This window comes from Phaseolus vulgaris, chromosome 3 (genome assembly GCF_000499845.2).
Source record: "Phaseolus vulgaris cultivar G19833 chromosome 3, P. vulgaris v2.0, whole genome shotgun sequence".
NCBI classification, from domain to species: domain Eukaryota; kingdom Viridiplantae; phylum Streptophyta; class Magnoliopsida; order Fabales; family Fabaceae; genus Phaseolus; species Phaseolus vulgaris.
The window spans coordinates 37,377,469-37,448,876 of record NC_023757.2 but is presented as its reverse complement, the minus strand read 5'-3'; the positions used below and the strand labels follow the sequence as shown (position 1 = coordinate 37,448,876).

Here is a 71,408-nt window from a genome sequence, read left to right as displayed (position 1 = left end):
TTGTTATAAGATTTTTTTGAAAATTTATAAGTTAATTTTATAATATTGAATTAGATTTAACATTTTAATATAGAATTATAATTTAAAATTTATTATGGTAACAGTTTGTTCCCCAATTATTGTATTATCTATAATATATAATCTTATCCTACTAAAATTATCTTATGAGAAAGTTACTTAAATTAAAGACTATTTCTTAATATAATATATTCTGATAGAATCATATTAAGCTGTTGACAACGTATTCTTTATCATAACTTTGGAACATAACGAGGAGAATGGTGGAAAATAATGTTGTAACTAAGGTACAAGAAAAGACAAAAGTGATAAAAATAAAATAGAGTAATAGATTGTTCGATGGCAAAATCATATTTTATTTACTGTTATCCTCATCTTCATTGTCGTGTTACATTTTCACACCAAACCCCAAACGTTGCTCGTAAATGACATGGACCCAAACCCTCTTCGAATCATAATCTTAGAAGGGCAAGTTTGTCTTTTCATTACAGTCCCTAAGTAAACGACTTCAGTTATAGACGGCATGCGTTGTACAATGCAATCAATATATCATAACACAATTCGTTATCATCTAATTAACTTAAATACTTAAATTAATAATAGATATTTATTTATATTGAATATTTTTTAACAATGTGAATATTAATTCAAGTTTTTAAATATTTACATTCCAAATTGAATAACAAGTGTTTTAACTTAACAACCACTTGGAAAATATAATGATTTAGTTTTAAAAATGATTTTTTTTTCATGTTTTCATAGTTTTTACTTAATCAAACCATCATAATTCTTTCTTTTCTCTCTCCATCTTTCTTAGCATCAAAACTCCCCATTAATCCTCATTTCAGAGATAAACTGAGACAAAGCTCAATATTGGATTAAAAGGATTAAACTATAGAAGCACCAGTTATATAATGTAGAATGAATAATCATTACATGCCTTTTACAAAGGGCACAACCATGAATTTTTGAAGAAAAAAAAAGATATTATACTAAGTATAGGAAGAAAATAAAAAAGAGTGAAACATGTTTAACCATTTAAGTAATGAATTAATTGATTTGTTGTGTGATAATTGAATTTGAGATAGGTGAAAGGGTGAGAGAGAGAAGAAGGAAAAGATGAATGGTCCTGCCCAGCAGCACTTCCAGCTCACCCGCTTAGGTCGGATCTATTTTCTGCCACTCTTCACTTTCCTCACATCACAACCCACTTCCAACTTCAACAACACCTTTCCATAACCCCAACTAACACTTCTTCTTCTTCTTCTTCCTCTTCCTCTTCCTCAAACACAACCATTTTTTAAAAACTAAACTCAAACAAAACAAACAAAAGCACCTTTTTTTATCATTCCCACACACAAAATAAAGCAAACAAGAAGCTCCCACAAAACCAAATCACCATTTTTCTGTTGGGTTGGTTCATGCTGAAGTGGGTTTGCGTCTGCGCGCTTCAACGTTAAATGGGCAATGTGACGGGGACAGTGGCTGCGAAATTCGCGTTTTTCCCGCCAGAGCCACCGACGTACGACGTTTGCCGAGAGGGGGATGGGAGGGTGGTGCTGTCGGGTGTCACCGCCGACAAAAATGTCGACGTTCACATTCTCGACACTAAGGGTGGCAACAAGATTGTTGCCACCTTCTGGAAACACCCTTTTGCCCGCTTCACCTTCTTGTACTCTCACGGTAATGCTGCTGACTTGGGTCAGATGCACGACCTCTTCATCGAGCTCAGAGCTCACCTCCGTGTCAACATCATGAGGTCAACCAAAACCACCCCCTTCTTCCATCGCCTCTAATTTCTTCTGTTTTCATTTTCAATGGGAAACTGTGGCTTTGGACATCTTTTTTTATGTTTTTGTCTGTGTTCTGAGGTCTATGTCCTCTGTTAAGGAGGACGATGCTTCGCATCTGATAAATATGGTAATTATGTTGTGTCTTAATCTTTGAGCAAAACCTGTTGCTCTCTCACTCTGTATGTAATGCTCATGCATAATAGTACATATTTGCTTCATTTCCATAAAAGTAAATGTATATTTTAATATTTATTTTGCTTGATTTGACAACTTATGTAAGGTTTTACTTCAGAAAACACTTTGGAGTGTGAACAGACGCTCTTTCTGAATTTTTTTTGTTTCAACTTTGTTTAATGTTTGCAGTTATGACTATTCAGGATATGGAGCATCTACGGGTAAGGTATGTAATCGCTGGTTTCCTATTCTGTTTTTTTTTTTTTTTTTTGAGGTGGTTGTTCTTTGTTTCTAAATAAAGTTTCTTGGGGTTTTGATTTATTTCCATATAACATGGCCGGCGCATATACATGGGAGCGTATATATATGCTTGAAGCAAGGTTATAAAAATTCCATTTGGAACTGTTTTTCTTAAAATAAATCTGCTGCTATTCTCACTGATGTTTTTGGTGTTCTATCTGTGATTGTCTCTTCTTCAACTGTGGCAGCCATCTGAGTTCAACACGTATTACGACATAGAGGCTGTATATCATTGTTTGAAGCGCGAATATGGAGTTAAGCAAGAAGAATTGATTTTGTATGGTCAATCGGTTGGAAGTGGACCCACACTGCACTTGGCTTCTAAGTTGCAGAAGTTGAGAGGTGTTGTTCTTCACAGTGCCATCCTTTCGGGGATAAGGGTCTTGTACCCTGTCAAGATGACATTTTGGTTTGACATATTTAAAGTGAGTTTTGCTTCTGTGTTCATAATTCTTACTCTACTGTAGTATTTTCTGCTGAGCTTTGTAGTAACAAAATTCTCTTTTAACGTTTCAGAATATAGATAAAATTCGACATGTCAACTGTCCAGTGTTTGTTATACATGTAAGTATCTATTCCCTTCCATGTTTTTAATCACCTTCTGCTCTTCTATTTCTTTTCATCTGCAAAACTGATCAACAACTTTTTTGAGCTTCTGTTGTGAAATGATTTTCTTTCTGTTTTCTTGTTCATATATAAAAGGGCTTAGAACTTCAGATGTTTTGAGCCTTAATATTAGGTTATTTCGGGAGGCTGATTTGGTTGGACTTCTAATGTTTTAATTTTCTTCCGCTGCAAGATATCATAAAAATAAAGAATTCCGTGTGTTTATGAATCCTGGTGGTGTTTCCATTTATGAAGGATGATTTTCCTTTTATCAACAAGTATTCGAATTTGGAATACTACATGTTTTGTTGTTGCATTCTTGAATCATTCTTTCCATCTGTTTGAAGAAACTCTTTGATTATGTTACCTAGATGGTAATTTTTTTGATCAATTTGTTCAGCTTCTTGAAAGCAATAAAGCAGATTAATTATTGATGCAAATCGCAATAGATTTTGGAGCAAAAATTGAAACAACACCACAGACAACAGTTCATATCATTCCCTATTTTATTTGTATTACTCTATTTTTGCATGTTGACTTGAATTTACAAGATCAATCTGCACTCAGAAGACAGATATAAAATGGGAAAAATAATGTTGAATAAGATGTGCATGTTCAACAACTTGATATTCATGTGATAAGGCTACTAAGAAATGTCAACATGCATTGTGTTATCAGATTTGCATCCATCTAAGCATAGGTATATACTAAATGAAATGTGCCTTTTCCAAATTCTTCTTCCATTTTGTTTTTTGAGTGTGCCTTTATGGTGGTTGTTCCTCACTAATACAGAACCTGGAAATACCCTGCACTCGTTGTCCTAACGAGGAGTATTACAAAGTTATTAAATTTAACAAATACTTGGTATGTATGCTTTTCTACATATCCCCTTTCTATTGTTTATATTGATAGAACAGGTAACTGAACTTGTTTGGTGTTGTAATAGTAATAGAATAAAGACAATTGAAGAGTGTTAATTGTGTGTGTTTTCTCTGTTTGCAAACCTTGTTGGTATTCTAATATTCAGTAATGGATGTTTTTTCTGTAAGACTAATGAAGGATCTACCTTGTGATGATTTTCTGCAATGTTCATGAATTCAGTTCTCCAAAAGTCCATAATCCATACAAAACAGCTTAGCTGGCATGGACATATTGTGTTCTTGTAATGTCTTCTTTTTGATGAATTAGTATAATTGATAATTTTGTGTGTCTGGTAATGGGATTTTGTGCAGGGAACAAATGATGATATTGTTGATTGGTCTCACGGGAAGCGATTATGGGAACTCTCGAAGGAAAAATATGATCCCTTGTGGGTAAAGGGTGGTGGTCATTGCAACCTTGAAACATTCCCAGAGTACATCAAATACTTGCGCAAGTTCATTAATGCAATGGAGAAACTCGCTCTCACAAAACAGTCAAGCAAACAACTCTCTCAAAATCCTAGTATTACTGAATCCAGACATAACAAATGCTTAAGATTTGGCAAAAAATAGTTTGATAGTTTTTGAGGATTAAGGTATCAGAATCATGGTTTGCTTGAAGGCTGAGCCAACTACAATAGTGCCTTTAGTTGCCATGCATGCTACTTTGATTCATGATTTGGCAACTAATCAGTTAACTAGAATACCCTAAACCCTACTAAAAACTCATGTTTCTGATCCAAATCCTGCTTAGATATAGCCATAGCCTAGAACTCAGGAGTGGTGCTTGCCTGGTTAAATATAATGTACTTGTTCTGGATTTCTGGCTAAGTTGTTGAGTTTGTGTACATGCCAAGATCATTCTCTCAAGAAAAGAATCTTATTATTTCAACTACTAACACGTTATTTTTAACGGATTCTACAAAATTAAATCTTAACTAATTCTAATTAATTGTGCATATCTTATTCATAATATTTTTATAATTTTTAATACTTTAAATTTTGCTCAAAATAGTTTTAAGTTATATATGAATATTAATTTAAGTACGTTTTCAATTTTTTTGTCTATTTCAAATATTGGTAAAGACATTTTTTTAAGCTGGAGCAAAGCCCAAAAGAATAAAAATACTAGGCTCGTTATTTCTGCACCCATCAAATTTCTTCCTGCACCCAATCAATTTTTAAAAAGACTATTTAACCCTTTTTTTAAATGATTTCTGGATTATCTTTTTCGGAAGTTTTTTCTGGAACATAATTTACATAATTGATGAAATATATTCTGAAAAACGTTTTCTTGAACATAATTTTTGAAAAAATATTTTTAAAATAAAATTTTCAGAAATCAATTTTTGGAAAATTTTGTCTTTTTTGAAATAAATTTTCTAAAATATATTTTTGAAAGAACTCCTCATAATGAAAACGAATCATATGGAACATTTGCTCATTTCACTTAGTTGCTGGGTGAAAAAAAAACACCCAGAATACTAATAAAATTAGCTATAGTTTTCCAATCACTGAATTTGATTCAAATTTTTTTTAAAGTGATCTCTATCATGATTTATTATTGACGTGTGAATAATAAATAAAAATATATTTAGAGGGAACATTATAACTATTAAGTATTATAAGATTATGTACAAGAACAGAAGGTTATTTACAGTTAAAAATACTAATAAAGTATATGAACATTACATGTGTAAGATAGTCAGCAATTAGGAGAATGGTGTAAATAAGAACCAGTGTTTGTTTAATATCTTCTTTAGGTTACATTAAAAAAAAAAAAAGATTCTCCTTAGGAAAGTAGAAAAAACCTTTTTCCAATCAAAAGAGAATCTTCTTAAGAAAGATTCATATCATGGTTTGGACGAAAGCTAGCTTCTTGCAACTTTTGTTCGAATTATGATTTACAAGATGCCAACTAAACTCTAACATGCTTTTACCAAAGAAATAAAAAATTATTGTCATTATAATTCATTACTATAACAAATTTTTTTATTTTTACTTTTGCAAACACATTATTAGTAAATGTGCGTACTATTGGTATATTCATGGAAGTTAAATATAAGTTACATTCACTCATGTTGTTCATCCTTAGTGTAAAATGGAATATGATGATGTGCATGGTCAAAAAGTCCTACCATATAAAATAGTAATTTTCACAACGTTATTTGACTTTTTTCAACAAATTGGAGTAGATCATATATTTAATGGTGGACCTCACTATCTCTCCCTTTCTTTATTCACTCTTTTTTTTCATATAAATAAACATAATCTTCTCATTCCTTCATCATAAGGACTATAACACTTTGAAACATAGTTAAATTATTGTTCTTGACCTCATTTGTTTTTCAATAAAAGTTAAATAATTGTTTGTTTTTGTTCTAAACAGGCCAATAGGCGACCTAAACCTAGAACATTCAAGGTAGTCAAGAACAAGTATGCTTTTAACCTAATTTGTGATTTGTCTATCTGTGAGGTTTTACCTAGTATATATGGAGTTGGTCTTAACCTTATGTTTGCCGTTATGATTCTCTCTTTACTACTTGATTAATGCTAATTAATCCAAATCCTCATCCTATGTTATTTCCTTTACATTATTCATTTATATTGACCTCATACCTAAATGATCAAAGGTCGGTCCAAAGTCCATAACCCAACAGTTTTCAATAGAAGTATCATTGTAAAAAAATATGGTAACAATTTTATATTTTTAAATTTTGATAAGTTACTAAAATCTCCAACCTTATCTCATCTAAATAATTTGACTTCATTTAATATATTTTCAAAATATAAGTATTTAAATTAGCAAAAGGATTACAAGTATAAGGTGTGCATAGATTATACTTTTATAACCATTTTTAACAAATAAAAATATGAAATGAGATTTTTATAAACTAAAACTAAAAAGAAATTAATTTTGTATTTACAATTGGCACTATAGTTAGCAATGGCTTAGGCTATGTTAAAGTTCAAGCACCACACCAACTAACATCTCAGTGATTTTAAAGTTTATTAAAACTTTTTTTTCAACCTCTTCAAAATAAACCCTAGAAGTTTGAACTCAACAAAATCCTATTTCATTACATATTACACTTATTTGAACTTTGTATTAAAAAAGTAGTGAAATTTAAGTTTTAACTAAATCTAAAAAAAATTGACTTATTAATTTAATAAAATGATATTTATATTTATATTCATATATATATATATATATATATATATATATATATATTATAATTTAATTTTATCTCTAACCATCCTCTCCAGCTCTTTAAAAATTTGTATACATACTCATATTCAGAATATTTAAAATATAACTCGAATATTTTATACATTAATATCTGCAAATAAATTAATAACCATATAAAAGATAAAACCTAACAATTTTACTTCTTCTATAACTTAATATTCAATATGATATTAATGAATAGAAATCATCTTAAGAATAATCGTTATATTATCATTTTTTTTTGAATCGTTATATTATCATTTATATATTTAATATTAAAAATAATAAGATAAAAAAAATTACATTATAATACTTTTAGAGTTTACATTACAATAAATTCATTAAATAACAGCAATTTTTTTTAAAAAAATAATTAGTTACTATATTAATTAAATTAAATACTATTTTAGAGACTAAAAAATTATTAATATTTAAAGTCATTTTATTATTAAAATAAATTATAAATTATTTTTAAATTTGTATCTAAATTAGCTACCTTTAAATTGGTCTCAATTAGTCTTTAAACAACTAATTTAGAATATAAAGTATTTGTAGATAAAACCTTAGTAGTCAATGGTTAGATACCAATTTAAAAATTATTTTATAATTTTTATTAATAATAAAAACTACTTTAGGAACTAACATATTTTTTAATCTCTAAAATAGTTTCTAATTTAATTCAATAATTAATTATTTTGGTCAATAAAATTAATTGTAATTCAATTTTTTTCTGTGTTATCTTTAACATTAATATTTTATACTATGAATCTCTGTTTTATACTGTATTAATGTAAAATTATTTTCTCATCAAAGCAGCTTAATTTAAAAAACTTAAATGTTTCACTTCCTCGAGTAATTGGTGAAAAAACACATAATGTCCTAAAAATAAGCAATATCTTCAATAGAAAAGTAAAGTCTCGTAATAAATTGCTTTTAATTGAGATTTTTTGAATTGTCTTTTTTGTAGAAGAAAAGGTAATGAAATAATACAGTATATCAATAAATGTGAATAAATAATAAAATAACGTTATATATAACGAATGATTCTAAATATCTGGAATCATATATTGTCTGCTCCAGGTTCAAAGGGTGCATGCACACCCGACATATACCTTTTTATCTTGGTGCTCCCCAGCATTTGGAATTGGTGGTGCAATGTCTAATACCATGTCTCACCCATCAAAAGCAGATAAAATAAAACATGCATATGTGGATTTTGTTCATTTAATACTTTTGAAAACAGTTTTCACTTTTCTTAATTTTTAAAAATTAAAAAACTTCTTTGTAACTATTTTGCTAAAAAATAGTTTTTGTGCTGTCATGCTTAACCTGATTGCACCATACAAATACATTAATGAACAATTGTGACTACATGAATCACAACCGATCATAAATGAGAGAAAAAAAATAATGAATATCACATGAAAAGATTAAAAGACATCGATAACAATTATTACATTTTGTATAATTTAAATACCATAAGTTAAAAATATCATTTGATACACTACAATAAAATCATAAAATAGAAACCAACTTTTAAATACCAAAATAATTAGTTACAATAGAAACTATAATAGAGACCATTTTAGAAACTAAAATATAATTGGTTTCTAAATTAGTTTCTATTATTGTTAAATAGTTTCTAAATTGGTATCTAATTAGCAACTAAGGTTTTAACTGCCAATTATTTAGTTTCTAAATTTGGTAGCAAAAACATTGGTTGCTAATTAGATATCAATTTAGAAACTATTTAACAATAATAGAAAATAATAAAAACTAATTTAGAAACCAAATTTCTTTTTAGTTTCTAAAATGGTCTCTAATTTAATTACTATTGCAACTAATTATTTTGGTTTCTATTTCATTATTTTCTTGTAGTGATAGATGATTTGATAACGCAGATTAAAGATTAAACATTGTATGTTAAAAAGTTGAATGAATTTGTAATTACTTATTATAAAGTAAGTATATAACTATCTTAAAGTTGGAAGGGGAAAGGATAAATTTTTAATATATTTACTAGGGATGGCAAAGCGGGCCAGCTTGTCCCGCATTGGCCCGCAAAAATGTGGGACGGGTTGGCCCGTCCCGCAAAGTTATTGCGGGCTAGAATTTCCGACCTGCCCCGCATAAGAGCTGGCCCGTGGATTTGTGGGCCAGCCCACGTTTTTTTTTTTATAATTAAATATTTATTTTTTTAACATTTTGTTCTTAAAAAATTGTCAAATTAAACCTATATATTTGTTATTATCAAACCTAATTTTTTTTTCTTCCTTTTCAAATATAGTCAAACATCAAAACATTATTAAGATAAATATCAAATATCACTATTCTTCCACTTCCAAAACATTAAAAATACCTAATTCCAAAACATTAAAAATACCTAATTCCAAAACATTAAACATAAACATTAATTCAAAAACATTAAACATAAACATTATTGACATTCTTCCATTTCAATAACATTGTATGCCACCTTAGAAGAACTTTCATCCATTTTTTCATAATTATAATATTTCCCGTCATCTGCATATATTAAAATAATGACAATCAATTAATTAATTTTTCATAAAAATAATATAATAAAAATAAGATAACTTTTGGCTCAATTGAAGGCTTGGTCATGGGTAACTTCTAAAATACCCTCTGCTTGCTTCTCCTTTTATGACGGGTGTCTTGCTCCTTTATCGTGTTTGAAATCGATTAAATTGGCATGACCCAGTTTAGGGTGATAGGTATCTCTATTTCGATGGTTGTTGGTTTTTGTGGAATGTTGGGTTGGTGGATAATAGTTGTTGTTCTTTTTCTCCTTGTTATGGTTGCAGTGAGTTTGTATTGGGTTTGTTTTGAGTTTGTACGAGTTTTTTAGTGGTAGATTTTTTTGTACGTTGTCCTGCAGCTACTAAGTGCCAATTTTTTTTTTCTTTCGGGTTAGCGGGCCAGCCCGCCCCACCCCGCTACTGGCCCGCGCGGGTTGCGGGCTAATGCGAAACGGGCTAATGCGGGTTAACGGGTTGAAAAAGTCAGTCCGCCTCGCGTTTTTTACCAGCGGGCCGCGAGCCGGCCTGCACAGCCCGCCCCGCTTTGCCATCCCTAATATTTGCTATGAGTTAAGTGTTAGTGTTGTTAGAATATGATTAAAAACAAGTCTTTTGGAAGAATTTATAGTATGTTGTTAAAGTTCCACATCGATTAGAGGAAATTAAGATATTTTCATAATAAATTATCTTATGAATTAGTCTTATAAGGTTGAATTATGTTTAAAATAGATTTCTTAATATGATATCAAAGTTATTTAGAATATATCCTAACGAGAATTTAATCTTGTCAGGTCATCCAGTATAGGACGGTTATCATAATACTCATACAAGTATAAGTTCACAGCTCTTAGCATAAGGAAGGTGTTAAAGATACCAAGATGGCACGTAACTAGATATAAGGATAACGATGTGATTTTTGTAGTGTAATGAATGTATTAATGAAAGACTATGGAAGATAATAGCAATGTTTGATAGAAAAAAGGAGTAATGAAGGAAGAAGAGAGTGGGAGGTGAGGTCAGAGGCAGCATGATGGTAATGAGAAAGAAAGGGTGTGGCGCACCAAGTCTCATCAAAATAAATTGTCTTGTTCCTAATCTCATTCTCTTCAACCAATCATACTTTGTAACGTCATGCCCCCACCTTCCCCTGTTCCATTCCTATCCTTTCTTATTCTTCTTCTTCTTCTTCTTCTTCTTTTTCCTACACCTATATGCACTCGACATGACAAGACCATCCCTTTTCTTTTCTTTCTTTCTTCATGCAAAACCTTTTCCCTCTTCTTTCTCTTCTTTCTTATTTCTTCACCTCTCTCACCACCTCCCAAGTACAAACGCAATCTTATTCCATACATTATGCAGCACTCATGTACGGAATATGCTCTTGTGTTCTTTGCATCTTACAATTTCTCTCTATCTTAATTACTTCAAAAACACACCACCCTCATGTTTTTTCCTAACTCATTCTTTAATTTAATTTGGTCCTCAAATGACATGATGAGTGTCCATTGCCATGTTTCATGGTCGAGCATCAAATTAATGTCGCAAAAAATGGATGTACCACGGTAGAATGGTACAACTATGACTCTAAACTAAGACTATAAAAGTGCTTTAATGGACAAAGTTGTTTGTACATGCACTACCTTAGACTTTTGACACCTGGTTCTCAAAATCTCTTTTTGACTCTTCAACGTGTATATATATATATATATATATATATATATATATATATATATATATATATATATAAAAGTAGACTTTTTTTAAAAATATTTTTAACTAATCAAATATTTCTATTAGATGATTATAAAAAAAAGTCATGGATTTAAAATCTTATAAAAATATCTTCATGAATCATTTTTATGTAACATAAATTTATGTCTTAAAAATATTAATTACTAAAGAAAATATTAATTAAAGTGTAAATTTTACAGCATTATTCTATTAAAGTGAAAGTTACAAGAATATTTTTTAAAAAGTGATATAGTACAATAAAATCTACAATATAAATGACCTTGTGGTTCTAATAAGGATATTCTCAATACAAATTTGTAACGGTTAAATAATGGGATGTTAATATTCTAAAATCGTGATACCAACGTTTGAGTAAATTAAACATGCATAAATGTGTAATATTATAATTGACATTTATTTGTATTTTAAAACTGTATGAAATTTATACAATTAAATTATTTACTAGGAACTTTAATTTAATAATTAAATTTATGAAATTCAATATTATACCAAAAATTATTAAATGAAGTAAATTTGAGAAAATTACTTATAAAATTAATGAATTCCTTCCTATAAAAAATAGTTTAAACTAGGTTTTATTGTAACTGAAGGTCCTATAAAAAAAAGTTCCTATTCTCTTTCATCGTAAAAAAGGGACTTATTCCAAGTTTCAAGACACAAAACTACCTTTTTTAAAACAATGTTTTTTTGGAATATAAGAAAGAATCAAATTAAAGATAAATATGCAAATCAATAAAATTACGTATATATAGTTGATAAATGTGTTTAAAATTGAATCAATCAAAAAATTTAAAAAATATCATAACTCAATTTTTTGTTTGGAATTTCTAGATATAGATTTGATCTATATTAAAAAATCAAGAATCAAATCAAACTCTATTATATTTAAATATAATATTATATATATTTAAAGTTAATTAAAAATTAGTAAAAATATAAAATATGTTTTTTAAAAGTTAGTGTACTTTACTAGCAGCTTATATTTATCAAAATATTATAACAAATTTATATTGCAACTTCTAACTATAAAGTTATATAATTAATTTATTTAAAAATATAAGAAAAAATAAAATTAAAAATATAATAATAATAATAATAATATGATATATTTTTACTATATATAATATTTTTTGTAAATTTGTTAACAATCTCATACTAACAAAAATAAATAAAATATAGTTTAAATTAAATTAAAAATAATTGTATTTTACCTTTATATTTAATTTGAGTGATTATTCAATAAAAAAAATAGAACCAAATAGGCACCTATAACAAATGATGCAATATGAGATACATAAAAGAAAATGATTTAATTTGATATAAGAAGTTTGTCTTGCATTGATTACAATTTGGTTTTTGACGGAAAATGGTAAGTGGGCCACAGCCCACACGGACGCTTCAATTACAAATCGAAACGTAGTGAGATACGAAAGATTCAGTATTCCGATTTTGAAAGAGAAAGATCAAATATGTTGGATAGACAACTTTCTTCTCTTTATATAATTGAGATAAGTTTTAATTTCAAAATGTGTCATATTTTAATTTAATTACATATTTTGGTTTGCAATTTATTCAAATTAAATCCATTTTATCAAAATCTAATGTCTGTATTTTAATAGTAAGTTTCAAGAAAATTTAAACTGTGATCAAATTGAAACTTTTAAAAATTTATTTTAGTTTTAAAACATTTCTTGTAAACATGTTAGTTTATTTTTTTTATTCCTATAAAATAAAATTAAAGATATTTTTATATAATAGTGAAAGTACTAAAAAGGATTACTACAGACAATATAGGAATAATGACAAGAGAGTATAACTTCAATCATAAAAATAAAATAGTAATAGCCTAATTGGATAGATAAATATATGTGTGATATTATTTATTGGATGAATACTAGTGGAGCTCTCTTATTAATTTAGATTATAAAAATATGATGTGATGTGATTATGAATTAACTCAAATGAGATATTTCCTAATGGTTAAATTTACTTTATAATGTTAATGGAAGCTTTTTAAAAATAAAATAAATATTTCATGTATCCTTAAACTAGGTTACACTAATCAAATTTAGAGAAAAAAATAATTAGTATATTAACTAAATTATTCATATTTAAAATGATTTATATTATCAATAAAAATTTATCAAATGATTTTTAAATTTGTATATACATTAGTTACCTAAGTTTTAGCAATTAATATTTTAGATTTTAAATTAGTCTCTAAAAAATTATTAGAGACTAATTCAGAATATAAGGTAGTAAGTAGCTAAAACTTTAGTGACTAATGGTTAGATACCAATTTAGAACCTCAAATTGGTGTTTGGAACCCCTTTGTTGTATGAAATATTTGAGAGATTGACGTTTGGTGATTTATGTTTAATGTTTTGTCTAGGTTTGACAGTTGTGGTGTGTTTTGTGTAGGTTTTCTTGGCTTTTGTTTCTTCCTGGCATGGTCGGTTTGAAGATTTTGGTCTTGGATTACGGTAAAGGAAAGATTGATTGATTTATTCTACTCGGATTGGTGTTTAGAACCTTATTTTATATGAGATATTTGAGAGATTGATGTTTGGTGATTCTTGTTTAACAATTTGTTCAGATTTGGAAAACGTGGTATGTTCTGTGCAAGTTTTTTGACTTCTATATCCTCATTGTAGGGTCGGTTTGATGGGTTTTGCGCTTGAGTGTTTGGTTAATTTTGTTTGCTGACAAAAACTGAGTTTAGTTATTGGACTTTTGTGTCGTGTCTTGAGGATGTATTTATTTGGAGGGTTGATGTAATTGTTTATTGATGTGCTTTTGTATCTTGTTATGATATGTTAATGTGACTGATGTGTTGTAATGTCATGGGATCCCCATCTGATTGGGGGATAAAAAACTTTATGTTGTGATTATTTGTATAAGGATTGAAAAACTCGTGAAGTGTCTCATTTTATTTTATTTATTCTTTATTGATAAAAAAAATCATAACTATCTTATTCATTTAACACATCAGTCCAACCATAACCCTTACAACATTTTATCCTCTTGTTAAGTGTTTTAATTAGGTAACAAAAAGCATAACTATGTTATTCATTTCGAATTAGCACACCACAAGTCATTTCTTTTCATGTTAAATTAAAAAAAAAATATTAAAAAAAAAGGTTTTTTAACTTTAATGTATCTTAGTCGAATTTGAATGCAAATTAATTCAACTTTTGTGACATTCTCTCAAACTCCTATTCCTTGCCTCTCATTCTCATAATCTCATTTATTTTCAAAAAAAATATATTTAATTTTTAGTACTTAATAACTTTATTGACATGTTTTCAAATTGAGATTCGCTTTTTCTTTTTCCAAGATCATAAAAAAAACAATATTTATAATTACCATATTATAACTAATATGATTAGAGAATACCATTACACATATTTTCAATTTGTTGAAGTTGGAATCAACTCCACTCATACTAAAATTAATATTCACATGTGAGTTGTATTATTATTTAAAATCTTCACTATTAAATTCACTCTCCCTTAATAATATAACAAATATGAAACTTATAGTTATTCTAAAACTTCATTCATCCCATCTATCACATACTCAACATTTTATTATCAAACAAACATTTTAAACTGTTATAGTCACTCAACACATAAAATTTAACAATAGAAAACAAAAATAATAATAATAATAATTATTACCTATTGATAATTATTTACAGATGATTTAAATTTGTAAATAAATTAGGACTTACATATATATATATATATTTGTAAGTAAAATCGAGTTATTTACGATGCAACAGTGAAATAGTTTAATTATAATAATTTTAACGAATTAGAATGAAAATTTTGTTAAGAATATTATTTTTATGTAAAGGTAAACAGACGTTAAATAAATAAAATCATGTGTTATCTACTAATTTTACATAAAAATTAAAATAAATGTTTTATTTACTGATTTTACATACAAATTATAATATTATTAATATTAATAATAATAATAATAAAAATTAACAATATTAATATTAATAACATTAATATTATTAAAAGTAATATTAATAGTAATAATGTTAATAATAATTAATATTTTTTAATAGTATTAGTAATAATATTAATAATATTATGATTACTAATATTGTTATTATTAATTAACAATGTTATTAATATTATTATTAACAAGAATAATATTATTAAAATTATTATTATTTATTAACATTATTACTATTAATATCATTTTTATTATCAATATAACTATTAACAATATTAATATTATTATTATTATTATTATCATTATTATTAATATTATTATTATTATTATTATTGTTAACATTATTATATTATTATTAATATTATTATCAATATTATTATTTTTAATAATAATAGTGATATTATTTATATTAATTAATAATAATAGTATTATAATAATTATTATAAGAATAATGATAATCCTAATATGATCTCATTTTTTTTATCTAAATGTACTTCTGAATTCCTGTTATAGTAAATTGTTAATAATAATAATAATATTCATAGTATTTACGTTATACAATGAAATGTTTTATTCATTCAATCTATGAATTAAGTTATAATATTAAGAGGATAATTAGGCATGACAGAAGGAACAAACATGGTGAATGGAAGCATGATTGATGGTTCAAATTTTGGAATGTTATGATATATGGTATGTTGCTAATCAAACATTTAAAACTTACCACAAATTTTTAACTTCTCATCATTAAGTAATAAAAGTTTAGGGAGAGAGAATTATTAGGATGACTTACCACAAATTATATTACATAAATGACTGGTTTTATATTAAAATTAAGATAAAACAATATAAATGAGTTTAACAACCAAGAATGACAAGAACAATGGAGGAACATACAGAAATTTTACAATAAATGTTGTGACTAAGAATGTTTGTTATCTCAAATTAGAATTGTACTCTTTTTTATATACATTTGCATTCTTAGAAGTTTTATATTATTTTCTATGAACTGTTATATAGTGTCTTATGAATTACCTATCTTATGAATGACAGTTGAAATTTAATATAACTATCATATCTATTGTCAACTGTCAATTCATATCCCTTATATCATATATAACTGTCTATTAGCAATCTTATTTGCTATTTGCAAATTTTTATCAAACAAAACAAAAAATATAAAAAGAGATTTAAAAGTTTCACGTTTAATATAAGAGAATAATTTTTCTTTGGAGAGACTAAATTTTGAGGATAAATAATGTTAGACAAATAATTGTTAAAATATGTAAATGAAAGGTAAATATATTTAATTGTTTCATAAAACCAAATTATTAAAAAAAGAATTGAAAATGAATGATTGTTTGTATCAAATGTTGGGTGTGGTAGGGTTTAGACTTTTGTGATATTAAAATGAGTTGGAATTGTACTAATTTCAACTTTGTGCAACTTTGTGCATGAACGTTACGTACCCATCATGAATCTTGTAGAAGGTTTTGTTGAATATAAAAAAACAGACACTAAAGGATCATTATTGGATTCAGCGCAGCTATTAGCCAATATAATCATAATTAAAGACAAAGACTAAATATGTTTTGTTTTTCCAAAAAGTTAACGACATACAGAGAACATTCCATTCTTAACCGACAAAGACTTTAATAATAAAATAACAAAATTAGTATTATTAGCATAGTCATGACAAACTATTATAATAATAATGACATTATTTTTTCATAATTAATAATATTTTATTACATTATATATATATATATATATATTAAATTTATAAATTTAAATAATTAAGAAATAAACAAATATTTTCATTATAAAACCATTAATTTAAATAAGAATGATTGAAGATAAACTATTTTAAAAAATGCAAACAATGATTATTGAAAGTTAAAAGACACTAACATTTAAATATTTAGGGCGTTAAATTTTAAAGAAATATGTTTTAAAGACACGTAACATTCATTAAATTAAATATTTTTAAGAATATTGTTAACAAACTAAATAAAACTTAAGTGTTCTTATGAATCACAATTACTATGATTCATGATGATTTTTTTATAAATCATGATTACTAAATATAATTTTTTTTTTATATTAAACATTGCCTAAATGTTAAATAAATTTATAAAAAAATAACTTAAAAAAAATCATTACATAAAAGATAAATGTGATTGAATGTTCAATATAAGAAAAATTATAAGAAAGTTGGAAGGAAGCCTCACTAAATCTTTATCATAAGGATATGAATATATTGCAAGGGAGGGAGGTGCATAAATAAAACAAAAACACATTCTCAATGGAGAAAAACGCACAATGCTAAATAAAAATAAGAATATGTAGTAAAATATTATCATTCAAAAATAAAGATTTAAAATATATGATTAAATGTTTTAAATTGTATATTTACTAATTTATCCAAAAGTGGTATGTATTTGACATATATCTTATTTTTAAATATAATTATAGATATATTTTTTCCTTATAATTTTATTAAGATTATAAACATTTTTACAAAATGTAATTCTTTTTATATAAAAAAAGATAGTTATAAATAAGAACATTTTTCTTTTTACTTATCTATGAAATTAACTACATTGCAAAAAAAAATCATTAAATAGGAACAAGTAGTCACTATATTATTTTAGAGAATAAAAAATTATTTGTATCAAGTAGTTTTTATTATTAATGAAATTTATAAATTAGTTTTTAAATTGGTATCTAATTAGTTATAAATGTTTTAACTACCTTTAAGATTACAAGACTGATCGTGAAAACCTTCCTAGTTAATTAGATACCAATTTAAAAATTATTTTAGATACCAATAATTTTTTAGTATATAAATTAGTATATAATTTAATCAATATAATAACTAATTATTTCAGTTTATAAAATTAATTTTTATTTAATGATTACCTAGCACTTGATCAATAATCTCAAATATACCTAAATTCACGGAGCTTTTAATGAAAAAAAGGAATATGACTTTATTTTAAACTTATATGAATCTTTAAATATAAATACAACAATGCAGTTCAAAGTATTTTTTTTTAATTATCTTCATATATTAAAAAGAAATAATTTTTGTCTATAGAATAAAGAATACAAATATTTTTATACATAAAATAATTTTCATGATAATTAACTATTTTTTAAAAAATTAATTAAATTTTACAATAATTTTCCATTTTGTAAAGATAATTTCACTGTACACTGAATTAAAAATAAAAATTATATCATTAGAAAATTCACATTTCTTATTTTAAATTTGAGCATCATATTTATTGTAATTATGTCAGTTATTTAAGTTAATCAATTTAATTTTGGAATGGTATAATTTGTTATAATGATTCAATACAAACATTTGTACCTTCAGAAAATTATGGAAACATTACAGGAAGAACTAAATGTTTATAGTTCTTTATATTTAAAACAAAACATAGTGTTTTTTCTTTCCCCACCTTCTGGTTGACTAAGATCACAAACACACCATACTTTTAGTACACCATTGACTATGTAGATATTCCATAACAATTTTCAATTAATCACTATGTATTCAAGTTCTTATCTAACTCAAACCCTAATAATTTAAAAGAGGAATAAATCTTGTAACTTTCGCTATTTCATTTTATAACATTGAAACCTAGAATTTTGATTCAAGATTAAAAATAAATTTGGTCAAATATGTAAATAGAACCCACCCAACTTTATTCTAGTTATTTAATCCTCATAGTCCAAAAAAAACCTAATTTTATTGTATGAGAAATGTTGAGTATAGTGTATAGACTTCATTTTCGGCATGTAAGAAAAGAAGAAACAGATGTAAATAAAATAGATAATAATGATAATAAATAAATAATAAATGTAATGCAACAAGGGGCATAGTTGTGTTATAAAAATAGTGATATAATAAAAAAGGAAACTGTAATAGGAAAAAATGAAAAAAAAGAATGTGATTTAATTAATATAATTACCTACCATAATTAAGTATTTTTTTTTTCTGAACACATTTTACACATGGTGATATCATATCAATCAGCCCTAAATAGAGAGGATTATATTATTTTGTTTATGCAATTTCTTACTATTTTTTTTAAATATAATTCTTTCACACTCGTGTATGTTTATTTATACTATAATACTATAATATGATGTGATGAAAATCAGGATTGAGAAGATGGCATGTGTTTCCTCTTGTTGAATATAAAAAGGGTAACGATCATTGCCGATCAAAAGAAAATTAAAAAGGGTAACAAGAAACCTAATTATGGTATTTATATTCAGCATTAATTGTGACAATTAACAAATAATAATAATCAAATACAGAGACTATTTTTGTTGTGTTGGAAGTAAAAGTTAACGACAGGTGACAGAGCAATGCCATTGGTAGCAGACACAGAGAAAGACACTTTCACTGAATTTCTGAAAAATAAAGATTTGTGTTTTGTATTTTTCTTTTGTGTTTGAATTGAATCCCTTCACTGGTTCTTGGTACTCACTATCAGTGGTTCGTTTGCATTACCTTCCCCCTCCACCCTTTTCTTAATTCTCTCTTTCTTCTTTTTTATATTTTACTTTGTTTATTTGTCTGTTGTCTCAAAGAGGCCCTGAAAGTTTGCACTGACAAGGTTTCTGTTGTCAAGTTTGTAGCTTTTTGGTCTATGATTCGTTTGTTATCCTAACAATGCTTTATCCTCATCTGGGTATTCAGTTATTGTCCAAGATGGAGGAGGAAGACCATTTTCCTGTGGGTTTGCGTGTACTTGCCGTTGACGACGACCGAACGTATCTTACAGTGTTGGAGAATTTGCTTCGCAAATGCCAGTATAATGGTTTGTTATCTGTCTGTTTTAATTCACAATTCTACATTGGTTTCGCGTGTCATGCTCGTAAATGTTGTACTTCTTGTTCCCTTTTCATGTGAAGTCTTGGACTCATGAGACGTGGGTACCTTGTCGTTGACAATTTTCTTTCCTTGCAAGACGGGGATGTTCTTTCTTTTTTTCCAGAATTTGTTTTTGTTTTTCAAAACCGGTTTCTTGTTTTGCTGCATTAATTTCATAACTATGAATCCTGTCATAATAAGTCTGATCAAGCGTTTGACAATTGACACTGCTTTGATTTATCTCCTATCTGATTTATGTTTGTTTGCTTCTTGCAGTTACTGCTACCACTGAAGCAGTCAAGGCGCTAGAAATGCTGAGGAAAAACAGAAACATGTTTGACCTTGTTGTCAGTGATGTGAATATGCCAGAAATGGATGGGTTTAAGCTGCTTCAGCATGTGGGACTTGAGACGGACCTACCCGTTATCAGTAAGCACAAAAACTTTTTGTCTTGACATCCATTCAACTTGAGTATATTTTCTCTTCATTCAGAGATTATTGGTATTTTAATGATTGAGAATTTTCCTAATTCCGTTTGTTTTGTTTCTTGATTCTGTGTTCTTTCCAAAGCAAAGTTTGAGAGAAAAATCAAACTCAGAAATATGTGTTGTTTCACAATAATGGTATGAACTTAAACTCTTGCCTTTTTGTGTGTTTGTGATCTAGTGTTGTCAGGATATGGTGACAAAGAGCGGGTGATGAAAGGTGTCATATATGGTGCATGTGACTTTTTAACGAAACCAGTTCGAATTCAGGAGTTGCAGAACATATGGCAACATGTAGTGCGGAGGAAGATTGATGGCAAGGATAAGAATAAGACAGCAAGTGAGGAAATAAACTGCAGTATGTCTGGTAAGGTTGCAAATGAGGAGGAACCATGCACTATTGCTGGGGAATGTAGTCAAGCTTTGGAACCAAAAACTAATGCTGACCAGAATATAAAAGGGGATCGTAAAAGGAAAGAACGGTGTGAGGCTGAGGAAGTGGAAGAAGATGATAAAGAGAACGATGAACCCTCCAATCACAAGAAATCTCGTTTAGTTTGGGATGCCGAGTTGCACAATAAATTTCTTGCTGCCATTAATCAGCTGGGAATTGAAAGTGAGTGTGATAAAGACATTACTTATCTATTTTTTCTTGACTTAAGAATTTGTGGAACTTTAGTTTGCTTATTTGTCATATGGATTTTATAGCTCCTAATATAAAGTTTCTACAACTGTTAATGCAGAGGCTTTCCCCAAGAAGATACTTGACTTGATGAATATTGATGGACTTTCAAGAGAAAACGTAGCAAGCCATCTCCAGGTATGTCTCTACAACAAATTTCTTGGAATTGACTGAGTGTTTTTTTTTATCAGCAGACAGTGAGTGTGATATAGACACGTTACTCATCTAATTCTTCTTGACTCAAGAAGTTGGAAGTTTAGTGTGCTTATTTGTCATATGGATTTTATAGCTCCTAATATAAGCTTTCTACAACTGTTAATGCAGAGGCTTTCCCCAAGAAAATACTTGACTTGATGAATATTGATGGACTTTCAAGAGAAAACGTAGCAAGCCAACTTATTTGATGAACTCTAAATTTCAACTTTATCATATGTTTCTGGTTTCATGTTTGGCTTAGGTTAATAGTTGAAGTGGGAAATTTTCCTTATAAACAACAGAATTAATGTTATGAAAATCTTTCAGATCTAATTGAACAATCATATTTTATGAAATATAAGTGTGTACAAAATGAACTAACATCTTTGTTCTAAATCCTGTGTTGTGATAATTGTGTTTCTTTGTTTCACAGAAATTCAGACTCGGTCTCAAAAAGCCAAATCCTTACCACCGTATGGGTTCAGTTGATTGCTTTCGCCCTTCATCTGAATCAGGATCCATGTTAAGCACCACATTACCGTCATATGCATATGCACCTGGTGGAAGGTTTGGGGTGTTAAACGCTCCATCCAGCTTGAACACCAGAGGAATGAACTCATCTGCAATTGTTCAAGCTGCTCAGTCTCTAAACATCAACAGCAGCAGCATAAAAACACATGGAAACATGCACTCGTCCATATTTTCTGCAAATCAAACCTCAAGCTTATTGCAGGGCATTCCAACATCAATCGAGGCTAACCAATTTAAGCCCAACAACTCTCCAGCTGGTATTAGGAGGTTTAATCTACTTGATCGCTCAACTGGATTTAAAGATTTCTCTAGTTTCTCGGAAAATAGAGCCACTGTTAGAAATGCAGCGAATGTTTCTCTTCCTGGTTTCTCAAATAACCATTTACTTTTTCAAGGAATTTCCCAACTCACACATCATTCTGAACCATTTAGAAATCATTCTTCTTTTGGATCTGCTTCTGTGAAAGCACAATCTTTTGATCCAAACTCCTGTGGTTGGCCTAAAATGGGGGATGATTATAATAATAAAAGCTGGCAGGGAGCAGCTCCGATATCTATCTTTCCTTCCAGTACTTCTGCTGTCAGTAACGTTTTCAATGATGATCAACTGCTTCAGCATAACTTCAAATTGTCCCCATCCACTTTTTGCAGTAGGAACAGCCCAGTTGGTTTTTCTTCCAGTGTTCCTTTGGAGGATGATGTCCTAGGCGAGATGCTACAGCAAGAAGGCTTACATGGGAATATCTTACTAGCTTCATCTTACACCCAGCATAACAAGGGAGGTTGCAGCAAAGACACAAGTCAAACCTTCAATTCCATAAATCCTGTCATTTCTCCTAACGGAGGCACTAGTTCCTTGGGACATTGCTATGACCAAAATAATGCAGTTGACAATAAGAGTATTGATGCATCTTTGGTTGGCCAAATGAATGGGGTTAATCCATCAATCACACAGTCTAGTGAAGGTGAGAATTTCTATTCAATGAAGTCAAATGATGAGTACGTTTTGCCGAGCCTGAAGTCCGGTGAAGGACTCCTGCATAATGGTTTGGAGTCCTTGGATGAGATAATGAATGAAATAGACGAACAGGTATGATCAAATCTTCTTCTTGCAATGTCAAGTTCTTTTAATCCTGCTTGGAATGGTTTTGGTTTTAGATGTTTTTATTTGACTTGCTAATGCAAAGCTGATTTTCTAGCCATGATATATCCTCTAGTTTCTTAAACTCCTAACAGATTATGTTTATGTGTATTTCGTTGTGATGCGATTGTGAATTTTAATGTTTCCACAATTCAGTTTGGTCTGATTTGAGGCATACAAGAGTTGTTAATTTGCATCAATTCATGAAAGACTACTTTTGATGCAGGAGCTAAATGCGATTATGTTGATGGATGGAGGAATAGAGTTTGATGCTTACAATGATGGATCATGCAAGTGACTCCTTCTGATTCATTCCTCGAGTCGTTTCATCGTGTGTAATATCGCACTGATGTAATTTCCTGTTTCACTAATGGACAAAGTACGTGCTACTTGTACAGCAGCAACCGCATCAAATTTCTCCACTTCTTTATATAAAATAAACAATATATATATATATATGCCTTAACTTTTTAGTATTGGGTTCAGTTGTGATAATTTGATTTGAGTACGTGAAAGAATAAGAATGGAACAGTTTACGCATGTGTTTTCACGATAAAAAGTTGGCACTTCTCATTTATACTATAATTTGGACAAAATCTCTGTATGAATGGATTTTGTTTTTTAGAGTCTGTATATGAATATTATTGTTTTTGTAGAGTCCTGTATGAATGTTCAGCGACATGAGATTACCTTATGGTTCAACCAAAGTTTGTCTATCTTTTGTTGTGTTGTAGACATAACTTCTAGCAGAAGATATCCTTATTTTTTTCACTTAGTCGTGCAAAAATTAGTTGTGCAGAAGATATCCTTATAAATTTTTTTATATAACTTTACAAACCTCAAGAAACCTTCAATTGGTTGTGCTTAGATGAGATTAGTGCTCAATAACATACTGTGATGTGAAATCTTACCCAACATTTAGAGCTAAAAAGTAGTGAGTGAGATTCTGTATGTCAACTGGTTTTCCGTTTGACTAGCTAATATAGATCAGTGATGAAGAATCATGTAAAAATACAATCCACAATTCTAATGCATGATTCATATACCAAGCAATAATCAACAAAAAGTTATAGTTATATTTACAAATTTGCAACTTGTCATCAAAATCATACTTATAGTTTAACTATAAAACATAAAACACTTATTTTCTTTATTTGTTTCAAGACTAATAATATACGAATTGATTCAATTCTTTATGAATAATTATATTTATGAGTCACTAGGAGCATTATGTTGATAACCAATCAATGTATGGTTATAATGCTATTTATAACCAATCAATGTATAATGATAATTTATAAAATTAAAAACATTAACTTCAATTCACACAAAAAGTTACATTGTTACAATTTTTAAAATTGGAAATTAAAGAATTTGAGGAGTATTATATTTTTAAAATTAAGAAATTGGATTTGAAATTTTGATTAATACATTAGCAAAAACACGTATACTTCCACGTAAGTGTATTCTCATTTTTGTTATATTAAATAATATAATTTTATTATTCAATTAAAGTATTATATTAAAAAAATATAAATAGTATATCTCTTTATATATATGGTATTGATAATGAAATTGATTTAAATAATTGAAAAAGTCTTGATAAGGTGTTAATTTAGATTTAATACTAATAATAAAAAAAATGCGTTTTAAAAAGTGTAGGTTGATTCAATTCTGTGGGTAGCAATACTGAGATGAATGAATCACATTGACTGTACACGTGTACGGCCAAACCTCATCCACATTAAAGGCCACAACGCTCACAAAATAAGAGTCCAACTTTAAAGCGACGCTATCCTTAAACCTTGTACACCAAAACTGAAACAACCGTCATTGGTGTTTTCCTCTCACGTTGTTGTTGTTGTTCTTGTCGAGCGTAACCCAGTAGCATCATTGTTGACGATGGCCACCAAAGTGATGGAGGTGGTGAAAGGTCTGGACTTGAAGCGGTACATGGGTCGCTGGTACGAAATTGCTTGTTTTCCGTCGAGGTTTCAGCCCAGTGACGGCGTCAACACCAGAGCCACCTACACTCTCGGAGATGACGGCGCTATCAGAGTTCTGAATGAGACTTGGAGTGGTGGAAAAAGAAGCTTCATTGAGGGCACTGCTTATAAGGCTGATCCCAATAGTGATGAGGCCAAATTGAAGGTCAGATTTTGGGTTCCTCCTTTCTTACCCCTTTTTCCTGTTACTGGGGATTACTGGGTTTTGTTCATCGATCCTGATTATCAGTATGCTCTCATTGGCCAACCTAGCAGGAATTATCTTTGGGTAAGCCTATTTCCCTTTTAATTTTGTTGGATCATGACCATGTTCCTTAATATTACTACTAGAAATTGCAGATAAATGTGAAACCTTGACATTGCAACCAAAATTGTAGCCACAGGAAAAATTTTGAAACCTTGTATAAGAGTGTATATATATATAGATATGGACACCAGATGAAACCAATAAGGTGCATGGCACTTTTGTATAAATGTGTCTATTAAACATGTGGTTGGGAGCTTTGATTTCCAGAAATGTGCATATGAGAAAACTTTCAGGGCACTCATGGAATCACTTTGTTTCTTACTCCTGTTAGGGGCTTTAATCTCTATTAAACACCTTGTAAAATTGATTTAACTGTGAAGTGTGGAAATGTAAAATTGATCATTTTTGTAGAGTGATTTTGGATTGTGAAGGTCTTATTAATGATTTGGGGTAATTTTGGTCCCTAGATATTGTCAAGGAAGAATGATATGGATGATGAAATCTACAAGGAGCTTGTTGAGAAAGCTAAAGATGAGGGGTATGATGTGAGCAAACTCCAGAAAACTCCACACACCAATCCTGCACCAGAGGGAGAAGGTCCTGAGGACACGAAAGGCGTTTGGTGGTTGAAGTCCCTTCTGGGGAAATAGTTATGTCTGAAGCTGAAAGAGAGTGTTTCATATTGGTAATAAAAGTAAAGGCAAAATATACGAAGGTGATGCGATATGAACTTTTGTAAAGTTTACGTTTCATGCTCTCATTGTGTTTGTTCTTAGTTGTTCTTGGTGAGAATGCAATGTCTGAAATTGAATACTTTACAGCTTTTTCCATTTTGCTTTTTGCTTGTTATTTGCTGAATTATCTGGCTATGGTATCGGGCTTTTTGCGATTAATCCTCTACCTTAAGAGGATTCATTCGTATTGTGAGTTTGATCATAAATTCACATCGTTTTTATGGAGTGGCTTGAAAGAAAAGTAGAATTGTGATCAATTTTCACAAGAGGAAAGTTCACTACAAGAAAATAAAAATAATTAAATTTAAAAAGTAAAAAACAAAAATAATTAGTTACTATATTTATTAAATTAAATACTAATTTAAACAGGAAAAAATTATTCATATATAATTTTTTTTTATTAATACAAATTTATAGAATAATTTTTAAATTTGTATTTAAATTAGTTACCTAAGTTTTAACAACTAATATTTTATATTTTAAATTAATTTTTTTAAAAATTAATAAAGATTAAATTAAAATATAAAATAATTAGTAATTAAAATCTTGACAAAAGATTAGATACCAATTTAAAAATTATTTTATAATTTTTTATTAATAATAGAAACTATTTTAACTACTAATAACTTTTTTTAATTTATAAAATATCTCTAATTTAATCAAATAATAACTAATTATTTTAGTCTTTAAAATTAATTTTTATTTAATGTTTAAATTTTTAAAAATATCTACCAAAAAAAATGTTTTTAGAATAAAAAGTAAATCTAACATTTTTATGATTAGAATTAGGTTATGTATAAGATAATAATTTGTAAAAAATATTCAGATTTTACATGAATTTTAAAACTAATAGTGTACTTGAATGTGTTGTGTGTAACTCTCTTAGATTGGTCCATTTAAGAGGAAGGGTTTTGCATATCTACGACACTTTTTAAGTTAACAAGAGAAACATGCTCAATGAAGAACAAATGAGGAAAAGTTACTTCAATAATATCTCTTTTAATATTTTCAATTTAATAATTTTTAGAAGGATTCATATTTGATTTCGAAGAAATAAAATAGGATAAAAGTATATAATTAAAATTGGCTGAACTAAAGAAACAATTGGGGTAGCCATTTTTGCAGAAAATGCCTAAAATTTCTGTGGACATGAATGCATAAAATTCCTAACAATGGAAAATTGAACAAATAATGAAAACCTCCGTCGATGGTGAAAAAATATTAAAAAAGAGAGAGAAAGTAACAAATATAATAATTGACAAGTGATATAAAGAAAAAAAAGGGGGAGAGAAACAGAAAATAAGTAATTTTTTAATTCTAAAAAATAATGAATAATTCGATTATATCATGTCACAAAAAATGGAGATGGAATGTAAGAATGGGATTTAGAGCACCACACGATTGCAATGACAATAACAGAAAAGACTATAGAAAAACAAAATAGTTTGAAAATTTAAAGAGTCTATTATATTATAATAAAATATTATACCAATGAATGATAACTTAGTTGGTTTTTTTTAAGTTGTTTTTTTTTTAAGAAATAGATAAATTTTTGAAATAATCATTCATATGCTTATGTTTATGCTTAAGACATGAATTCATTATAATGAAGTCATTTATATTTTATGAGTTTAGATTTATAAGAGTGAAACGATTGTAGTATGAGAGAGAAAGTTGTATTTTTACTTACACTAATGTTAGTTAAAATTTATTATCTTTTATTTTAAATGAAGTTTTGTCATTCAATTCAAATCAGAATAATGTCTAGCACAATTTCAGTGTAGCAGAATTTGAATTATGTTTACCCAACTTCTACGTGAAATTATATTAATATTAATACATATGATTTTTATAAAAAAAAATTAACATATTAATATTAATGATTTATATAAAAATATTATTTGTGAAATGCAAAAATTATTATCTACAAAATTATTAAAAAAATCAATTGGTAACTTTATGACAAAATAAAATACATTAAATATATAGAAATTATTATAAAAATTGTATATTAATATTTGTTTGATTATTTTTATTATCACATTCATTCTCATATTAAAATATTTGTTTGACTTATTCATAATTGATTATGGATATAATAACTACTTAGTCTGTTGTATATCGCATCAAATTTTCTCATGAATTTAAGGGAAAAAAGGCAAACCTTTAGGAAATTTAGCAGGGGTAAATTATCCACATTGAAAGTAAAACTTTATAACTAAGAATTCATCTTGTACTTCGGGAATTTAAAATATTGTTTTTTGAAAAAATCATACTGTAGCACACGTCTTTAAATTCGAATGATTTTTATAGTATAATATTTATGATATATGAACTTTTTTTTTTTTTTTTATTCCTGCTATACGGAGATGAGACCTAGAAAATTATTGAAAAGTTTTGTCTTCTCCTTTTCTTCGGACAGGGTGTTAGAGTTGCGTTGTGATCCTTCTTGACTCGATGCTACTCCTTCGAGTCTTGGTCTCAATCTCAGGTGGATGCTGAATGGAGATACCTGCAGAAGACACTCTGACGCTCAAGTCAGCAAAAAGGTATTCGGCACTCGGGGTTGTACAATGATAATGACGTACCTTTCTTATTGGAATATATATTATTTATATTATTTTAATGGACTTACCTTATTGAGCCGAATTAGTGGAGTAGATCACGCTCAGGAGCGTATTACCTAATTCTTAATGACGGTTTAGCTTTATTGACCTTAGGTTGAGCGTTAATGAACTAAGTGTATCGGTCAGAGAGACCGAGTCATGGTAGTGACCGGTCGATCCATACCAGTATAGTTATGATATAAAAATTTGAATAGTCTTTTTTTTTTAGTTCTTAAAATTTAATTAATTTAAATGTTCTTATTTTTATTTTTATATTTATAATTATATTAAACTATGAAAAAAATGTACTGATTTTTGTTATATTATTAATAACGATAATATATATATATATATATATATATATATAAATTCTGAGTATATTATGTTCACTGTTTCAAAAATTACTAGATATACTATAGCATGCAATTGATTATTATTTGCAAATCACAAGTTAGCAGCAACATGATACCATTGTTTACTAAAAAAAGAAAACAAGTCAATAAACTGCAGTTGGTGTTTAGTGACTTGGATGTTAGAGTGATCTTTCCAACAACCACTCTTACAAAATTTAGAAAAGATTGAATTTTATTCCTTTTTTTCTTTTTGGTTATGGAGGGTTGCTCTAATGTAAATTCTTAAACAAAAAGAGGGTTTAAATCAAAGCAGGAAAGAGAGGGTTTTGAACCAAAAGTGGAAAAGATACACAAATATTTTATTACTAATTCATAAATTTTAGCTCATTTTATAAGCTTTCCAAAATTGTTCCTAATCATAATTTATGATTTTATGAAAATACAGAACCACTTTTCAATATTGTCAAAGTCATTTTTATGTATTTCCTAAATTAATTATCTTCATTCTCTCATAATTTAATACAAATATTAATTTCTACACAAAATAAAATATATTCATTCTGCTAGCTAGTATTTTTTATTTTTTTTTGCTATGTTTCCTTCTATTCACCCAAAAAGTATAGTTCGTTCAAATAAATTTATGTTTTTTTTCTACATATAAAGTTAGTAATTTCTCCTATATGTTACGTGTCATTTTTTTTTTATATTTTTCTATAATGAGGAACTAAATTCTATAAAGATTTACTCTTTTTATATAGTTATATTTATTTATACTTATGAGTGGTGTTTTTTTTAAAAAAATTAACACCTTGAATTATATTTTAATCATACTTTAATTATTAAATATTTATCTTCTAAACTTATTCGTAGGTGTACATGCTGATTTTTTGTGTCACGTGATTTTTTTAAAATTTATCATACGTTATTTTTGTTTTTTAAGACAAAATTGGTGGCAAAGTGACAAGTGAAATTTACTTTAAGGTTTTTGTAATATATATAATATTTATTATATAGTTATTATAAGGTTTTGATTTATTTTTAGTCACAATTTAATTGTTTTATTTTGAAATGAAAGAATATAAATGTTTATCTACTCACAGATACTTTATTGACGTAAGGTTTTATAAATAAAAAAACAAGAAGTTATTCATGATTATATAAGTAGAGTGGAAGAATTGATTAAACGGATGGGTGGAGTTATGAATGCTGTGGAAACGAATGGAATAAAAGTGGATTTAAAACAAAAAGAATTAATTAAAGAAAGTTTGTTTGATGTAACAGATAAAAAAGAGACCAAAAACAGCAAATAATGGTTAGATTCAAAAAATGACGATGTAATTGGTTGTCCTTAGGATGGAAATCCTGAGTAACTATTTATGCGCGAGAATGTGTGGAAATAGATGGAAAAAATATTATTTGTGAGTCAATCTCACTCACCAAATTCGCTTCATTGTTTTTCATTACATTCCCTCGAGGCTTTTCTCAGAAAAACTCGCAGGGAATGCCTGTTTCATCCATTCAATAGATCGAGATTCGAGCATCAGTTTTGGGTATGCATGCATCTTTGTTTGCTTCTCTGTTTCCAGTTTCCTTTCCTTTGTCATGTCAACTCTTTGTTTCTCGAACCGTTATGCTCTTCTCATTGACACAAGAGAATTTTTTATGAGGTCCAATGATATGAAAATAAAGTGGGATTATTCCAGAAGCCATGCACCATCCAAACGGAAAATATTAAGACAATTTTGAAACCATTGCTATATGAGCACAGGGAAACGGAACGTAGGAATTTTAATGCAAAATCAACGTTTAAAGGCTTCATCCATGCTTTTGTAACTCTTGATTCATTCTTTTACTTCACATTGACTCGGTTTAGTTTGAACTATGACAGGAAAATAGCAAAATGCTGAGAAGCTTGTTTCTGATTTCCTTGTTGGTTCATGCAATAGTAGCCCAAAAACCTGCACTTCCAAAACCAAAACCGGCTGCACCGCAAGTCCCTGCCAAGAAATGGTCAACATTGAGTGGTTGGTATCCATAGGACTTTCTGTTTCTCTGACTAATGCCTTCCAAGCCTGATTCATGTCATTGTTGTTGATCTTCCAGGCAATGAGCCTATTGTAATCGCCCGTGGTGGTTATTCGGGACTCTTCCCAGAAGGCACTCCTGACGCCATTTCACTATCACGAGATATAAGCATTCTATTGTGCAATCTTCAGTTGTCAAAAGATGGCGGTGCCTTTTGTATCACGGGATCTACACTTGACAATTCAACAACTATAGAATTCTATGATCATAAGCAAAGTACCTACAATATTGATGGGAAGGACTTGAAAGGACACTTTTCGGTGGATTACACGACTGATCAGATTTCCATGAATATATCAGGTGAGTTAGGAAACCTTGTCCTTCAAACATTATCAGCTGAAACATGAGCAAACGAGTATTTATTATAGATTGAGATGGGAGCAATATACAAAAGTATGACCCAGTTTGAGCTTTGAGATTGAAGATTTGCTCTGTGCTCTGCAGTGATTCAGGCCATATTTTCACGACCCAGTGCTTACGATGGTCTTGACCCAGTTCTCAATCTTGATGCTCTTCTAGGAGGGAAAAATCCCCCGAGGTTTTGGTTGAACGTCCAGGTTTTTCTCTCTCTGAATTCAGGACCTTCTGTGAAATTGAAACTCCATAAGCACCACGGGGCATTCCTTAATTCTTTCTGTTACCAATTTAATATAATATTAATTGTGTATTTTGTTGCAGAATGCAGCATTCTACAAAGAGAAGGGAGTACAGGTGGAAGATATTGTTTTGGAATTATTGAAAGTCTACCAAATAGATTTTGTTTCATCTTCAGATATGGGTTTCTTGAAGAGTATCAGTGGGAAATCAAGCAAGGCAACCAAGGTCGTCTTTCAACTTCTTAATGCTAAGGACGTTGAACCTTCAACCAAGAAGCCATATGAAATTGTTGTAAAAGATTTTGCTATGATCAAGTCATTTGCATCAGGCATAATGGTCCCAAAAGATTACATATGGCCCATTAAAGCAGACAAATATCTGGGACTTCCCACAACAGTTGTGTCTGATGCCCATAGATCAGGACTAGAAGTCTATGCTTCTGGTTTTGCTAATGATTTTTTTGCTAGCTATTCTTATAACTATGATCCTACCGCTGAGTACCTTCAATTTTTCGACAAGGGAGATTCTGTTGATGGTGTTGTCACTGATTTCCCATCAACAGCATCAAATGCCATAGGTGAGATGTCAAATCTTCCACCTAAATTCACAATCTATTTCTAACTGGAAAATCACCTCTTCAACTTTATAACAAATATTTGGTTTACAGTTTGCTTTGCACACAACAATACCTTGCCCCAAAAAGGTACACTACTGATCTTAAAATGTTCTCAATCATAACCACAGACAAGACATGGAAAACAGGTGGATGACAAATTCACCTTATTAATTTGATTTTGTAGGACCAACTTTGGTCATAAGCAACAATGGTGCAAGCGGAATTTATCCAGGCAGCAGTGATCTTGCATATAAGCAAGCAATAGATGACGGTGCTGACATTATAGATTGTTCAGTTCAAATGACAAGAGATGGAATTGCCTTCTGCTCAAATAGCTCAGACATAGGCCTAGATACCAACGCAATGACTAGATTTATGTCTCGATCTTCTAAAGTCCCAGAAATTCAACCAAGCAGCGGAATTTTCTCCTTTGACCTTTCCTGGAGTGAGATTCAGACATTAAAACGTAAATACTCCTTTAGAACTTAAACGTTTCAAGTTCAGATTCAACCTTTGAGATTTTAACAATGAAATTACAGTACAAATTTCTTGTTTCAGCTCAAACTGTTAAAAACGGCGATTTCCTAAGAAACCCCGCAAACAAAACCAGCGGTAAATTAGTCACCCTACAAGAATTTTTGGAGATAGCCAAGACAAAGGCAGTTCCTGGCGTTTTGGTAAACATTCAGGTAAGAAATATCACTAATTTTAGAGTTCTCGCAAAAATTTAAACCAGAATTATGGTACATTTTAAGAAGGATGTGTTACTGCAATCGTATTCCTTCTTCTATTTGAAAATTTTCTATTATTGCGAACTCCAATTGCCTCGCAGAATGCGGCGTACCTTGCATCAAAAAAGGGTCTTGACATAGTGAATGCTGTGAGCAGTGCCTTGAAAAATGCCACCTTCGACAAGCAACAAGTCCTGGTTCAATCAGATGACAGCTCGGTCCTATCCAAGTTTAAAGATAACCCGTCTTACAAAAGGGTTATGTTTTTGAATGAAAGGATGGGCAATGTACCAAGAAAAACAGCGGAAGAGATAATAAAGTATGCAGAAGCAGTGAATATTCCAAAATCCTCTGTTATAGAAGTATATTCTTCTTTCTTATATCGATTGACAAATGTTGTTAAAGAGTTGAAAGAGGCAAACATCACAGTATTCGTCCGTAATCTTAAAAATGAATACACATCACTTGCATTCGACTACTGGTCAGACCCTAATGTCGAGATTGCTACTTACATCCAAACTGCTAAGGTTGATGGAATATTCACCGATTTTCCAGCCACTTCGAGTAGATTCATCAGTAAGTCATTCCAATCTCAATGCCTTTCTTCATCTAAACAGACAATAATTTCAGTTGCCACGAGTCAAGATTAAGCATTTCTATTATTGTTATTCATAAATAGGAAAATGCTTGAAAGAAATCCATCTACCCTTTTAAACTTGCAGGGAGTCCCTGTAGCGATATCAACAATAAACTTGCTATCCTACCGGCGAGGCCTGGTGAGCTAATGAAAACTCTTCCATCACAGCCACCAGCACAGGCACCACTCCCTCCTCTTGAGGTTGCAAAGGTTGTTGACCCACCTCTTCCTCCAGTCAACGATGGTTCCAAATCGGAACCTGAGTCTGCTGATGATGCTAAACCCAGTCCTCCACCTTCAGGTGCCAGGCCAATGATTGCTAACTCTGGCCTCTCAATGGTCGCCATTTTGGTGCTTGCAATGCTATTGCATAGTAACTAATGTGATTAACCCAGCAAAATCTAGAGATCACTAACTCAACTCTAACGTGCGTTATATTCTATCTTGTATCATAGAAACAAACACGACATTGGTTCTACGATTCTTATTAATTCATCAGGCGACCCATTTGCCACCGCTTGCGACTGCATTATTAGGAATTGTCATTAATTCAAGAAACATGCGATTAGTGCGCTATCAACGCAAAATCCGTGCCAAATTACAAGAAATTATAAGTGTGCACCGCAATACACTGCGTCCAGTATTTAAAAGGCAAAATTTTAAGAATTAATAGAATTATAATTATTTGAACCATTGCACAGCAGTAATTAATCTTCTTCAAATGCAACCGTGACAACTTTAAATCTAAAGTTTGATAAGCTCGGTAATTATACAATTCACACAAAAGTTTAGAATTGGATTCTACTACAATTAACAATAAATTCATATATTACATCCGTAACAAAATATGTACCAAAACTCCAAACCAGACTGACAAACATTACATAGAAAATTAGAAATATAAACTGTAATGTAGACTATTGAATTGAATATTTGCTATCAATGCGGCCAGGTACTTCCGTAACAAAATGACCTGAAAATTCAGAAAATATACACAAGAGGGTAATAAATCAATAAAAGTGTTACTTAGACAACTCACCTGAACATAATGGAATAGCATAAATACACCTCTAAACGTTAGTCCTAAAGCCCATCCTGCAATTAGGTTGCATAACACAAGTTTCAAAATAAAACATCCCAGCATGAAGAAATTTCAGAAACTAAAATAGAGTAAATACATCGATCAATATCACAAACTAATCGAATAGCAACAAATTTAAACAAATTAGGGTTTCCTGGGTGAGAAGCAAGGGGAAACAAAAGCATGCAGAACCGATCAATGCTTCCGACACGATCCGGAACTACCAGGAAAAGCGTTTTTCCCTTCCACACACCCCATACACCTCTGCCAAATACTAAGACATCGCCGGGAATGGGAAAAATTTTGGGGCGAATTAGGGAGGCTCAGATCTATCACAACGATAGTTCGAAAGTCGAAAAACACCACCACCACCGATGGCTGCAATAAGATCACAAAAGCGATGACATTGCCTCGCCACAGGTGAGCGGTGTTTGACGGCGACCGACGCATCGGGTCCACACTCCCAAGTCATCTTCACAGCCTCTTCTTGTTGAGAGATAGAAAAAATCGAGTGATAGCCACATATAGAAGCAGAAGAAAAGAATGCATGAAGTAGTTGGCGTTGTTAATGGAGAGAGAGAGAGAGAGAGAGATCGAAACACAATATTATTATTATTATTAATATTGAAGGTACAGGAAGAATGATAATGGAGGTGCAGGAAGAAACAAAAAGCCACGAGATTAGGGTTTTGAGGAGCATCAAACGAGAGACGTCTCGTTCAGAAAGGGAGTGTGGCAGCAACAGAACCCTAACCTGGTTTAGCATTGCAGTGGCTAACATTTATATAGAGAACTCCAGCAAAGGGTTTTTCCCATTCTTCCAATTCTACCCTGCTAGTGCCAGCAGCTGCAGGCTAAGGATGATAGTATTTTAGTCATTCAACAATCTAGATTTATGTTTCCCTGCGACACCAGATAAAACTATTAATTGTGTTAGGTAAAAGTAGATGTATTTATTCTCAGATTATTTATATATTTTATTTTTATCATTAATATGTATTTGTACTTTTTATTTTTATTATTAATGTGTATTTATATTTTTTATTTTTATTGTTATTATATATGTATTTATATTTATTAAAATAAACTATAAATTTATTCGATAATATTTTAATTTATCATAAATTTATGTGGCTCCATAATTTTTTAATGTTATCATAAACTTTTTTGTGTATATGTATTTTTTAATTTGATCATTTCCGTATCTAATTTTTTAATTTGATCATAAACTTATGTCACACTACTACAAAATGTTAATGGAATTTCAACTTTTATTTGTCAAGTTTATACATTTTCAACTTTTATTTGTTAAGTTTATACATGGTCTAAATATGCTAATAATTTTTCTTTCATTTATCATTTGACGGTTATTTTTACCTCTCTATTGTTATATTTTATTATTTTAATTTTTTTATAAATGGTGACATGGTGAAATAATGAGAGAGTATTTATATTGTCTCATTCATAATTGATTTTTAAAATATTCTTATATCTAAATTTAGGCATAATTCCTAATGATTATAGTTTAGGATAATTTAGAAAAATATAATTTGCATCTTACAAAATCTATAATATTAAATTAATTTAACTACCATTAACATTCTTAATTAGTGTGAAATTAAGTATAAATGAAATTTTTGTCAAGTACATAAATCATCCATTTTGTTTTAGAGCATATTCAACATCCTGACATTTTTAATGCTCAATGCATACAATTATGTGTCTATTTTTTTTTATCACTAAAGTTTCATCGTGCTTGATTTTTTTTTTAGTTCTTATTGTAGTTTGAGAACATATTTGATACAAATTGGAAAAATGAGAGTTTGCAATTTTACAACATTCATTCATGATAATATTTTCAGAACTTTACATAACATCAAGTTGCTTAATGAATAAATAAAATATTTATAAGCACTCAACATATATTACTGCTTTAATATAGAAGTCAAGTAAATTTTCACTACACGATATAATTAAGAGTAGAGACAACTTATAAGTTGTTTGGAAAAAGAAAGTCAAAGCAAGTATATATAAACCTAATTGTTTCATAATCTTAGAATGGGAAAATAGTCATTTTCTCATTGCAAATTACAAAAACAAATAGGTCATAAAATGGCAAACCTTAAATGCATATTGTTCTCAATTTCTCATGTCTCAATTCCTCACAAAATATGCAGGTTAATAATTGATATCATAGGCACCTCAGAAACACCATGTTACATGGACTATAATTATACGAAGAACATGACTATTATTTTAGTCTTGACCAATAAGGTATGATCTCCAATCGTCTAATGATAAATAACATAATACTTAACCGAGATATCACTAAACATTAATCATTCAAAATTTACCAAGCAAAAGTTGTTTCACTGTAATTGATAAAATTCACCCAATATTTTGTTAGCATAAATTATATTGAAAGAAAGTAAACAAAGTCCCAAAAAAAATTTCAATTCAGCGTGTCCAACCTTGGCTAATTCTTTATTTTAAGTTATAAAGATTATATACAGTTACATGGAGACAAACACAAATACTCCATAAATTTGAATTATGAAATCATGTTTGAGGGTCATATGGCAAAGCATAGACTTTTACAATAATAGCTAATAAATAAAATCCTTAATTCAATAGCAAGAGTCCTTCTCCCCAAAGAGAGAGGGTGAGAGAAACAACAATAAATTTCAAAAGTAGAAAGAAACCACCAAAAGTAAAACTCACTATATTAGTCAATGAAACCCCTTTCCTTCTCCATGGCCAGCGACCTCAACACACATTTTGTCGGACACACCTATCATGCCCTCTCTACCACACTCTCCAATGACTTTGTCATCTCCGAGGTTGGTGACAGTAGTGCGTTGCTGAAGCATTTTTGCAACCTCCAGAGACGATGGTTATGTGAACGCAATGTCGCTTCCTATGGACAGGTCCGTTATAGCGAGTGGCAACAAAGATGGAGTGGTGAAATTGTGAGACATGAAAGAAGCGTTAATCTTCATTACGGCTTGAGTTTTTGTCCCTCCCTAAGTATTGACTTGAGTTTTTGTCCCTCCCTAAGTATTGGTTGAGCATCACAAAAAAGTCGTTTTTGCGAAAAAACATTCCTACAAAGAGATAGAAGGATGTTTCTCTTTCTTTGGCCTTCTTTTTATTCTTCAAAAACAATATTTCTCAAAAACGTTAAAATGAGAAGTTGAAGAGAATACATGAAGGTTAATAAAGAAGTGGGGAGCGGTAGTTAACAGAAAATGTTATGTGGCAAGAAAGAAGGAATCTTCAAAATTTAAAATTCAAAATTGCTCTTTCAAATCAAAACCGCCCCTCTACGTATATTGAATGTTTTTAGAAAAAATAAAAAATGACGCAATGTTCATAATATTGAAATAAAATGAAATATTGATATAAAGATAAAATAGAAAAATAATTGAGAGCAGTTAAAGAGAAGAATTCCTTATATATAGGTATAAATTACTGGAAACACTTCTAGTTATTACTTTTTGTATAATATATGTAATTTTTAAAATAAAAAAGTAATTATTAAAATATGAAAAATAAATTTATAAAAAAATAATTGTAAAATAATATTTTTTTTATACTTTTATTATAGGTAATTATTGAATTTAAAAACTATTTAAAATAAAATAAATAAATAAATAGTAATGAATTATATACACTTTTTATAAATTAAAATTCTCTTATGTTATTATTATTATTTCTATGGAAAATATAGATGTTGATGGAATGTGACTTTAATTTTTTTTCCACCTCTAAAAATATATTTATAAGAATAAGAATAAAAATAAAATAAATGTTATAAAATAATAATAATTATATAAGAAAATAGTTTTCAAAATGTTGTACAAGAAAAAAATTGTGTATGTGAAAAATAGTTAAAAATTGACATCTCTTTTATATATTAATTAGTACAAATTAATATAAAAATAATATCTAGTTATATTTTTAGTTTTTGAGTCATTTTTGTTGTTCTATAAATTTATAAATCTATTTTAGTTATCGAATTTAAAAAGAATAATATTTTTATTTATCAAATTTATTTTAACATCCTAAAGTGTACAAAAATATTACATGAGTAAATAGAACAAAACAACGTCCTCCACTATTTTCCCAACGCTCCTTATATATATATATATATATTCGTGTACATAGTACTGTCATCACAATTCATACACAGACAACACAACACATGTAAGGGTAAGCTATCGAAAATAAAATTATGAAAGACTTGTACTAAGTAGGTTCTACCCCTGATCCAATATTTATGGCTTTAATTTACAGGCGAATATAAGATAAAGAATCAGGGTAAATTCGCTTGTAAAAAATCGCTTTTTACAACCAAATGTCTATGGCGGGACCCAGTGAGAATGAACTCTCTCATCGGCTCCTCACCACTTGATATCTTAGTCTACGTTACTTAGATCATTAGTGAACTTAGAGGATATCTGTTGAACATAAATGTTAATACTTAATACCAAACCAATCACCGATTCATACATTATCCGGATCTCAAATGTATGATTTCAATCTCGTATAATTTCATTGTCACCTTACTTGTATGATGCATATCATTCACATGCAATACAACACTCATACATTATTTAAGATTTTCAAATCAATCACATATATGTCTCAAATTCATATTCATTCCATCATTCATGTCAATTCATATCATTTAGAAATTTCACAATTCAATTAAATATACTAACTAATATTCATTTTATATTTATAAAAAGAAATCGTATATAATCAACTTGTTATTGAATATATAAGAAGAAAACAAAGAGAAAGAAGTAAATTTAATTAATATATTTTTTTAAATATCATTTAAAAAAACAATCCAACCATGTAACTTCTAAATCATTCAAAAAGATTTATCCATACTAAAAGATTTCAAATCATTTCACTACAATCTCAACCTCCACTATTCAAACTCATAAACAAATTCAATTTAACTAACTTTATATCCTAACATACATACAATTTATAGATTAACTTATTATATAAAAAAAATAGATAATTTCTTTTACCTATGATCTTTTATCTCAACGAAATTAGTATTGAAGTTGGGGAGTCACTCTAAAACTTAGGAACCTAAAACAAACTTACTGGTATGATAGAGAAAATGAAGGGGTTCTCTTACCTTTTTTTAAAAAAATAAAAATTTCAAACTAATTTTATCTTTTTAAAATTTAATATTTAAAGACTAAAAATATTTTTAAATACGAGAAATTAAAATATATTTGTGAACCTTGAAAACTAAAGGAAAATACTTTAGATTGTAATTGATTAAAAATAATTAAATCTAACTAACATATTAAATAAATTAATCCTAATTTTTCTACAGTGAGTTTTTAATTATATAAAGAATTTTAATCCTTAATGAATATTTTTTCATAATGATAAAATATATATTAATTAATATTAATACATTTAATAATTACAAATGGATATATGAGAATAAGATGGTGTAATATTTATCTTTATTCTTTATGTAAATAAGTATACTCTCTTTTTAATATATGATATGTGTGTTTTATTTTTCTTCCATTAAGTGACAACTATATTTGTATTTGTTGTATTAATCTAAATATGTTTTGTAAAAAAATAAAATTATAGTAAAATAAATATGATATTACCAATATTTAAATGTTAAAATGACACATATTTCTCTCTTATGATTTAAATAATAAGAAATACAATACAATTGTATAAATTTTAAATTTAAATTATAATATCAAATAAAGTAAAAATAGTTTAATAATTTAAAATAAAATTATGGTGATAAAAGAAATACATAAATAGTTTTAGAATAAAAGTGATGATACTGGATATTTTATTATGAAAATAAAAATTATATATATAAATAGAAAAATCAATTATTCATATCTCATTTTAAAATAATTATTATTTTTTATAATTTTTATTTTATTTTCTTTACCTCCTTTCTTAAGTTTTTGATTTCATCGCTTATCAAATTAACAATCGGAGTCTACCATTGGATTCCTAATACTGAATACTACAAAACTACTCAATCAGAAGTTTAGTTAGAATAAGTTATTTTTCCCTCTTTTTTTAAAGTCAGTTTTGAATATTTTAGATTGTTTTTTGGCATATGTTTTGCATGTACTATTTTTAGCTTCAAACTTAGTCCATAGTTCAAAGTTTCATTGATATGTTTAGATTATTGATCAGGATGATTCTTGCAGGTTAAGGTATCATTACATCTTATAGGTTTGGAGCTCATTGTAAGTACACATATTCAAAGTCAATAGTTTTAATTTTCAATAAAACCATAGATATTTGGAGATGAGGATGATGTGGTTAATAGTTTCAAATCTTTTTGCACAATTATTTGTTTTTGAATAAAGTAGTGTGTTGATTGAAATTAAATGTGAAAGAGATGATTTTGTTGATTTTATATAGTGTAAAATATTGTATTATTTGAATTGTATTATGATTTATTTGAAGTGTAAGATTTGTAAGTTTTGATATTGAATATGAATGTTAAAATTGGTTTAAAAAGTATAAATAATTGAATATATACGTTGATATAAAAATTCAATTAGAGTTATTATGAGCAAAGTATTATTATTTTATTGTGACAGAAATTAAGGAATTTAAGTTTGAATGTGAATTTTTGGTGAAAATAATAAGGATTTTTTTTTATGAACTATTAATTTGCACTTTTTCACTCAAACGATAATCGCTTAAATAAAGGTAATTTTTTAAATTCTCTTGAGTCTATTTTCGCTTATATAATGAGATTTGTGCTGAGGGAAAATCCGTTTCTGTTTGAAATTATTTTTGACTTAATTAAAAGAAAACTTAAATTTAGGTTTTGCTTTTTGAAATATTGGTTTTAAAGATAAATCAAAAGAACAAATGCAAACTTTTAAAAAGCTTTCCATTAAGCTATTCAACAAATAATTAATTTCGTAATGGTCTAATGAACATTTCTAAAAAAAATTAATTCAAACCATATTTATTATGGATTTAGTGAGGCTCAGATATAGTAAAACAATGGGATCCGCCGTCGAAAGACAGCACCGCCATAAATGGCTGCAACGGAATCCAACATCCGATTAAGTTGCCACGCCACCGGCGAGCCATGTTTGACGGCGATCGACCCATCGGATCCACACTCCGAAACCATCTTCACAGCCTCTTCGAGTAGAGAGACAGAGAGAAAGATAGTTAAGATTGTAAGAAGAGTTAAAGGGTGTTGAAAATAAGAAGAATGAATGAGATTTGGGTTCTTTAACACCATCAACGAGTGTTCTCCTTCTGAAATGGAGTGTGGCGGCTGCAAAAAGAAACCCTAATCTGCTTCACCTTCGTCATGGCTAAAACTTTATATATGGAATTCCGTTTTTCTTTTTCCAACTATGTCCTGCTCGCAAAGTCTGTGCGGACTAAAAATAAAGGGCATGTTAGTCATTTAACAATATCGATTCAAGCCTTTTTATTTGGGCTGCTGCACTTCACTCTCACACCCTAGGCTACTTCTTCCTGCACCTCCATACCCTATTGTGCCACCCGGTAAGTTTTTTGAAAAATACTATTTTTTTAATATTTTAAATTACATAATATTCTGGAAGTTTTTTTCTAGATCTAGAATTAGTTTTTGGATTATGTAATCTGAAAGCCTTTTGTGATTAGTTTTCGAATTACATAATCTGGAAGTTTTTTCTATACATAATATTAGTTTCTGAATTGTGTAATCCAAAAGCTTTTTTTTAAATTAGCTTCCGGATTACATAATTTGAAAGTTTTTTCTAAATATTATATTGATTTCTGGATTATGTAATCCAGATACCGGATGACATATTTCACATGCTTATTTCAAATAAATAAAAGAGTTTTGGATTTTATAGAACTAAAGAACACTTTCAAATTCAAAAAAATCTTGTGAATTATGTATAAGATGACAAAAAAAATAATAAAACAGTATTTTCATATTTAGTATATGAGGTGGTACGGTATGAAGGTGTAAGAAGAAAGAGTACCCACCCTATCAATTAGATAAAATGCTCAATTTAATTCATTATTTTACTTTGAAAAACACATTCCAAAATATATATAAAACATTCCAAAAAAATTATTTCTAAATTTATATTTTAGAAAACATTTTCAAAAATATATTTTAGAATTCCTTGAAAGTAGGTTCGAGAAACATTTCCAAAAAGAAACAATATGAAAAACATTTTTATCAAATAATAAAACAGTTTTTCTCAAATTTGATGGAGTCCAGGGAGAAATTAGTTAAAGTAAAACAACCTAATAAAATTACAAGAATTTAGTTTGCAAAAATAAATACATATTTTCCTATTTCTCCCATCTTTTGTTTAATTAATTACGCAGTTGCAAAGTGATAATTAAAAGAATTAGAAAGAATGTCTTATTATCACCCATTAATTGAAGAAATTACAGAAAAAAAAGAAGAGAAGGAACCCCTTTCAAATTTATGTAACTTTGCTTTTTTAAATTGAAGAACAAATATAATAGATACTTAATTCAATTCCATAAAATTATTAGATCTAAATTAGTTTTGTAAGAGAGTTGTTAACTAGTCTATCAAAATTATAGTTGTGAAACATTTTAATTTTTATTGGTATTATTTAATATTTTTAGCAGTGATATCTTTCGGATACATATTTAAAACTAATTAAAATTATTAAAAAAATAGAAGAGGGATTTATATTTAGGTTTTTTTTAACTTAGTTTCTTTTAACATGACTACAGTGTAACCAGGCTTTTCAAACAAGAGAAAAAAGGCTTTGTTTCTTCTCCGTTCACCTTCTATCTCTCTGCGGCGCCTGGTTCCTCTCACGCCAGGCCAGCAGTCGCCGCCGCGGTGCAGCAGCAGTCGCAGCCTCCAACGACGCCGCCACCACTGGGAAGCTGCCAATGCCGTGAAACCAGTGGTCGCCGCCCAGGTTGGTCCTCCGTTTTCTCTTCTCACATCAAATCATTGACTTATATTTTGTTTTTTTGGGGTTGATCTTTATTGTTTGGCACTCCGAATCTGATCCTTAAATTTAATCTGACTCTGTTTCGGTATTATTTATTACTGATTTTTTGCAATAGGTTGGTGTTGAAATTTTGATTTCATTCTGATTTTGTTTGGTGACCAATCTATGTCAGCTTTGATCGTAGACTATTGCATATTGTTATAGACTCGTACTGTTATTTGCATTGCAACTTGCTGCTTGTATGATTTGCTGTGGATTATAGTGCTTATATCATAATCCAATTTCATGTTTGTCCAACCCTCAAGGTTCATCGATATTTGAAAGTGAAGAAAATGCTTAAACATCAGAAGTAATTCTTATAATATTTTTAATAGGTGTTTCTGCATCATGTGTAGTTAAGATTGAGTTACTCTTCAGCAGAGAAATTGTCCTTTTTCTCTTCTATTTCGTGGCAGGCTTGTGCAGGAAACGCTGTGACTTGTGCTAACTGTATCATCAATATAATTCAAAGGATCATAAAACATTATTTCGGAATTGCTGTTTGAACACATTTGGCAGTTTTATTTTATTTATTTTTCAATTGTTAAACGCCATGAGCAGAAGACCCCCACTCCCTCGTCTCCTCCTTAATAATGTCTCTTGTATGAGAAATGCACAGCAAGTTCTGCGTCATGTGAATGTCTCTCTTCATGATGGAGGGGCGCTTGTGCTAACAGGCGCAAATGGATCGGGGAAGACAACTTTCCTGCGTATGTTAGCTGGGTTTTCACGTCCTTCTGCTGGTCAAATCCTTTGGAATGGGCATGACATTCAACAATCCGCAATATTCCACCAATATAAGCTTCAGCTTAACTGGCTCTCTCTCAAGGACGCCATTAATGATAAGTTCACAGTTCTCAACAATGTACAATGGTTTGAACTTCTTGAGAACAAGGAAGGGAAGGCTATGGCTGCTGTGGAGTTGATGGGACTAGGAAGATTAGCGAAAGAAAAACCAAGGATGCTTTCTATGGGCCAGCGCAAAAGACTACAAATTGCCAGGTTGCTGGCAATTGATCGCCCCATATGGTTGCTAGACGAACCTTCAGTTGCATTAGACGAAGAGGGTGTAAAGTTACTTGAGTATATCATCGCAGAACATAGGAAACACGGAGGAATTGTGATTGTGGCGACTCATCTACCCATTGAGATGGAAGATTCCATGGTTTTGAAACTTCCACCAAGGTTTCCAAGGAGGATGACCCATGTGGATATGCTTGATCGGGCGGATATCAGCTAAGGGGCTGTTTGGATGCTTCTTAGAAGCTCTTCTTCTAGGGGCTTCTGTACTGACATAAGCTCTCTATTGTTTAAAAATGAGGTTTGGATGTATATTTTTTTAGCTTTTGAAAAAAGTCCAAAGCTCATAGTATGGCTTCTGTAGTTTATTTGTTGGTTTTAATAAGAAGCTGAATCTCGGTCACATTAGGTCTTTTGATTAAATGAACTCTGTTTCTAGGTTTGTGTGATGCACTAGAGAATGAAATTGGTCATGGTTTTTTCTTTATCTTGACATGGTCTGATACATGGATGTTTTGCGTTGCTTATCAAGGTCCTTGAATTTTAAAGATGATGACTTCCCACTGATACTGAAATCCCTTCCCTTAAGGCTTCTCCAGCGTTCATATTAAGAACGTCCTCGTTGAGAATCTTGCAGATACACCAACAAGAGAAATCATCATACAAGGTAAATTCAACTATTCACAATCCTATAATGGAAAAAACTGAAAAATAAAATCAGAGCAGAACAACTGATTCAGTAAAAAAAAAGCTTAGCAGTAACAAATATACTAGTTTAGAAACGCAAACTGTATGAGTATAAATAGTAGTAAATTATCAGAGAAAAGGAAAAAAAAAAAGAAAAAAAGGGTACAAAGAGGGAAGATCTATTACTAACTACTATACGGGAGGTACGTCAGAGAAAGAGAAGCCTTTGTATCCCTCGTAAGCGTAATACGCAATACGCGTATAGTAGAAACCCGGAATGAACAAGATTGATCCGAGTATCGCAAAGAAGATACCTATGCATCAACGATTGAATTAAAATTGAATAAAAAAGCAATGAAAGAGTTGTTCATTCTGAGAAAGGAATGTTACCGTGAGCGGTGTCGCCGCCGATGTGATAGTAGGACATGAGAGAGCCGATGAGGATGCCTAGGGTTCCGAAGCCGATAAGAGAAATGGCAAGGGCGATCTCTTTTATCGGTTGCTTGTTGCTCTCCGTGAACGGCATCTCCATCATTATGTCCTCATCGGAAATCGAGAACGCGTGATCCACGTACATTTTTCTTCACCTCTCTCTCTCTCTCTCTGTCTCTGTCTCTGTGTTCTTGGATATTCAGATTTGGCTAAGGTTTTTCCAGGATTGACGATACAAATGTCTGTGTTTGTTGAATTCTACTTTGCTTTCATCTTCATTATCCATGCATGATCATCTTATATGATGTAATATTTCTTATAAAACCAACCTCCAATGTCCAATATCAAATAAACTAAAATATCAAGAAATTTATATAATATTTTTTTATTTAATCTGATTTTGAAAAATAATTTAGAGTTTGAATAACACTTATCAGAAAGAAATTATTTTTTCATAAATTAATTTAGCTATCTTTCCATTTTTTTTCTACTCTTTCTTGTTAAAGTTTATTCACACACTCTATTCCATTTAAATTAAATACCTACATGCGTATAAAATTATTGCCCCAATCACGTTTATATAAATATTTATATATTTTTTTGATTTACTTTTTATATGAATCTTTTTTTTTTTCTTCATTTGATAAATTAATTAATTTTATTAATTTGAAAATTGTTTTTTAATCTCTTAGATTAAACATTTTTTTCTGTTTTATATTGAAGAATATGCAATTGTTAATGGTGGTTTACTTCAATATTTTAATGGCTTAATATGATCACTGATGATGTAGCAATTGATGTGTAAGTGTTTGACATGACAAAAAAGTATACTTTGTTTGTTGTGGACAAGTTAACTTAGCTTATGAACACAAGGTTGGTAACTAATCGACTCTTCACCAAAAGTGCTGCTTCTTCCTGCACCTCCATATAGCACCCCTTAAGTTTTATAATTTCAAAAATATATTTTTGTTAAAAAGTTAAATGTTTGAAAGTTTGGTTATGAAGGTGTTTCTGTATATTTTGGATATTGTAATCCGCTTACACTCTAGATTTTACAATTCCCCAATCTAGTAAAATGTTTCCAATTAACCAATTTGTTAATGCAAAATTATATTCTAGATTATGTATTTGGAATGTATTTTTTTAAAAAAATATATTATAGGTTACATAATATCAAGAAGCCAATTTATAATTAGGAACCTTTTCTGGATCGTTAGAATCCAGAAGTATTTTTTTAAAAAATTATTATGAATTACCTAATCCATAAATTTTTTTTTGAATTTTGAAAAATATACGTTCCATATTACATAATCCGGAAATCTTTTCTGAATTCAAGAATAGCTTTCGAATTATGTAATTTGAAATATATTTTTTTCACCGGGTGAATTTGAGGGAATTGATTGAATGAATTTGAGAAAAAAAATATGAAAAAAATAAGGTTATTTGTATTAAGATAAATAAAATAAAAATTAATAAAAATTGTGAGTAATTTGATGGATGTGACTGAAATTTTATTTTATTTTTAACTGATAAAAAATCAAATTACAAATTTATTCTTATATTTAAAAATAATTTAAAAAATTAATTAATTAATTAGTATATTTTAATTGTTTGTAATCAAAACATTGTTTTGGATGATGTGTAAGAATTTATTTTGCAAAAATATGAATTATATAAAATTATCGAAACATAAAAAAAATTATTAATTTTTTTTATTTCAATTAAAAATAAAATTTTAATATTCATAATTATAAAAATATTTGCAGAAAATTAGAAATATAATAACTTTTAATAAATTTCAATAGATAAAAATGTAGATTAAAATTTTTGTGTCATTAAAATCAATTAAAAATTAAATATAAATTACTTTTTTTTATTACTTTTATAAATTTACTTGAATATTGTTTTTAGTTTATAATTTTAATATTTAGATTATTAGTATGAATATTTTATTATTATTATATAAATATATTTATATTAGTATTATTTATTTTATTATTGTATAATATTATTATATATCTATATCATAAAATTTATAACTTAATCGATTATATCTTATATATAATTAATTATAAGCAAAATTTATATATATTAATTATGTATAACATTTATAATGTTATAGAATTTATATATGTAACATCCTAATTTTTACCATATATAATGAAATAAAAGTAAAAGAAGCAATATGTAATTAACATATGAATATATTAAAAAAAAATTCCCTTTTCATAGGAATTTTAATATACACACCAAAAGTTTTAAAAATAAAACAAAAACATTCAAATTAAATCTATCTCATCCTCGAGTTGTTTACTGAGGAGCTCTATTATATGCAATCTCTAGTGTAAAACAATATCATCACATATAAAGAAACAAACACAAACAAAAAACCGGATAAGCTAATTATATAATTTTTTTACATAATTTCAATTTCGAATTAATAAACCTAATTCATCAAGTCTCATACAATTTCTCAAACCATCAAGTGTATGTTAAAATTCATAATTCAACTTTCATATGTCAGACTTGTATTGACTCACAATACATAGACACTTACTCTATTTCCTCTATTTCTGGAAGACTCGTGTGTTGACTTAGACTCAGAGATCTGCACCTGTCATACTATATCATTGTGAGATCCACACAGTTATGTGCATAAATAATATCAATATCATATCTTTCATAATATGACATGGTTAACTCGTATAACAGATCAAGTTAGTTATCTTTCAAACAATTCACCCATTCATATGAACCTACTTCGACTCTCACCACCTAAATAACTTCATCTATATGATTCCATTATCTCAGGAGAGTCAAGATATCTCCTTCTAGACGAATCATTAATCAATGCACATCCTAAACAATCTTAACACAATATTTTCTTTCTTAAAAATACTATGTCTTAATTAAAATTCACATTTTGAATCTCACAATACCCAACGTTAAACAATCAAATCATACCAAAGTTTAAAATTTCCAAAACACATAACAATTCTTTTACTAATCATATAATGAGTTCGTCCGCCGTCAACATTGGTTCAGAACTCTTGGTCCTCGACAAGTTTGACCACATATACATACCCCCACCTATCATAAGTAAAATGTCCTACAAGTGATCATTACTGAATAGTAATTAATATTTAGTCATGTATTCCATTCAACTAAAATAAAATTATAACTTTATATGTTAATAGTTTAAATAAATATACACATGTAAGAGTATTATCCCCACCTTATTATGAAAGGTACCCCAAATACAAAAGGAGAAAGAAACCTCCTAAATTACCCAGTTTAGCTTTCAAGAGGCACGTTATTTTTCAAATTTATGTAAGTTATCTTAAACCAAAAAAAAAAAAAGACCTTCGGTTGTGAATTTCTTCAATTAAGCATTGTATAGCAGTTATTTTCTTTAAAGAACAAAAGAAAAGAACATGAACAATAAAGCTATTTTTACTTTACATATACCTAGACCACATATCCAACCTTATTTAATAAAAACATGAGGAAACCACAACACATGAAATTAAAGTTTCATCAAATGTTAAACCCAATAACTAATTTATCTCAAAAACACAAAAATTCGAATTACAATTAACATAGCAAATCTCCAATTAATCAAACTCAAGTTACTTCAAAAATTGTCACAAACTTTTTTCCAATACATTGAGTAGATAACTATAATACTTTTATTTTTAATATAAATATGTTTAATATTTTTATTTTATAATATAACTAATTATTTTATATGAATATAAAGGAAAAATTGAGAAAAAATTTGATATTTTAATATGTATTACATGAATTTCTTCTAGTCGTTTTATTTTTCTCCCGAACTTTCAAATTTTGTACATGAATCAAAATAAACCTGTTGGGTATTTACTTTTGTATTAAATGAATAAATAGTATTCACTCAAATGATCTAAACTTAGCATTGAAGAACAACTAAGTAAAGAGTACCGATGCTTTTCATGTAAATTAATAAAACATAAATGATACTTTATTAAAAAAACATTTTTCATAAAAAATAAACACAAATATTGACAGATTTGTAATTGGAATAATTTGCGTTGATACCTCCTTTTATTACTATCGAAATTCATGAACTACATCTTATTAACATATAACTAATATTAACTTACAGTCTACAACAACTACAATCAATCACTCATAGAGAGGTTGCGTCTTCATCATGATGCCTTTGGTTTCGGTCACAAGAGGAACAGTGCCAGCATAAGGCTCTGAGTGCATCACCAGCCATACCAATAATTTCTGAGTGTCATATTGCAACAAGACTTGGTCATGTTAATAATCCAGATCAAATTCCGATATGGATCACATTTAGACAGAAAAACGTGCCTGTATTGTGAAAGTTCAAGTTCTACATTTTACCTGTATATACAGTGTATAATAATGTATTTGGTGCGTGGCTACAAAAATGGTATAACTACATATAATCTCAAACACTAAAAATGTTACATTCAACACAAATTCAAAATCACAAAGTACTACTAAACCTAAATTGGGTAATCCGTTAAGAATTATGGTAAAGGAGTTTTGAATGTCTTCATGGAGGAAGGGGAGATTTCAAGAATTTACAAAATCATGCCAGGCAGAAAATTTGGCGGGGACAAACTAAACGAGAATTGTAGTAAAATAATAAGCTTCCAGATTTCTCATCTAGTTACCTATCCACCTCCTTTTCCGGGGTGGTCGCTCTTGTTTGACCTCTGAATCCACTGGATTTTCATATTCGGCAGAAGGCTGAGGTTCATCCTCTAACTTTTTGACAACTACGACCTCTTTCTCACTTGCCATTGGAACCCTGAACCGCTCACTACGCTTCTTCAACTTGTCAACAGTATCAGGGTTCTGATCCTCTAATTCTTTGGCTTTAGCATCCTTAATCTCCACATCTACAAAATCCTTCCCCTCAACTGATAATTGTGGTTGGTGATTGGTATAAATTAACTTAGTAGATTCGTCAACATGTTTCCCAGATTCAGAAGACCTATCATTATTATCCTTATCAAGGTCCTTGAACTTTAAGGAAGATGATGACTTGCTGCTGATACTGAAATCTCTTTCCTTTTGGCTTGTCCAGCGTTCATATTTAGAACGTCCTCGTCCCCGTCCTCTTTGAGAATCTTGCTGTTCATCATCTGAGTTGGCTTCCCCATTCTTTTTTCTGGACAACCGATGTCCTGGAATTTCATCCTCAGCATGTTCTTCATCGCCAGAGCCTTTCATGCCCTTCATAAATAGAAACAGAAGACAATATATAAGTTAGTACCCAGTAATTGTTTACATGCGCTTGAGCTCAATATCAGAAGAGCGATTAAAAAATTATTCCACAATCACTTTTTGGTTCGGAAGAGACAGAAAGAGCAAGGAAAAATGCATTTAAAATCGATGTCCAAAGCTTACTAAGAAATATTAAACCACACTTGTGAAATAAGCATCCAAATTTCACTTTTCCAAGAGTGATATTTCTCAGCCCGAATCCTGCTGAACAAATTAACCTATCTGTCAAATACAATGACATGGCAAGGGAATTCGAAAACCTGGCTAAGGTTCAAGTGCTGACCATGGCGGAAAAAGAGAAAAAAGTGAGATGATGAGCTTTTCAGGTCTAATCAGATTATGCGGAGACGCTAGAGTAATAGAAAGATTTCTTCCAATCATTAACCACGTGAGTGCCATTTCCACAGGGATCAAGCTTAATACTGACAGTGACAGATAATATCAGTCAAAGAAACAATAGCAATCTCTTGTACAAAAACATTAAGGACTAACTACAACCAGTAAAGAAAAAGAAACTTGTTACTTAAAATAATAGATTGGTTCTTAACTGTCTAGATACTTAAGCATGACTCCTATTATGCACTAAATCATAAAGCCTAACTGGAAAAGGACAAAATTTTGCTATAAAAGATCTTATCTTCTGCTTTATCCCTTTCTCCCTAGGCATTAAGTTGGGGAAACAGGAACCGTGTGAATGAAATTAGATACCCGATGCCAAGCCTGTTTTCTATGGTTAGGCACTAATTTACCCATTATATTTACCATTATTATAGAACCATACTCCTACGAGTCGCACATAGAGATGGATAAATTTCGGATAAATTTCAGATAAATCTCACATTTTAAATATATAAGCGTCAAGTATACCTTGAAATTGTTCTGGCCACTTTGAGCTTCTGGACTTTTGTTGGACGTGCCTAAACTACCAGCAATGGGTTCTTTGCTTTTCCTAGAGCCCTCATCCCGCTTTCTCTCGTGAACTCTTTGGGTCTCTAAAGAATTAGTGGCACAATAACCTCGACTACTTGATTTTTCCTCCTTGGATCGCCTTTCCTCACTGTTGTATTGATTTCCACGGAAATAAGCATCATCATGCCCCTTACGATGTGGGCTTTCACCCTTAATTTGATCCGCTGTTTTCAATTGGTCACTGTGTCGCATTGCTTCTCTATGTTGGTATTCTTTCTCCGAAACTTTATGTTCATCCTTAACCCTAACAAGGCCAGTCGATATCTTATCTTCAGCTCCTCGTCCACTTCTTACAGAATCCCGTCCTCCTCTTTCACGCTTGAGTGGATGTTCCTCGCGAGACTGTTTAACCTGATGCCACTCCTCTCTATCTCTCTTCCTATTACCCCTCTCCCTCAGTAGCCAGGCCTCATTTTTTTGTCTGGCAGCATATTGAACATCTAGGTCGTCTCTATTTCTTTGATGATCATCTCTCTTCCGTGGATCCAATACTGAATCCTTTTCTGGCTTGTGCCGACTGACATTTTCTCTATACCCACGTGCAACTTCTTTGGCTACATGCTCCCTCCTAAGATATTCCTCATTCTTCCTCCTCTTGTTACGGAAATCCTCCAAAGCTTCATGCTTATCTTTCAAACTGTCATCTCTTTCTTTGTGTCTTGAGACTCTTGACCTGATATCCTTGTCATATGGAACCCTGTAGCTACCATTATCCAACTGTTTTCTAGAACGAAAGGTATCATCATTGTCGCTTCTCTCATTTTCACGAACCCTACCCCTGTCCCTCTTTCTTGGCTCATCATGTTTAATCCTTTTTCCATAGAGATCGTCATTTCTGCGTTCCCAATCCATGTCAGAGCTAACCCTATCTCTTTGACTATCAAATCCATCAATCCTTAGGTGTGATGGATGTGACGAACTAGGGAGTCTTTCCTTGTGAGGGTATGAATTCTCTCTACTTTTAATCACTGTACCATTTGTCTCTGTTTTTTTACCCCCATCATGCTCTCTTCTATGGAATACCAGCTCATTATCGTCAGATTGCATTTTAATGCTACCCAGATGAACAGACTGTGGATCCTGAACTACTTCAAAACCATCCCATTGCTTATGATAATCTCTGCTGCTTTCTGATTTTGCTTTGCTGTTATCGCTACTTCTTACAGATTTTGAGTCCTCCCAATCACTTCCATCCCCAAGCAAAGGTTGCTCAACTTGAGATGTTATTTTCTCTCTCTCTGCTACCCCATCCTTAATGGTATCTCTGTCGTCCACTGCATTTAAATCAATATCTCCCTTTTCCAACCTGGAAGTTCCATCCGCTGTCCCAGTTTCCTCAAGCTGATTGTTCTGAATGCTAGATTCCTTCACATCCACAACGGCAGGAAATGACAAGTGTGCACTATGTCTACCTTCCATGCTTTCAACTGACTCTTCTTTTTTGTTGTCAACAATTGTCACTTCTTGACTACCAGTAAAACGAGGAGACTGATCACATGCACTTCCTTGCATTTTCCTGCAAATAGAAAACAGAGATGGTGTTAATGAATTGCATAATAGAATAACTGAGCCCATTAGTTGCATACTCATCAAAAACCATCAGGACATGCAAAGAATAACAAAATAAGTTGTTGTCCTTAAAAATGAAAAATTTAACTAACACGCCAACACACCTCTACACTTGAAAAACCATCCCTTCATGTAAGGTTTCTAAGCCTCTAAGATGTTGGACAGTTTTTTTCCTTTTCATTTATATAAAAATTTGACAAATATATTTTTTTACCAAATTATGTTCTACATTGAGCGGTTGCATAAGATTGATCTTAGATTCAACCTTCTTTTTCTCTAAGAGGAGTTGGATATATTTCATTATGTCTGCATTCAATATTTTGATAGGATATGGAATGTTTATGTAAGAAGGATAAGAAGCCGACATGGACCAATTTGGCCTGAACTAATAGTGTTTGTGAAGTAATTGTGTCTTTAGGCAATTCTTTATGGATCCGAATTATCATTTTTTGATCCTATTTCTCTCGTTATGCATTTATTTAGGCAGTTATAAAATATTGTGACAGTTAATGTGTGATAATTTGTGTATGAGCTTTGTAGGTGGTTTCATTGAGTAGTTTTACTAATTGCTGAATGGCAGAGCCTTGTTAGGGTGGAACCGTGTTGTCTATGTCTTGTACTATAATTCTGGCCTAAGATTTCAGTAACAAATACATAATTTATCATGCTTATTCAACTTTAACATTTTCAAAATATGTTGATTTCTCCAATAAAAAAAGTACAATTCAAATTTAACTGTTTAGGAAAATGCCCAGTTGTATACATTACTTTTGTTAATTACACCAAACCTTGCATGAATTAACTAGTTAATTGTGATATCTCATGCCACCCATATATACACACAAACTTAGCTCGCATAAAGGAATCAAAGTGGAATGAAGTTAAAAACGGTTTTAAATTTAACTGGGATTAGCGGAATTATGTATATCTATACAATGTAAAGAACATAATAGGACCCAGGAGTTCGGTACCTAGAGTCAGAGTAGTCCATTGTCTTTCCCTGGGGGAAGGGCAAATTTTCATCTTCTACGGGTATGCTAGTAGGACTGGCTTTCATATTGGGCATTCTTCTTCCAATCAGCTCTCTCTTTTGACCATTAAAATACTTGGACTCTAACCTTGGAATTTCATATCCAGATAGATGGTCGTCACTAAAATCCTTTCTCTGGGGCTCACCACCCTCTTGTTGATCTTGAACATCAACTTTTGCATTGGAATCATCGTCTGCCGGATCCTGTAAAACAATCTGTTCATAAAAATATGGTGAGTAACAAGTACACTGCAGATGTAGGATGCAACAATAAAAGACAAATCTAATTCCAACAAATTGTTAATGACAATCTCAAACCTCAATGATAGCATCTGAATCACGGATTCGAGGAGGTCGGGTGTCAATGGAAGGAAGACGATCACCGGAACCACTTTCCACCTGTATTGCTCTTCCAGTTGGCTGATAAAATGAATAATATCAAGAACTCCTAGCAAGAAAATAAGAAAAGCAGAAAATCCTACAAATATTTTATACTGTAATGACCAGATACAAGCAGGCCAATACGCCCAAAAAAAAAGAAAAAAGAGTATCTGGCCAAAATATAATAGAGGATTTCAATTAATGGTAGAAATACATACAATTGGTGGTCGCATAGGTCCAGAACCTTTTATGATATCATTTTGTCCAACATCTGACTTTACATAGTTAGCATTATTAACAGGAACATGTCTACCAGAAGCAGCAGCTAATTCAGGGGGCAAATCTGGATCATAGTCCTGGAATGAAATCAAGTAGATGATTTAATTTATTTTAAATAAGCACTGGATCTAAACAACTCCCGACAAATGTGATAAGGAACTGTTTCTAGCTAACACTAACATCATTACCTGCTCTGTTCGACCCCTCTCATAAACATGGATCTTGCTTTGCATCGTAGACTCCAGGCGTAGTTGTTCCTAGAAAGTCACAATTATTTTCTCAGTCTAACACTAAATTTCTACTGGAAAAGAATATAAGCAAAAAAATTACCAGTTGTTTGCAATAATCTTTCCAGGTATCGTCATTCAAACCGAAGTTAAAAAAATCTGATACATCAACACCAGGGTATTTCCATGGTTTCTCCTCAAAACTATCAATTTGAACATCAAATATTGTCCTGATAATGAGTGGCAGATTAAATAAGCAATCACTGGGAGATAAATCAGAATAGTAATAAAATGGAGGACGCAGGGGGGGGGGGGGGGGGGATCAAAGGAGGTGTAAACGATTAACAAGATTTGCCCCACAAATATGTCATTCTAATAAAAGTGAATAATGATGACCTTGGTTAACATATTGATCTAACAACATGAAATATAAAGCTCGTTTACTAACCATGTCTACACTTTATACTTCAAATTAAAATTACAAAAAAACTATAAATGTTCATAGAGATCAAAAGGAAAACAAAAAATTATTAGCCTCCTTCCACTCAGAAACCACATGTTTTGGTTTCCAAAGAGTTCTCTCCTAAATGCAATGCAACTCAGATGCTTAACAAAAAGGATTTCTAGTTAGCAATTGACATCAATCTCTTCATTTGGTGTCTTTAACACAGCTAGAGAGACAAATAAAATTGTCAATTAAATTTTACTTTTGAGAAGGAAGCACGAATTCCAATCCACCACCAAAACCCCGTCCTGCTGCACCGTGTCCCCGCATAGGTACTCCAGAACCTGCTTGAAAACCTTTCTGCATGGCAGCAGCACCTTTTATTCCAGCTGGTCTCCAATCCCCTCTGCCATGACCAGCCACAGGATTCATGTTAGCTAGTGGACGAATCTGACTAAGAGGACCTCCTGGAGTAGAACTAGTTGCTGCAGGTATGGATACTGCACCAGTCCTGACATACTACATTACAATTAAAAGTGAAAAATGCAAACCATTAGATACTTAATTATTTTCCATTTCATAATCCATAGTTCACATCTTTATACTTAAACCAAGGAAACAACTTTACGGGTCTAGAGTAAATGAAATATTTAACTCTCTGATGAATGGTATAAAAGATAGACTCATCTCTTCCATAAAAGATTGGTTTTAAGATAAAAAATAATCAATGAACCAGCAGAGAGGAAGTACAACACCTAGCCAAATTTAGAAAACATAATTACTGACAGAATCTATGGAGGCCCAAGTACTTTCGGTTCAAGATGCATAGAAACAAACAATTGTTCACAAGGCAGTAGAATGTGATAGGAGGGCCCCCAACTCACATTTGAAGTTTCATAATGCAATTTTGCTTCCAACCCACAATGAAAATTTTTAACTTCTGCACTGGGATATGAACTTTATACTAAATTCTCTCACAAGCTTACTTTTCGGATAAAAATTACAACACATGAACACACTCATATAACCAAAATCAAGTTCATCTAAAACACGTTGGTAAATGCTCACCCAAATATAATTAATAACCAATATAGTTTGAGCGCATAAACCTTTCAGTGAATTTTTTTGGTTCTAATGTATTTAAAGGTTTCTAGGAAGAAACAAACCCATGGATCAGGTAAAGTAATTTCATGATCACGAATAAAAATCCCAATACATGTGTAGCTCATCACAGAAGAAGACGTCAAGAAACCAAAATGAAACATCAAGTATGTCCATTGATTTAATCCGTTGTCTACTGCATAGCCACTTGATCAGTTGTGCTAACAACAGATGAGGAATGCCAGCAACACACTTTTTCAACATACTGTCTATCGTTAGGTGAATTTTTATATGGGTCACTAAATAAGGGGGTTCCAAAATATATGTAGACTAATTGGAGTGAGATCCACATAAAATTCGTCCAGCAATAGTAAATGTGGGCATAAGAGTGTGTCAAAGAATATGATTCTGGAATTCTCAAACAGAATCCAGTTAATAACCTGTGTCTGCAGCATCTCAAACTGGATTTAATATACATGTCATGAATGATTCTTAAAGGCAACAGCAAATTATAACCAATTTCTGCAGCAAAAATTACCTCATAATTCCTTATAATACACAATTTTTAAAAGGTGACGCAGGCTGAGCAGCATCAACATCCCACATAATTGAAGGTAAATTTTCCATGTTCTTTTACTTATCCTTTTACGCTATGTTTGTGGTTATCGGTGACTCCTCATTGTCCCAAAAATATTAAATTGTTAGGTGAAGGCTCACATATGGTTTTTATATCCCCGTGTCCCTTCACACAAGAGTCATTCGGGCTTTATGCCTGAAACTATCCTAGTAAAACCTTCCTTGTGCTGAAATTATTTAGAAGGATGGGGCCAGCAAAGGTCAAACTTAATTTGCTCATAAAAACTATAACACTGTGGTCCTATTTAAATAAATTTCTCTACAAAATCTTATAGAAAAGAAAATGAAAAGGTAAAATGAATTTAGTTATTTCTTTTCTATAATCTAAAATCAACTTATGCATTTCAGTTGTTAGAGAAGTTAGACAAGACAGTGTCTATTTAAAAGCACAGAAGTTTACTTGAATTTTAAAAGAAACTTAATACATTTTTCCTTCTCATTTTCTTCTTTTAGAAGTGTTTATATAAAAAAAATCCAAACAAAGCCAATGTCTAACATCCGAGAAACTTAATATACTAGGTGAAGGCTTGTGAATGAATTTTATATTTATGAGTGAGTTATTAGTTAGATCTCAGACTCAGAAGAATCATTGCAGTATGGGTGAGTTATTAGTTAGATCTCAGACTCAGAAGAATCATTGCAGTATGGCTTCCCGTTTTAGTTCATGATTCACAGCCGTGCAGTGTCTGGAATCCAGGTGCTCAATTTCCATATCTTTCTGAATTCATTAAACAAAACGAGTCAACGTGGTTTGGACATGTACAAAAAAGGCAACTATAACCATTGGTAAGAGTAGATTGCATGATTTTTAGTTTTGTGAAGAAATATAGAAAGAGATCGAGCAAGACATTGAAAGAAGTCATGAAAAGGAATTTTATGGTAAATAACATCTCAGAATTGGGTTTCCAATTGAACTTAATGGGGTAATACTTTTGGTGGTGGTGTATTCGTCTCAAGTCAAGCAACAAAGATACAAAGATCAAACAATCTCTATTCCCCAGAAAATCAAATAAACATCCTCCAAAGGAATAATTCAGTGAAACTGTTTTGTAGTCTGCACCACCTTATGAAGGAGCATTTATTTGATAAGTTGATTAAAGTTAAGTATGGAAACCGTAAAAATAATTAATGTCAACATTGATTAATATTTAGAGCAATCCATCCATCTTCCTTGAATAGAAAGCTTGATAACAAGCGAGAAGGAAATTAACAGTTATACTTCAAGATTCACCAAAAGCAAATGAACGGGATTACAAAAATCCTGAAAACACCATCATTGTATTTCATTTTCAAGATAAGAGAGACTTATTACAGACTTCTTTCTTATTTTATTTTTTCCTATAAATCAATACCACAATTATTTTCTCTTTTCATTCACAATTCACAAGAAGCAAGGCTGCCAAGTTACCAAGTCATTCAGATAACATATGTCATGCTCGATATATATCCTGTAATCTGCATGTGTCAACTAACATCCATGATCATTTGGTCCTTGAATCCAAGGCTCAGCTAATGTACCCAAGAGGAAAGGATAACAAAACAAAAACTTCAACTAGATTTTTTCATTGGTGTAACTGTGTAACTCACAGTACATAGTAACATTAATAATAACAGAAAAAAATATTACAAAATCTTTTGCATTGGCTTCTTTCTATTTTCTTTCACTTCCTTTTAAGCTTTTCCTTCTTTTTTTTCAGCTATTCACAACAATGAAGCACAAAAGAAACACAACACTAGCTTAATTCGATCATCAAACTTTATTTACTAATATTCTTAAACGTACAATACAATTACAACGCCACTGACCTTAAACTGAGAATGAAAAGGATGATGATAACCCTGATTGCTGTACCCAATTTTCGGCGCAACTGCTTTAACCGACTCTCCCACATCCTTCTTCTCGCCATCAACCGGTTGCGTCGAATTCTCGCCCCAATCGCGCTCCTCCACGTCGCCGGCTGCCGCCGCAACATTGAGGCCACCGTCGTCGCCGGCATCCGGACGGTCGCCGGCATCCAGACGGCCGCCGTCGTCCAACACAATCTGCAAGTCATCCTCGCTGTCATCGCTGTCGTCCCAATCATCAGCCTCGCCGATTTTCCTGGGAGCTTCCACGGCGACGCCTGTTAGCCCCGGAATGAGCGGCTCTTCGTCGATTTCCTCATCCTCGATGTCGAATTTGACGTCCTTGTCGATCAAATCAACGGAAGGTTCCTCGACGGGGTTGGAATTGGCGATTGCGGGTTCCACATGGCGGGGTGGTTGTTGAGGTAATTGTTGGCGATGAATGGGTTGAGCTTTGGAGGGAGAAGGAGAGGAAGGAGCGAAGGGCTGAGGAAGATCTGTGTATAAACCACCGAAGTCATCATCGTCTTCCATGGCGATGGTGTTGGAGAAAGAGTATTGAGGTTAGAAAAAGGGTTTTGTTTTGCTTAGTTGCAAGGTTTGGGAAATGGCAAAGTGCCAAAGCCCAATCTTCATCACCTTCTTAACGTGCCCTTTTATCGTTGCACTTTCATCAAAAAATGCCAACACACAATTTCTCTCCATCACTCCATCTCATTTTTTTAGTTTATACAAATTATAAAATTATATGTCTTTTACTTTTATATTTTATACTACTTTTTATTTGTGCATTTTGGAATAACGGGAAATACATTTTTCTTAAAGACGTGAGAATTTTAAATTTAATTTCAAAAGGAATTTCTTTTTTTAAAATATTTGTACCTTTTATGTTTAATAGTAATTTTATCTATGAAAAAAAATGATATTGCATTTTCTTAAAATATTTTTATTTTATTTTATGATGATAAATTTATTTTAGTCTATATGACCATTTTATAAACACTTCAAACTTAACAAAAACCAAAATCTAAGATTTTCATTCAATTAATTTTATGAAGTATTATTGCTTGTGTTTAAGATAGTTATTTTCATGCGAAACTCAGCAAAATTGAAATATTTTTTATTTACCAAATATTTGTTTTGATAAAAAAATTCTCTATATTTTCTATTTTGTTAACCAAATAGAGAATTAGAGGCTATAGAGAGTATATATTTATGTTTTTATGAATAATTTATCTTCCATTTTTCGGGTATGTGGTGAAAAAGAAAAAGTAACATACATTTTCTAATTTTAATGAAAGAGAAAGACCTCTCAGAAGTTATTTTATTATTTACTATCAAATAGAAAAATAGGATGATGACAAATTAATCCAAATATATGAAAAATACATGAATTTGTCTCTATATTAATAAAAAATTATATTTATTGGATATGGATATGAATAGATGTAATATTTAATTTTTTTAAATTAGATTGAGAGACAAAACTATGCAGGTGTTTGTCTCATGTTGATCCTCATATCTGTTTATATTTTAAATTATTAAAATATTATTTAGTTTATTAGGTTTTCTAAAATATATTTTTTGACTATTCTATTTAATATTTTGTTTTGATTCATCTAAATAATCATTCTTTCATTATACAAATTTTAATTATCTTTCAATTATTAAGTTTAATTAAATTTTCAATGAATTTTTCCTTTCATCAAAATCTCAAATTTCCATTTCTTTTTTCTTTGTATGGTTTTAAGTAATGTATTGTATTTTAGAAAATATGTAAACCTCAATTTTGAAATAATGTACAGATAAACATTTGATTATTTATGTTTTCTTTAATATCTTTATTTGTTTTTTTTTTCACTTCTCTCAACCTTTACAAAAGTAATTGATGTTGAATTGTCATGAAATCTTAATTACATTTAATTGTTTACTCTTTTTAACTATTTATTGAATTATTATTTGATATTTTATTTTAAGATATGTGTAATTTCTTTATTGAAATTTTATATTACAATAAATTATGTTTATCTCTTTAACCTTGAATCTTAATGTTTCTTTTATTGTGATTGTTAATAAAAATAAAATATTTAAAACAATATATAAGCTGGTATAGATACAAATTCGAGAATACCTAGAAAAAACACAAATTTATGACAAATATAAATTAATATTTTATAAACAAAAATAAATATAATTAAACATGCATTATCTCTGTAGTTCTCATTTCTACTTTGAAATGCTAAAAGTTATGTTAAGTTGAGGTTTTTGTTTTTTGTTTTATTGAAATGCAATGAAAAAAAAAGGCACACATATGGTAAAGGGAGGATATACTATTTTGTAATTTTTGTTGTAATCTTTTAATTGGATAGTTGTACCTTTAATAAATAAATAAAATATAATTTTATTTATTTTAAAATAAACAATTAAATAACTTACTTTTATTTCAAAATAAATAAATAGTTTTTTTAAATAACGGTTATATAATTTTTTAATACTATTTTATAAAATTATATGTATATATTTTTAAATTGAATTATTTTTTTGTTTTTAATTAATTATTCATAAAAATAATAAAATTATATTTTTTTAATATAATAAAAATATATATGCGCAAGTGCATCTATTTTTGCATATAAAGAGGGTATATATATATATATATATATATATATATATATATATATATATATATATATATATATATATATATATATATAAAAGAGGTATTCCTTTTAACCTAAAACAACTATAATGAGTTGCTTTTAAACTGTTTATTTTAATTTAATTTGAATTTTTCATTTTATTGAATATTAACTATTAAGATTGAGTACTTATAATATTATACTGCGAGTTTTGTTTTCCAATTTTTGTATGTCTTTCTGTTTGCTGCAATTTTCATAATCTCGTCCAGTAAATAGTTTATAACTGGGTAGAAAATTAAGTAAGAGTTGTAAAATAATAATAATGACTTTTTTATTTTATAAATTAACTTAAATGAAAAAATTTAGTCAAAAGATAAAAATATATTAAATTGACTGATTGAGTGACAAGTTAGATAAGATTTGAGTTAAACAAAATAGTCAGATGTCTAGTACAGAGATATAAAAATATCATAACAGTGAAATTTATTTAATAATAAATAAGTTATGAATTTTTTTTTAAATTGTTTAATTGACAAAATAATTAGACATTATGATTCTAAAATATGGAAACAATAGTATCTTTGATTCCTAATATCTCTTATTCCCAATATAAATTGTTTAAGTATATTTTTGTTATATTTAGATTTGTTGTGATATAAGCTAGTCCAGTGACTAGTTGATAATTGTTAAACTTGTATGTTACATGTCAATTAGTTAGCTAGTTTGTGTAATATATGAATAGATATTTTTGTAATCACAAAATCATTTACATTAATCTCAAATACTTTCATCAATTTTCAAGATGACAGAAGAAATAACTAGATCCCAAATATAATATGAAATAAACTTACCATGTTTTTTTTTACTAGAATTTGTGTAACTTTATAGTTTAATTATTAAAATAAATAAAATTTTAAAATTTATCAAAATAAATAAGTTGCGTTCTCTTAATAAAATTTTAATTAATAGAGAAATCATGTGATTTATTTATAATAAAATCATGTCAACTTCATATCAATTAACTATTTTGATAAAAATTTTAAATTTTATCTATTTAAATACAACTTGTGAAATTACTCTATTTTGATAATAAAAAAAATTATCATTATTATCCTTAATCTTTTCACACCATATTTTATTCAAATTTCAATCAAAACACCAATTATCAACCAATAACACATCACTATTTATAATAAAGTCGTATAATCTTGACATGATTTATTTATAATAAAATTGTGTCAACTTGATATCACTTAACTATTTTGATAATTTTATCTATTTAAATACAATCTATAAAATTACCTATTTTGGTAAAAAAAATCAATTCTATCATTATCATCCTTAATCTTTTCCACACCATATTTTATCCAAATTTCAATCAAAACACCAATTACCAACCAATAACACATCACTAATGTGATTACTTTTTTGCAAACTATAACTTTACCTTTGAGATTCAACCAATAATCATCCAAGAGTGTAACTCTCTAAGATTTAACCCAAAATCCTCCAATAACCTCTTCCCACTAAGCACCCATAGGTTTACCTCTAAAATTCAACAAAGAATTCTTCAATTCTTTCTTAACCCAACTCAACCAGTCATTTTACTCGTCCTCTAAACCATAAAACAACACCAAAAGCACATTGTCCTTCTTATTCTTCTTCACACCTTCATTAGAGTTTATTGAAAGCTTGAGTAGAAAAATCCATTAACCCCAGAACCCCACAATGATTTCCATTGGATTCAAAGTTATTTTACTGTCATACTAATTTTTAGCAGTAAACCTTTTTGCATAGATTTGTTGTTTAGTTTCGTTATTTTGAACTTGTATTGGTAAATATTGTTAGAGTGTGTGGCCAAAACACTAGAGGGTGAATTATTTTCATAAGATTTTCTCAAAGATTGAAATTACATAAATTCAACAGGTTGTTTTCTCGAAACAACAAGTGTTTATACCAGTAGAAAAAAAAAACAATGTTAAAAATAATGTATAAGAGAAGGGATATAGAGATTCACACAAAGAGGTTTATACTTATTGACTCTTAACCAAAAGTTACATCCAGTCCTCAGCTAACCATTGAGAATTCACTATGTAATCAAACCTAGATTACAAACATACACCACTCATTGGCAACATCAACATCACAGTTTTCAGAAACCATTTCTGAAACTGCCTTACACAAAATTACACAGAATTACACGGTTCAAAAGAAGGAAATCGAGTACACCTGGGCTTCAAAGTATACAAAAACCTAGTCTTATTCCACAAACAAGTGATGATCCAAAATTCTTGATTCTCTTGAAAACGTTTTTTATAAGCTCTCTATCTTAAGTTCTTGAAAAGATCATAAAACAATCTTTATATAAACTCAATAAAGTGGTTAAAACTGATAGATCATAATTCAAAAGCAATTGGAATAATTTAAAAGCAGTTTGGAACTCTTAACCAAATTTTGTTAGAAAAACAACAAATTGTTTTACAAAACAATTGATTGAAATAATTTTTCTGTTAAGGATTTCACATAAAACAACTAATTGTTTTATCGAAATAACTGGTTGTTTCAATTTGACAACAAAGAAAAAATAAAGCAAACCTTTTTCAAAACCACTAAGTGTCAAACAACCAATTGTTTCAACAATTCAACTGGTTGAAAAAACTTGTTATAGTCTTAAGACCTTTGAGTATAAGCTTTTTCAACATATTGATTTGAAAAACAATTGACTAAAATTTCACAACTTTTTAAAAAACACTTCTTTTAAAAGAGATAAAGAATCAAGTGAGTTTGGATCAATACGAGGTGTGAATTATCAAGTCAGAAACTACTAAACCACGCACACATATATCAACAATTTCTTAAAGTCTTCTACACAGATTTGGAGACATCAAAACATCTTGTTTAACAAATATGAATATTAAGTTTTGTTTTTTTATCAGCAATGAATAAATATAATTAAATGAGACACTTCAAGGATGTCTCAACCCTTATACATTAAAAGTCCCAACCTATCCAGAGGAGCTTCCATTTGATAGTACAAGGCTCAACTGCTCCAAACAACTTTTAACCAATGGTTGGCCAATCCATACATTCATGCTTAGCCCCCTATACTAAGGAACCAACCTATCTAGCAGTTGCAACCCCTTTAGTAGTCTACCTAATCCAAAACCAAAAACTTAAGCCACCTTTTGCTAAAAATTCGGGTCCCCCTTGTTCCTTGAGATTTATACACTGCTTAGGAACGATTGGACAAACCTTCTGCTTCTTAATTCTTCAGATCACTCGAGGACACCACAATTTTTCTACACTATAAACCATAGGTTGATGACTACAAAGACTTTGCATTGTGGCTTCAACTACCTAAAGATTGCATTTGGTTTCACACTCTGATGAATGCTTAGTTTCCATTCCTTCTTTTCACTGAGAACTTCTTCATTCCTCCATATTATCTAAACTTTGCCTTTGTTTGTGTCTTTGATGTTCTTTTGTGTTTTCTGCTACCTTCCTTTCATTTCCAACCTTTACCAGCTTCATCAATACTCTATCTCTTCTCTTTCAATTCCTTTTCCAACATTCTCCTTCTATAATTTCCTTCTCTACCTAATTTCTATTTTTCTCCTTGTGCCATTTCTTGCCAACAGAAATAAAACCAGATTTGTGTACTGCGAAACCTTCCCTTTAGCCCCAATTGCACCTTCATTCCTTCTAATACTTTGGTTTTTCAAACTAGATCCCAAACTGCACATTCCCAAACTTCTGCATAATTAGGTGTAGGAGCAAGAACAACACCTTAAATCTCACTCTATCCCCCACTCTAATCCTTAAGCCTTCTTTTCTTTACTACTTACTTCTTCACCTATATACAAAGAAAACCCATCAGTAACACCTATTTAGGACACACAGGTTACAAGTGTTGACTTTAACTATCACACACCCACATAACAACAACTTGATCTTTGAAGGACTTGCAAAATTCATACTAAGCAGACAATTTAAAGGATACATCACCCAATCAGAATAAGCAAAGGTGAAGTTTATAACTTTTCTCTTCATCCAAGACCATACTTGTAGCTGTGCTAGTAAAGATTTTGTCCGGGTCCACCCTCCATCCTTTAAAAAGAACCACATTTCTTTGATACCACATACTCCATACAATTGTTGCCCACATACCTCTCCACACATTATTCCTCTGTGTATCAAACTGTAGCAGAGAAAACTAAACCAAGTGTTGCTTAAGGTTGTTATGATTCACCATTTGTGTTCCCACCCAATTGGATACCTTCGACCAAACCAAATGTGCTATCGCATATTCCAAAAAGAGATGATGTATTGTTTCATCTGCTTGGCGAGGGACAAAAAAATGTGGGAGTAAATACCCCTATTTTCAAAAGATTCATCTTTGTCGAAACTTTTCCTTAAGGACTCTCCAAGCTAATATTAAAGCATTAAGCATGACTTTAATTTCCCACAAAACTTCCATAGCTACCTCAATAATTAAGTTGTTCTTATATTTAACAATTTGTTTCATCTAAGTTCAGAAATACACTCATATTCTAACACTTTGATTAGGAATAATAAGTATTCTGACGGTTGATTATTTGTTTCATTCATGTTTATACATAAATTCACTAATCTTACCTATTTAGAATGACGAAAGAAGATTGTAGAAAGAAAAAATAAATGAGAAAAGACTATTGCAAAAAAGGAAAAATACAAAAATAAATAAATAAAATGCATCTATACTATTGTATGAGAAAAATTTATAATTATTTTTTACCTCATTTTTAACTACATAATTCTATCATTTTTAAAATATATTTTTCACAGGCACATATATTTTTATAAATCAATGATAAAGCAAAAGAAGTTAAAATGATTTGTAAGACTATTTAATAAAAAAGTTATGTGATATATTAATATATATGTTATTTTATATTATTTTTATTATTATCTAAACATAATATTTTATTAACTGGAGAAAGGTGGCTTAATTAATAAAACTTTATAAATTAGTATTTATAAAGGAAAGCAGATGAGTGAAGTTGAAGAGAGAAGTGTGATTTGTTAGGAGAGTGGATGCATGCCTCTTCCATTTCCTCCCCAACAGGTGCAAGTGTTGCGCACTCTCCTTCACTGCACTGTCAACAAAGAACTTTCGAGAGGTCGTGTTTTGCACGCTCGCATTCTAAGAGACGGTTCTTTCTCCTTCACTCACCTCGCCAACGCCGTCATCAACCTCTACGCCAAGTGCGGTCACTTAGCAGAAGCCAATCTGGTATTCGACAACATCGTCCACAAAGACGTTGTTTCATGGAACTGTCTCATCAATGCATTCTCCCAACAACAAGCCCACTCCTCCTCTTCTCACGTCATGCGCCTCTTTCACCGCATGATGGCCTGCACCACCGTCCCCAACGCTCACACCTTCGCGGGCGTCTTCACCGCCGCCTCCAACCTCGCCGACGTCAGCGCCGGCCGCCTGGCACACGCCCTCGCCGTAAAAACGGCCTGCTCCGAGGACGTTTTCGCCGCGAGTTCGCTTCTCAACTTGTACTGCAAAACGGGTCTCGTTGCGGAGGCGCGTGAGCTGTTTGACGAAATGCCTGTGAGGAATGCGGTTTCTTGGGCTACCATGATTTCTGGGTATGCTTCTAAGGAGTTTGTTTATGAGGCTTTTGAGCTCTTTGAACTCTTGCGTCGTGAAAAAGAGGGTGACAATGAAAATGAGTTTGTGTTCACTAGTGTTCTTAGTGCTTTGACTTGTCACGTGTTTGTGGATACTGGAAGGCAGGTTCATTCTCTTGCGGTGAAAAACGGGTTGGTTTGCTTTGTCTCTGTGGGGAATGCTCTTGTGACGATGTATGCGAAGTGTGGGAGCTTGGAGGATGCGCTCAAGACTTTTGAGCTGTCGGGGAATAAGAATTCGATCACTTGGTCGGCTATGGTTACTGGTTTTGCTCAGAGTGGGGATGCTGATAAGGCTTTGAAACTGTTTTATAATATGCATCACTCTGGAGTTTTGCCTAGTGAGTATACTCTTGTTGGGGTGATTAATGCTTGTAGTGATGTTTGTGCTACTGTGGAAGGGAGACAAATGCATGGCTATTCCTTGAAGCTGGGGTATGAACTGCAGTTGTATGTTTTGTCGGCTTTGGTGGACATGTATGCGAAATGTGGTAGTATAGGGGATGCTCGGAAGGGTTTTGAGTATATTCAACAACCTGATGTTGTTCTTTGGACTTCAATCATAACGGGTTATGTACAAAATGGGGATTATGAAGGTGCTTTGAATCTGTACGGTAAGATGCAGATGGGGCGAGTTATCCCCAACGATTTAACTATGGCGAGTGTTCTAAAGGCTTGTTCTAACTTGGCGGCTTTAGATCAGGGAAAGCAAATGCATGCCGGGATTATTAAGTATGGTTTTAGCCTGGAAATTCCGATTGGAAGTGCTCTTTCTGCCATGTACGCAAAGTGTGGAAGTTTGGATGACGGATGCCGCATCTTTTGGAGGATGCCTTCCAGAGATGTAATTTCATGGAATGCAATGATATCTGGACTTTCTCAAAATGGTCGCGGCATTGAAGCCTTGAAGTTGTTTGAAGAGATGTGCTCGGAGGGAACAAAGCCTGATAGTGTCACATTTGTGAATCTTCTCTCTGCTTGTAGTCATATGGGTTTGGTGGACAGAGGGTGGGTTTATTTTAAGATGATGTTTGATGAGTTTAACATTGCTCCTACGGTAGAGCACTATGCTTGCATGGTTGATATCTTGAGCCGTGCTGGACAACTCAATGAAGCAAAAGAATTCATTGAATCAGCAACGGTTGATCATTGTCTGTGTCTGTGGCGCATATTATTAGGGGCCTGTAAGAACCATCGTAACTATGATCTTGGTGCTTATGCTGGAGAGAAACTAATGGAGTTAGGCTCGCCAGAATCGTCAGCTTATGTGTTGTTATCGAGTATATATACGGCTTTAGGAAAATGGGAAGATGTGGAGCGTGTCCGGGGGATGATGAAGACCCGAGGGGTGACTAAAGAACCTGGTTGTAGCTGGATTGAGTTGAAAAGTTTGACCCATGTATTTGTTGTTGGAGACAATATGCACCCACAAATTGATGAAATAAGGTTGGCGTTAAAACTGTTGACCAAGGTAATGAAAGATGAAGGATATCAACCTCTTCTTGATCCATTGCTTCCTGAAATTATAAGTAATGGTTTGAAAGGTATTATTTGATAAAAGTTCCCATTCTTTACCAAACAATTTTACAATTAATCGATGCAGTGATTTTTCTTTTGTTGTTTGGATTGGACCTTGGGGTATAATTTATTTCTACTGATAAAAAAAGCTTCTTAGTAAAGTAACTGTATTGAAAATTTGAGATAAACACGATCTGCATCTGAACAAGCATAATCTTGTCTTTAAATTTATTTGGTCCTCCTGCTTGCCTTTTCTTCTTGATATATTGGTTTTATTCCAATTCTTAATTTTTTTATTTTCACTTTATTTTCATTTCCCTTATTCATGTAGATCAAGAAGTCAGCGATGAGATACAACTCAGGGTTTGTGGTGGCTTGTAGCAAGATTGAGGAGATCATGAACTCATGCATGATGTAAGAATATTGTTCATTATATTCAGAAACCTATCTTTTATGGTCCCCCTTTTATATCAATTCGTTGATTGAGATATTTGAAGATTGCTTCTACGTATATTTTTGAAGTAATTTGTCCTCTTTCTGTTTTGCATCTACAAAGAAGTTTCTTTATTTTAAAAGATTGTAGGTTACCATTGATTACTCCAGCCCTTGAAGTCATCATTTGGTAACTATTCTTTTTTTCCCTTCATCAAAATCTCAAATTAATGGTGATATATTGCATTTCAGGATGGCATTTAACCACTAAGTTGCAATCAGTGCATTGCTGTTGTTGTCTTGTGCTTTTTTTTGGTTGGTTAGCCGAGAGGATTGTCAAATCATCAAGAAGGATGGTAATTTACAAGCCAATGATTAAAAAATCTAGCCCACATCCAAAAGTTTCAAGCTGCGACTGTTTATGGGGCACATACATGAATGACGATCAGGAACCCGAAGAAAGAGGTCAGTAGCCATTTAATCCTCTTAGGTCAATCGGTGGACCCTAAGAGTGAAGCGGACAGTGAGTTAACAAATTATACTTGCTTGTGTTCCTGCTATATAATGCGTTGGGTCATTTGTACTTCAGGCAATTTTATGAGCTAGCAATATCTTAGATTGCAAGGCGTTCTTTTGGTTTGTTTAAATAGACCAAGCTCATATTATCATATATGCCAAAAAGAAAACCTAAGGTCATAAAGTTTTTTTGTTCCTTGACTTTCATATTGCTTGCTTTAAGTGAAAGTTTCCACACACCGAAGATGTTCATTAAAACCACACAGATGGAAAATTTGTTTTGCTAAATCCTGCTTCACTGTTGGAATCCATGGATCATTATCATCTTCAATTTGCACTTGCTGTCTGTGCATATAGTTTTATACACAGGACAATCCTCAACGGCTGAGCTCAATAATTCGAGGATAGGATTTTTCAGCAATGGCAACAACCTGCGTCCTTCTCATTAATTGCAGTAATATTTACTGATTAGTGTAATTACACGATCTACAAATAAGTTATTTATTTTGATTCTTGAAGCAAGGTTGTCGGCTTCTGATATGATTTTCTAAATTATTGGTTCGTTTACGTTTATTTATTTGTTGAAAGAAATAAGTCAAATAACATAATCCGATGGTCATTTCTTGCTAAAGCTGTCCATACATGACAATAAGGCACACCTGCATCTAACACAAACAACATGATTGTAAATCGATTATGGCCTCTTCGAATTTAGTTGTGGATCATGTTTTCAGTAAAATGAAAAATA

At 30.5% G+C, this 71,408-nt stretch overlaps 8 protein-coding genes across 13 annotated transcripts; 6 read left to right on the top strand and 2 right to left on the bottom strand.

Moving 5' to 3' along the window:
• The first annotated feature begins 1,046 nt into the window (after positions 1-1,046).
• LOC137807465 (uncharacterized) lies at positions 1,047-4,706 on the top strand. The gene is made up of 5 exons (XM_068608126.1): positions 1,047-1,777; positions 2,175-2,211; positions 2,474-2,710; positions 2,802-2,849; positions 4,124-4,706. The coding sequence occupies exons 1-5, from the start codon at positions 1,479-1,481 to the stop codon at positions 4,382-4,384; spliced, it is 882 nt and encodes a 293-aa protein (XP_068464227.1). The 5' UTR covers positions 1,047-1,478; the 3' UTR covers positions 4,385-4,706.
• A 14,774-nt stretch (positions 4,707-19,480) lies between these two features.
• LOC137807460 (two-component response regulator ARR12-like) lies at positions 19,481-23,785 on the top strand. Of its 2 annotated transcripts, none has more exons than XM_068608120.1 (7): positions 19,481-19,814; positions 20,019-20,139; positions 20,469-20,621; positions 20,859-21,293; positions 21,421-21,497; positions 21,988-23,175; positions 23,453-23,785. In XM_068608120.1, the coding sequence occupies exons 2-7, from the start codon at positions 20,031-20,033 to the stop codon at positions 23,522-23,524; spliced, it is 2,034 nt and encodes a 677-aa protein (XP_068464221.1). In that variant the 5' UTR covers positions 19,481-19,814; positions 20,019-20,030; the 3' UTR covers positions 23,525-23,785. The 2 variants fall into 2 exon arrangements, with proteins under 2 accessions (XP_068464221.1, XP_068464222.1); XM_068608121.1 differs by having other exon boundaries at positions 19,807-19,935.
• Positions 23,786-24,999: 1,214 nt separating this feature from the next.
• On the top strand, positions 25,000-26,297 carry LOC137807462 (temperature-induced lipocalin-1-like). The gene is made up of 2 exons (XM_068608123.1): positions 25,000-25,500; positions 25,947-26,297. Exons 1-2 carry the CDS (start codon positions 25,129-25,131, stop codon positions 26,127-26,129), a joined length of 555 nt encoding a protein of 184 aa, XP_068464224.1. The 5' UTR covers positions 25,000-25,128; the 3' UTR covers positions 26,130-26,297.
• A 4,282-nt stretch (positions 26,298-30,579) lies between these two features.
• LOC137807461 (glycerophosphodiester phosphodiesterase GDPDL7-like) lies at positions 30,580-34,352 on the top strand. Its single transcript, XM_068608122.1, has 10 exons — positions 30,580-30,722; positions 31,061-31,196; positions 31,276-31,557; positions 31,702-31,814; positions 31,936-32,431; positions 32,522-32,557; positions 32,655-32,936; positions 33,029-33,159; positions 33,303-33,777; positions 33,924-34,352. The coding sequence occupies exons 2-10, from the start codon at positions 31,073-31,075 to the stop codon at positions 34,217-34,219; spliced, it is 2,235 nt and encodes a 744-aa protein (XP_068464223.1). The 5' UTR covers positions 30,580-30,722; positions 31,061-31,072; the 3' UTR covers positions 34,220-34,352.
• Positions 34,353-43,732: 9,380 nt separating this feature from the next.
• LOC137807458 (ABC transporter I family member 1) lies at positions 43,733-45,455 on the top strand. Its single transcript, XM_068608118.1, has 2 exons — positions 43,733-43,873; positions 44,365-45,455. The coding sequence occupies exon 2, from the start codon at positions 44,502-44,504 to the stop codon at positions 45,186-45,188; it is 687 nt and encodes a 228-aa protein (XP_068464219.1). The 5' UTR covers positions 43,733-43,873; positions 44,365-44,501; the 3' UTR covers positions 45,189-45,455.
• A 218-nt stretch (positions 45,456-45,673) lies between these two features.
• LOC137807459 (uncharacterized) lies at positions 45,674-46,359 on the bottom strand. The gene is made up of 2 exons (XM_068608119.1): positions 46,046-46,359; positions 45,674-45,969 (listed from the first exon to the last, which is right to left on the bottom strand). Exons 1-2 carry the CDS (start codon positions 46,230-46,232, stop codon positions 45,848-45,850), a joined length of 309 nt encoding a protein of 102 aa, XP_068464220.1. The 5' UTR covers positions 46,233-46,359; the 3' UTR covers positions 45,674-45,847.
• A 4,068-nt stretch (positions 46,360-50,427) lies between these two features.
• Positions 50,428-60,589, bottom strand: LOC137807457 (FIP1[V]-like protein). 4 transcript variants are annotated; one of them, XR_011080525.1, is made up of 11 exons: positions 59,835-60,589; positions 56,554-56,810; positions 55,950-56,076; positions 55,809-55,876; positions 55,559-55,709; positions 55,278-55,379; positions 54,901-55,175; positions 52,259-53,876; positions 51,675-51,813; positions 51,515-51,595; positions 50,428-51,340 (listed from the first exon to the last, which is right to left on the bottom strand). XR_011080525.1 is itself a non-coding variant. In XM_068608117.1 (9 exons), the coding sequence occupies exons 1-9, from the start codon at positions 60,405-60,407 to the stop codon at positions 50,768-50,770; spliced, it is 3,732 nt and encodes a 1,243-aa protein (XP_068464218.1). In that variant the 5' UTR covers positions 60,408-60,589; the 3' UTR covers positions 50,428-50,767. The 4 variants fall into 4 exon arrangements, 2 of the variants coding, with proteins under 2 accessions (XP_068464218.1, XP_068464217.1); XR_011080526.1 differs by having other exon boundaries at positions 51,515-51,592; XM_068608117.1 differs by lacking the exons at positions 51,515-51,595; positions 51,675-51,813 and having other exon boundaries at positions 55,559-55,696; positions 55,808-55,876.
• A 6,943-nt stretch (positions 60,590-67,532) lies between these two features.
• Positions 67,533-71,178, top strand: LOC137807456 (pentatricopeptide repeat-containing protein At2g33680). Of its 2 annotated transcripts, none has more exons than XM_068608113.1 (3): positions 67,533-69,738; positions 70,044-70,126; positions 70,397-71,178. In XM_068608113.1, the coding sequence occupies exons 1-2, from the start codon at positions 67,590-67,592 to the stop codon at positions 70,091-70,093; spliced, it is 2,199 nt and encodes a 732-aa protein (XP_068464214.1). In that variant the 5' UTR covers positions 67,533-67,589; the 3' UTR covers positions 70,094-70,126; positions 70,397-71,178. The 2 variants fall into 2 exon arrangements, with proteins under 2 accessions (XP_068464214.1, XP_068464216.1); XM_068608115.1 differs by having other exon boundaries at positions 67,536-69,665.
• Positions 71,179-71,408: the final 230 nt, after the last annotated feature.

Coding starts and splice junctions, on each gene's coding strand:
- LOC137807465 (XM_068608126.1), top strand. CDS start 1,479: ATGGGCAATGTGACGGGGACAGTGGCTGCGAAATTCGCGTTTTTCCCG. Junction 1,778..2,174: donor CTCCGTGTCAACATCATGAG/GTCAACCAAAAC, acceptor TAATGTTTGCAG/TTATGACTATTCAGGATATG. Junction 2,212..2,473: donor ATGGAGCATCTACGGGTAAG/GTATGTAATCGC, acceptor CAACTGTGGCAG/CCATCTGAGTTCAACACGTA.
- LOC137807462 (XM_068608123.1), top strand. CDS start 25,129: ATGGCCACCAAAGTGATGGAGGTGGTGAAAGGTCTGGACTTGAAGCGG. Junction 25,501..25,946: donor CTAGCAGGAATTATCTTTGG/GTAAGCCTATTT, acceptor TTTGGTCCCTAG/ATATTGTCAAGGAAGAATGA.
- LOC137807458 (XM_068608118.1), top strand. CDS start 44,502: ATGAGCAGAAGACCCCCACTCCCTCGTCTCCTCCTTAATAATGTCTCT.
- LOC137807461 (XM_068608122.1), top strand. CDS start 31,073: ATGCTGAGAAGCTTGTTTCTGATTTCCTTGTTGGTTCATGCAATAGTA. Junction 31,815..31,935: donor GGTTTTGGTTGAACGTCCAG/GTTTTTCTCTCT, acceptor ATTTTGTTGCAG/AATGCAGCATTCTACAAAGA. Junction 33,778..33,923: donor CACTTCGAGTAGATTCATCA/GTAAGTCATTCC, acceptor TTAAACTTGCAG/GGAGTCCCTGTAGCGATATC.
- LOC137807456 (XM_068608113.1), top strand. CDS start 67,590: ATGCCTCTTCCATTTCCTCCCCAACAGGTGCAAGTGTTGCGCACTCTC. Junction 69,739..70,043: donor TATAAGTAATGGTTTGAAAG/GTATTATTTGAT, acceptor TTATTCATGTAG/ATCAAGAAGTCAGCGATGAG.
- LOC137807457 (XM_068608116.1), bottom strand. CDS start 60,407: ATGGAAGACGATGATGACTTCGGTGGTTTATACACAGATCTTCCTCAG. Junction 55,710..55,808: donor GAGAGGGGTCGAACAGAGCA/GGTAATGATGTT, acceptor AATCATCTACTT/GATTTCATTCCAGGACTATG. Junction 55,380..55,558: donor GACCTATGCGACCACCAATT/GTATGTATTTCT, acceptor TCATTTTATCAG/CCAACTGGAAGAGCAATACA.
- LOC137807459 (XM_068608119.1), bottom strand. CDS start 46,232: ATGTACGTGGATCACGCGTTCTCGATTTCCGATGAGGACATAATGATG. Junction 45,970..46,045: donor CGGCGGCGACACCGCTCACG/GTAACATTCCTT, acceptor GTTGATGCATAG/GTATCTTCTTTGCGATACTC.
- LOC137807460 (XM_068608120.1), top strand. CDS start 20,031: ATGGAGGAGGAAGACCATTTTCCTGTGGGTTTGCGTGTACTTGCCGTT. Junction 20,140..20,468: donor TCGCAAATGCCAGTATAATG/GTTTGTTATCTG, acceptor TGCTTCTTGCAG/TTACTGCTACCACTGAAGCA. Junction 21,294..21,420: donor TAATCAGCTGGGAATTGAAA/GTGAGTGTGATA, acceptor CTGTTAATGCAG/AGGCTTTCCCCAAGAAGATA.